The sequence below is a fragment of the Physella acuta genome, unplaced genomic scaffold, assembly GCF_028476545.2.
Source record: "Physella acuta isolate Inbredline_101_S28 unplaced genomic scaffold, ASM2847654v3 ptg001262l, whole genome shotgun sequence".
NCBI classification, from domain to species: domain Eukaryota; kingdom Metazoa; phylum Mollusca; class Gastropoda; family Physidae; genus Physella; species Physella acuta.
Genome location: NW_026732777.1, coordinates 64720 through 136808, shown reverse-complemented (window position 1 = coordinate 136808; position 72089 = coordinate 64720). Strand labels below are relative to the sequence as shown.

At 34.1% G+C, this 72089-nt stretch overlaps 1 protein-coding gene across 1 annotated transcript; it reads right to left on the bottom strand.

Moving 5' to 3' along the window:
* Positions 1 to 17917: 17917 nt before the first annotated feature.
* Positions 17918 to 70422, bottom strand: LOC131957751 (neurobeachin-like protein 1). Its single transcript, XM_059322513.1, has 62 exons — positions 70280 to 70422; positions 68364 to 68455; positions 67722 to 67883; positions 67455 to 67536; positions 66254 to 66381; positions 65902 to 65975; positions 65498 to 65580; positions 64941 to 65117; positions 64249 to 64348; positions 63891 to 63997; positions 63528 to 63611; positions 63173 to 63271; positions 62600 to 62707; positions 62160 to 62295; positions 61840 to 61943; positions 61597 to 61698; positions 61149 to 61288; positions 60718 to 60850; positions 59942 to 60064; positions 59514 to 59642; positions 58841 to 59006; positions 58578 to 58660; positions 58165 to 58254; positions 57652 to 57826; positions 57123 to 57256; positions 56316 to 56481; positions 55949 to 56051; positions 54975 to 55128; positions 54200 to 54361; positions 53319 to 53478; positions 52505 to 52593; positions 50317 to 50749; positions 49122 to 49304; positions 48317 to 48693; positions 47178 to 47309; positions 46396 to 46635; positions 45791 to 45922; positions 45057 to 45177; positions 44332 to 44516; positions 43778 to 43927; positions 41794 to 41951; positions 40810 to 40934; positions 39759 to 39888; positions 38806 to 38954; positions 38246 to 38376; positions 36766 to 36876; positions 36525 to 36620; positions 36088 to 36212; positions 35415 to 35555; positions 34386 to 34516; positions 32820 to 32929; positions 29788 to 29905; positions 29058 to 29155; positions 27907 to 28020; positions 27379 to 27468; positions 26783 to 26892; positions 21993 to 22165; positions 21626 to 21720; positions 21163 to 21279; positions 20325 to 20504; positions 19539 to 19687; positions 17918 to 18931 (listed from the first exon to the last, which is right to left on the bottom strand). The coding sequence occupies exons 1-62, from the start codon at positions 70337 to 70339 to the stop codon at positions 18799 to 18801; spliced, it is 8442 nt and encodes a 2813-aa protein (XP_059178496.1). The 5' UTR covers positions 70340 to 70422; the 3' UTR covers positions 17918 to 18798.
* Between the last annotated feature and the right edge of the window lie 1667 nt (positions 70423 to 72089).

Below are 72089 nucleotides of genomic sequence, written 5' to 3'. Positions count from 1 at the left end.
TACATTCGTTTCTGATTACAATGCAATCAAAGTCAACGGCCTATATGGCGAATAACATGCCGATAAGTATATTCAATTACTTAATTGTGTGGAAGGAAATTCTGTACAATATTACATTATGATTAAGAACGAAAAAGAAATATGTCTATCTCACGTCCAATTTTTTTAATTAATAATTCAAGGGAAACAACCTTTATTCTATAACTTTATTCTTAAAAGTCGTTGCAAGTACAGAGAAATTTAATAGTAATAGAAGTGTCTATTTTAAAATCAAATATGAATATTAAATTATTTATATAAATATTGTCTAATTTTTATTTTCTATAAATTTTATAATTATCTTTTGACTCTGTTTAAATAGAAAAGTACTAGCTTCCTTAACATCCTTTTTCTAGACATTTGAAAGTTTCCAAATACATAGTTAATAATCATAAACTGTAATTAGAGGAAAGCGAAATTTTATTTTAAAAAGTTATAAGGAAACAAAAGCATTAGCAGACATGTTGTTTTGTAAAATTAAAGCATGCAACCATCTCAAATACACAAAATCCAATTACTACAATATTGTTTTAAATTTCATTACTTCAACCATAACATTACAATGTAGAAATTTCCCATATCAATGGATCTCAAACTTCTTTAGCATACCCTGAGCTCTTTAGCTATTCTCAATAACTATTTTATATATTTCGCTATTCTGTTAAATAAACATTATCTATATATATAATTCTCTTCTGGGAGCCGTTAGAAAACAAGCTGCAAGCGCGCCTTTGCAGTACCCTCTCTTCCTCTTTATCGCTACCCCCACCCCCACCCCTACATGGTCTGGTGAGTTGTAGTTCATTCTAAATATTTACATTTTACAATCATAGAGCCGGGTTTGGTGACGGCTATTAGGGGCAGATAATTTAGTTTGAAACGATTTTAAAATTAGAGGAGGTAACTAAGAGGAGGCTGCTTTCACGGGGGGGGGGGGGGGGGGGTAGTGTTTTAAAGCACATATTTACTGTCGAATTCACATATTATGAATTACTGAAAAGTAGAAAAAAACAACAACTAAATAGCGGCGTATGATATGCCGCGGGTCGGCTCGTTTGAATAAAAACACTAATAACAAAGAACAGCAATTTTATCTTCTTCAATGGGAGACAACAATGGATTCCCTAGACTAAAAAGAAAACAAAGGATACATACTCTGCTATTACAAAAAATTACACACAAAAAATACAAACCTGGTTCAAAATTCCCAACTAAAATAAGAGCATGTGCGTACTGAGATTTAAAATAATTTTTTAAATGTGTAATAACAGTAAAATACTTTCACATTTTTTTTAATCAAATGGTTTGCAAATCAAAAACTTGTTAAAATAAATGAGTACATGCAGAAGTGGTGAAACAAAAAACATTTTACATCAACAGATCTTTGTGGTCTCAGTGAGGGAATATTGCTTCATTAGTAATTAGTTTATTTAGCAAGCAATCAAAATTTTAAGCAAAATTTTAAATAGTTTTTTTTTCTTTCTTGTACTTAAGTCAACCACATGTTATAAAGAAAATAAACAATGGTTGCTAAATCAGGGAAAAATTATCTACTCAAGCTAATATGAAATTTAGAGAAGTAAAATGCAAGAAATTAAGCAAGTATAAAGATAGAACAAACTAGAGGAACCCCTGAGTATAACATGGGTTCAAAAACCTCCACTGAGCCATGCAGTACTGTGTAATACATTTTTTACTGGTGGGACTACTACACAGCGTCAACAAAAGGCCAATAATACATGCTCTAGCTTTAGTTTATTTACACACTATATTTAAATGGTAAGAAATTTAATTATTAAAAGGCAAAAATTAATATTATTAAATAAATTTTAAAAAAAAAAAACCAAACAAAAGCATTATTGGGGAAGACACAAATAATATACGACATCCTCATACACAGAATTTGTTGGCCGGGGAACACAATATAATAGACATTAAAGATACATTTAGAAACCTACATAATAAACGCATTACCACCAAAAGAAAGGGAAGTAGCATACAGAGTGATTTTTTAATACAACACCAGTTTCACGAAATACAAAGTCAAATCAAAATGTTAAAAATAACATGTCAAACGCTTAATCAAAATATACAAGAAACTGAGAAATGTTTGATTTGACGTGTCTCATTGTAATCAACATAACTTTCCTGGTTGCTTACAATTTGTATCATTTTAATTTTCTGTAATCCCATAGTTATTTCAGCTCTACTTATAAGCCCCCCCCCCCCCTCAGCCCACCACGCCGATGAAAAAAAAATCCATTGAATCATCATTTAATTACACATTTGCATTTACAGTTTTAAAAAAATGTAATTAGAAGTATTGTATTAGATCTATGTATAAGTAAACCATCTTAAATGAATGAAAGTAAGCAACAAGTAATAAAGAAGTATTACTATTTTAAATCTGCATCATTCCCCACAAGCCAGAGGCGTAGCGACCCTTTCCGGCGCCCGGGGACAAACTTTCAATTTTGCGCCCCCTTCGGGAGCAAATTTTCAATTTGCACCCCCCCCCCCCACCCCTCAAACTTTCGATTTGCACCCCCCCCCCTCCTCAAACTATTTTTAATGCAAAAATGCAGCTAAAATGACATTTTAATTTGTTTTTACAACCCATTTTGGCGCCCCCTAAGGTCGGCGCCCGGGGACATATGTACCCCCCTACCCCCCCCCCCCCATCGCTACGCCTCTGTCACAGGCCGATGATGAAAACTGTAATACTAAAGCGAACAGGCAAGGCAAACTGACGCTGTAAATTACATGTCTGAGCAGAATTTTTTTTTTAAATTACAATGATACCTCTACGTTAGTCTAGATCTAGTTCTTATGCCATTTTAATTTCTTCACTTAAAATACTATAAATACAATTTATAATAATTTCTTTGAAAAAGAAAAAAACCTACAAAATAAATAATAATTATTTAAATGTTTAAAATAAATTTATATTAAAAAAATGCGTGGGGATTGCTATAGATACAGCTGTTTAAAATGGAAGAATGTTCGACTTAATGGGGCTGATTGTACTCAACATATCTTCAAGGCATTGTTTACATTTTGTTGGTGGCAACTTAATTTTTTAACCGTTTTGTGTACGAAGGAAATTAATGTTCCAATTTCTTACCTACCCTCTTACAATTCCAACAGGTTCCCTTTCCATAATCCACCTATTATCCCTTATCAAAATCCCGCATTATCCCTTCCAGTGTTTCTTTCAGACATCTTTCCAAGGGGGTGGGGGCACAATCCCCGCCACGAATCCCGTCCACCTCCCCGTCCCCCTCTGACGACATACAAAAATATTTAATATAGAAGATCTATAATCAACAATAGGGCTGGTAAGTAGGTCACCAACCAGTTCTACGGCTCAATAAAACCTGCATGAGCCATAGAACTGGTTGGTGAGTCTATGTGACCTACTTACCAGCCCTATTGTCCGCCTCCCCCCATATCAACCAAAAGTTTTAAGTACCCCACTCGCCCACCCCACCCTGAGAGAAATGTCTGAAAGAAACCCAGGCCCCTACCTGCTGGTTATCCAATGAATGTTGTCGTTCCCCAGCCAGAAATCCTGATCTTTAGTAATCTCAAACCCTGCCTTGTATTCCCCCCACGTCCGGTTGAAGTCAACGTTCGCGTTCATGCGTAGCTGCATCAGCGTCAAGCCTTGAGTGCCGCTCATCTGGCATCGCACCTGAGGAAAATCCAATCAATATTCTCATAAAGGTTTTCATTAAAATGAATTTAACATATTTCATCATCATCATTCCTTTGTGCCGCTCATCTGGCATCGCACCTGAGGAAAACCAATCAATATTCTCATTAAGGTTTTCATTAAAATGAATTTAACATATTTCATCATCATCATTCCTTTGTGCCGCTCATCTGGCATCGCACCTGAGGAAAATCCAATCAATATTCTCATTAAGGTTTTCATTAAAATGAATTTAACATATTTCATCATCATCATTCCTTTGTGCCGCTCATCTGGCATCGCACCTGAGGAAAATCCAATCAATATTCTCATTAAGGTTTTCATTAAAATGAATTTAACATATTTCATCATCATCATTCCTTTGTGCCGCTCATCTGGCATCGCACCTGAGGAAAACCAATCAATATTCTCATTAAGATTTTCATTAAAATGAATTGAACATATTTCATCATCATCATTCCTTTGTGCCGCTCATCTGGCATCGCACCTGAGGAAAATCCAATCAATATTCTCATTAAGGTTTTCATTAAAATGAATTTAACATATTTCATCATCATCATTCCTTTGTGCCGCTCATCTGGCATCGCACCTGAGGAAAATCCAATCAATATTCTCATTAAGGTTTTCATTAAAATGAATTTAACATATTTCATCATCATCATTCCTTTGTGGCCCCCGAGGAGCAAAGGGCTGCAACCACACATCTCCAGCGGACTCGGTTTTGGGCTGCTCCCTTAATCTGTGCCCATGTGAGCCCAGCTGTTTTCGCCTCTTCCTCAACCGTTCTTCTCCATGTCTTCCTTGGTCGGCCCACTTTCCTTTTTCCCTGGGGATTCCAGTCCATAGCATGTCTTGCAATATTTTCTTTTTCTCTTAACATATTTGTCAGAGGCTAATTCAGAGTTTCTTCCAGGCATCTCTTCGCCCCCCCCCCCCCAACGAAATGGAATTTATATAGAAAACATATACTTTTACCAGTGTGTGTCCCCCGTAAAATGTTGCCCCCCCCCCCCCCCGAAAATATCCAGTGCGCCTAGGAGAAAAAAGTCTGGAAGAAACACTAGGCTAATTAGATAGACATTAAAGGACTGACTTGCCTAGCGGTTGAGAGCTAGACTGATAAACCGTAAGTCTCAAGTTCGAATCCGGGTTCAAGTCCGTAGACCGTCCCAGAGTCTACCCAGGGAAAGTAAAGACGGCTGGTCATAGAGCTGACCACACCATCCCTTCATATGCCGAGGTCACAGAAACAGGTAAACTCTACTTCACTTGCCATATAGACCGTCAGGTTTGGAAGGGGAACTCTTCTTTAATTAGACATTGTTTCTAAATGATTATTGTATTACTGGGAGAATAATAATGTAGGTCCTCTCTCCTGTACTACCTTGACACTGGTCGTTTTTTTAAATCATATGTTTAAAGATTATTATTTTTGTGTAAATATTTAACCCCTTTAATGCCGTGCAGGTAAAGTATTGCTTTATAGTAAAGTTTGTTTTATAGGCCTAGTTGTAAATAAACTTATAAAAGGGGAGTCGTCAATAAATGACGTCACACAACAGTGGGTGACAGGGTTAGCAGAACTTTGAGTGTGTGTGTGTGTGGGGGGGGGGGGAGACAAGGTTGTTTCAGGCGTCTCTTTGGGGGGGGGGGGGGCGATTCCTCTTCCCGAGGGACGTCTAATGCCCCAGAATGCCCCCCCCCCCCCCCCACCGATCGAAATAGATTTAGTTTATAAAATATATACTTTTACAAGTAACCGCTGCCCCTACCAAAAAAATGTGTCCCCACCCTCCCCCCCCCCCCCCCCACCCCAGGATAAAAGTCTGAAAGAAGCACTGTGAAAACAAAAAAATAAAACTAATAGATAAAAGAATTACCTGAAACGGCGTTGGTGCCAGACTTGGTTGAATCCAATACTTCTGGTCAGTTCTGTAGCCGCCTAGTTGATAACCTTCAGTACAATCTGAAGGAGAGAGGGAGGGGGGTATAAAGTTAAGTCATCGTGTTGGGGGAGGGGGGTGCAGTGATGACGAAAACTTAGATATATTTATAAATTGGTTAATCAAACAAGAGAGGTAGAAATATGCAGGCTAGTTAGCCATTGGTCAATCAGTTGCATAGGTAGAAATACAGAATAGCTGTGCTACAAATGATTGGTAGATCTAGTGTGAAATAAAGGGGGAAAATGAAAACATTATTTTACCCTGCATTAGTCGCTCGCAGGTTGTTCCCACGTATCCGCCTGTACAGGTACAGGCTCCGTTGTTTGAACTGCCACGATTTAGACACGATGCTTGCTGGACATATCAATATATATATATATATATATATATATATATATATATATATATATATATATATATATATATATATATATATATATATATATATATATATATATATATATATATATAAATACACAATCCTAAAATCCTAAAATGAACTGCTTTTTACGATAAAAAAAATGTTAAAGCATTTCTTAGCGTAGGGCTATCAAATATTGAATGAAACACGTGTTTATTTATATTAAAACCTTCTGCATCCCGTGCTCTGCCACGGTAAATCGTTTTTAAATGTGCCAACTTGGGAACAGAACAAAACAAAACACAACACAAACGAACGAAAAAAAAACACAAACGAAAAAACAAACAACACTCATAACATAAACACAAATTTAAATGCAATCGTAAAGGCATATTGCTCACAGTCTAGCCCGTAGCGCCAAATCGCGCCCTTTCCGAGCGCCGCCGGACGCGTCTGACACAGTGAGTGACTATAAAACAGAGGCGTAGCGACCCTTTCCGGCGCCCGGGGAACAACTTTCGATTTGACTCCCCCCCCCTCAAACTTACGATTTGCACCCCCTCCCCTCAAAATTTCAATTACCACCCCACCGCCCTCAAACTTTCGATTTCCACCTCCCATCCCCCCCCCCCCCGCAAATTTTTTCCAACCTACTTTGGCGTCCCCTTAGGTCGGCAACCGGGGACATATGTGTCCCCCCCTCTCTACGCCTCTCCTATAAAACCCCCAGCAGTATTTAAAATATCCGTTCTTTACCGCCCATATTATATCACTTTATCAATTCACGCATTTCTTTCCCAGTACTTTAAATTTTAAAAATTTACAATAGAGTTTCATAACTAAAACCATTGCGCACTTAATGAACGTGATGACGCGTATATAATAGTGCTTAATAGTTGATTAAAAATTATAATAAGTAAACATTACATTCAGTGAATAAAATAAATAAAAGATAGCCTTTTATCAATCAATGCTCATTATAATATTCCAACAATATTGTACTCTTACACGCCTGCATAATTTGCATTCACATTTTGCTAATTATATTATTCCAACAATTATTCCGTCTTGCAGATTCTGCATTCACATTTTTAGCGTGAGTTCAATTTATTTTTAAAATACCTCCCTTGGCAAAATTACTCAACAGTTTAATTAGATTTTTCTAACCTACAGTTATTATGTTATTAAAATGTATCCACTTTTTCTAGAAATATTAACGAAAACGATATTTGACATTGATCCTTTTAATATGTTTTAGCAATGTGCGTGCATTTAATATTCTCTTTACGTTATGCAAAATTGTACACACAGTGGAAATTATAAAATAGCTCTATGTCGTTATATAAACAAACCCTACTCTAATACTTACAATAAGACACTGCGGTGCACTGAAAAGCACAGTATGGTGCGATGTTTACTTGTATGGTTTCAAAATCTATAGCGATGACAGAAGGACTGACACACTACTTACCCGCTTATATTATAGATAAATTAATAACCAAGGTACCAAGATAAAAGTAACTACAATTTTGTTTTAGAGATTTACTTAATAATTAGACGTGTTCCTAAAGTAGTTAGAGCACTAGACCGTTAACCTGAAAGTATCGAGTTCGAATCCGTTCAAACGGAGTCAGTTCATACGTCCCAGCTCTCATGTTAGGGAGAGTAAAGGTGGCTGGGCTTAGTGCTGACCACACAATCCCTTCACTCTATTTCGCTTACCCCAGTGATCGGCAGGTTCGAATAAAATACTTAAAAAAAACTTTTTAAAAAACCACGTTTTTCTTGTGGACTAAAAAGTAGAAAATAACTATTTACATACATTTGATGACAAAAAACGTGGGTACGTTCACCATCAAATTTCCCGACCCATCTGCCCGACCCACGTTTTTTGTCATCAAATGTATGTAAATAGTTATTTTCTACTTTTTAGTCCACAAGAAAAACGTGGTTTTTTAAAAAGTTTTTTTTAAGTATTTTATTTTCTCCTTTTTAGTCCGTTGCTACACATGAAAAACGTGGTTTTTAAAAAAGTTTTTTATATAGTTTATTTTCTACTTTATCTAATGACTTGATTAAGTATGAATTGACTAAGTGTTTATAAATACACGGACTAAAAAAATCTTGAGCGACCAGGATTCGAACCTGGGTTGTCGCGGCCACAACGCGAAGTACTAACCACTATACGATCACGGCCAGCGCGCTCACATCGATTGGGGCCGAAGTAACTGTGTCTATAAGCCTCCAGTCTTGTCGGTATCTTTAGAAATCATGTCCTCAATTTTATGGTCCTTGGGGCGTAATTAAATTAAGCTAATTACCGTCTCTAATTGCTAGTTTTTATGATTGCATCTGAAATTGTTAGGCGAAAGTAGCCTACATGCCAAATTTCAGATCTATTGAGCAATCAGAAGTGGGTTAATTTTCGATGTCAATTTTAACAACAAACACACGCGAAGCTGAGTTAATAAAAACGTGTTAAAAAAGGAACATGTATTAGTCGCGCTAACAAACGTAGCTGATTCAGCTTTAACACTTAGAGAATACGAAACGGTTTTGGTGTAGATGTTAATATCAAACACAAGGGGTTATGTTCTGATATGTTTATCTTAAATTACTAGATTGTTGAATTTTTTTCTTGAACAAACCATCAGAATCTGCTAATCAAACAGAACATCATCGTCCTAACAGAAAAACAAAAATTCACAGCTCATAATTTTGAAGAAAACTTAACGATAAAGATATTTGCTATAGCACTATAGCACATATAAAAACGTACGCGAATTTTCATTTTTCGCTTTACTTTTTAAATTTGAGGATAAAACATAGAACTCCTTTTTTCATTTTTATCAAAAATGAAAAGAAAGATATATAATTTAAATATCAACATTAAGGTCAAGAGTTCAGATCAGTGTTAGATAGCTAACGTAGCGTTATGTTAGATACTTGGTAAAAGTAAAGGAGTCGGTGTGGCTAACTGGAAAAAAACACCCACCGAAATAAATATTTTTGGGGCCTTTTGTCGCAATGCTTTTTTCTTTCAGATGGTTTTTTAAACTATAGAAGTACAGAATTAGAAACTCGAGAAGCCATTGGAAAGTTAAAACCAGGAGTTCCTTACTAGCTGAATCAGCACATTAAGAGCATCAAGACGCCCCGTATACACAGATACATCACCACGTTATATCGAAACAGATGAGAGTATCGTAAATAATCAGGTGCGAGGGGGGGGGGGCACTTGAAACTTTCGTGGGGGGGGGGGGGCACTAAACTCTCATGGAGTGGAAGGGAGGCGGACACTGGTAAAAGATATATTTTCTACTTAAATGCTATTTTGAACTGGGGGCGGTAGACGTGCTTGGGGTGGGAGGCGCGGGGAGGGGTGGGCTACCCACCCCGAATAGTTTTCCGAAATGAACACTGGTACTGCAGCATTCGTATGTTGAGATTTGTATATGTTACATTTTTTTTTTAAATTCACATACAGAAGGTAATATAAAGAATAAGTATAATTGTATTATAGCTTGTTGGTTAGTAAAACATATCTATGGTCAGGCCTTAACCCTGGCATTTGAAAACAATACATAATGGAGCCTCACCTTCACGAACATGTTTACAATCGCTTTGTTGTTCGATTTACACGAGCTTTGGTTCTTCAACGCGCCGGCGTAAAGCGAGCACACCGAGTCGTTGGTCAGTGTGTAGGCAGCACACGTGTCGTTGCCGGCACACATCACAGCACAGTGTATGTTGGAGGTGCGGGGCCGGGTCACATAGGGGGAGATGGTGACGTTACAGTAGGCAGTTTCTTGGAACAGACGTTCTCGGGTGGTGGTCACCGTTGTGACGTAGAAACTCTTCAGCGCCACCGTGAGTACTAACACCCACGTACACGCGCGCAGCATTGTTGTTTTAATTAACTAATTAATTATATTTAAATTTATAAATAAAAATTCTAAATTTTTAAGATTAAATAAAACAAAAGTCTATTTTTTAATGTAAGAACTATGGGTAAAATTTCACAATATAATATATATTATTATATATATATATATATATATATATATATTATATATATATATATATATATATATATATATATATATATATATATATATATATATATATATATATATATATATATATATATATATTATATTTAATGCAATGAGTTAAATAAATTAAAACTATGGTTTACGAATACAATAGATATCCATTGAACAATCTGAGATCCAAGTCCATTATTCCTAAGAAAATAGTTCCATTTTCTAGTCACACAAATTGTTGTTAGAAAAGTAGGCTACTCATGCACACTGCTCACATCATCAATGAAAACATCTGAAATACTTTTGACAAATCTCCGCAAGATTACAAAACTTGAAATTAAAATACAAAGAAATTTTTGTTAATCACACAACGCGCTCATCACAAAGCAAGGAAACTTACAAAAAATCTGTTATTCCGAGTCATGCGCATAAGCTATCTAGAAAGAAAGAAAACCTCTAACATTTTTAAATATGCACTGGTACTCTAACACCGCTTTACGCAAGTACAGATTAATATTGGTATAAACTGTAATCGAATAAAAAAGCACCTCGCTATTCAATGAGTTAATTAATGACACGGTGGTGCGCGCGTACTTTTTAAAGTCGTTCCGTGAAGCGAAGGAACACGATATCGCTCTCCTGGCAACAATTGGATTACGTCCCTTGATCCAGTTCACGGTTTATCTCCCCTGCAGCGAAGCTTCCAAATATCCGGTTCTGTGTTGCTGGCTGTTTGAATAAAACCAATGCAAGCCCAGTTGCAGTTTCTAAATTTGATCTTGGTAGCTCCTAGGTAGAAAAAAAGTCATGTGACTTTAATTACAATGCTTTGTTGATTGGTCATGATTCATTCTAAAGTTCGATTCGTTGGGAAAACGAAATTTGTTGACACAGCAACGAAGACTGGCGATTAGTAGAATAAAGGGACAGTACTCAATGTGAATCAAACGCGGTAGCCGCCCTTTGTGGGCCTGAGGTTGAGTGGTGGCGCTGAATTGTACTCAAATATTGAGTTAAAATTTCTGGAACTGGGGCCGTTTGCCGGCTTTAGTTCTGGGGTTGGTCTTGTGTGCTGTAGTGATATTATAGGTTGGGGTTAACGGTCGCTAGAACAAAAGATTGAGAAAAATACCCAGAAGTCGATAGTGTTTCACGTACTCGTATTTTTGCTGATAGTCCGTTTTTTTACCGGTAGTCGCTTTAGATTTACTTTTAGAAGTTTCAAAGTGAGCCTAGCTTTTAAGATTTGGTTTTATGAATTCACAAATAGATCCATATTTTTTTTAAATGTCGTGCACTCTGTTATTTGATAATGCTGTCATAAAGATGATTTAGTTTTATACAAATTAAATAATATTTTAAAAATTACAAAACGTTAGCAGATTAAAAAAAAAATTAAACAATTTATTAAAAAATCAACCAAGGAATTTATTGTTGATTTCCTAGCGGAGGGTCCGCAGTTACACGAATACCTGCAGCTCTACTTTTAGTGTGTGTCCACGCTGAATTATTCAAAATAATAGTGGATGACAACATCAAAAGTACTTTCCCGAATTGGGACGACGTCTCCCGCATATTTTCACAAATGATAAAATCGAATCAGATCAACAATGAAACACACAAGACCCGATAGTTTTTTCGTATTAATGTAATTATAATAGAAGCATCGACAATAAAGGTGTTACTTTAAAAAGTAGAAGAAAATTTTAAAAATAAAGTAAAAATAATCATGTTAAAATGGTACATCATTTTCTTGAATGTTTGTTAAATATGTCTTAGTGTTCTTTTTCGTTCGTAATTCTAGTTTTAGAAGGGATTCCCTCCAACACGTGTCAACTTGTCTTGCGTTGACTCTGATTTCAGCCTTCTGTTCTTTTTGGATTTGCTTTCTTAGAACAAAGAACAAACTACAAATGGGGCATTTTTTAAATTTTGTAGTTGTCTCTCTTAAACGAATAGCCCCTGGTATCGAGCCTCACGGTGGCGTCGCTAGGTCGGGTATCACCGGGTACGGCACATCATGGTGTCACCCCCCATATATATATATATATATATATATTTCTTTTATATATTTTAACAGTTTTTCGCCATGGTGTCACTCCCTTAAATGGTGTCACTCGTTGCGGTCCGCACCCCCCGCCCCCGCCTCACGACGCCTCATCTGCCCTATTTGGTTTAGCAACCATTAGCTTAACCGATCCTACCACGCGGACCTCCGTCTTGAGATGCAGGAAAGAAACTCTGGTCACCGAGTGCGGACAGACCCGCTCCAACCGCCTGTTGACGCTATTCGATTCTAGTTTGTTACCGGACCGTCCTTAACGGTCGGCCATTTAGACCGACGATTCCATTATTACTTTTATTTTACATCGCTGATAAAATATATGTAAATATGTATGGTGACCTTTATTCGAATCGATATTGGCCATGCATTTTGAGCATTCAGTATTGCTTTCAGGACCGCTAGAGACCGCGACACTTGTTTCATATCCGTTCCCGCCATTAAGAACCAGCGTGGCTGACTCCCCCGTTTCCCGCCGGCTTTTCTTCCCAGCCTGCCTCGCGGCGGATATGGAAGAGTTACGGCGCTTGGCTAGGCAATAGCCCACCCTGAACAACCCATTCTTCATTTTAGTCTGAGTTTTGAGAAGCTCGGAAATTAATTTTGAAAATAATTGAAATATGAGAGAGAGGTTTTTTGTGTGACTGGGGGGATTGCACGTTTATAAAACTAAAACAAAAATCCAATGCACTTTTAAAGCCAGTGCAAGACGTTTCGTATCTTTATGCACAGTGTTTCTTTCAGACTATTGTCTTCGACTTCGAGGGTGGAGGTGCACTGTTTAGGGGGGGGGGGCACAGATGGACGGAGGAGGACGGATTGGTGCTTCCCGACTAGATGCACACTAAAATGAAAGATAACATAAACCCCATATAAACGTCACATAATACAATTAAACAAGATGGAAGCATGTTTATAATAATAGTTCATTTATTTTATTTCATGGATTGATGTGATAAAAACATGTTCATGTGTTTGGTTTTTACAACACGTAGGAATTTTTTTTTTTTTAAAATTGGCTATCCAAGGTAAACAATTCCTATTGCTAGCCAAGGTAGACAACTCATATTGCTAAAACTAGGGAAGGGAGGTAAATACAAGATGGACACATTTTACTCTTATAAGTATATATAAAATTATAGGAATAACAAAATATTTTATTTTTCTAAAACAAAATAAGCAGGAATGTTGCTTTATCGCGGGTATATATCAACAATGGTCAAATACTGTATTGCACTACAAATTAAAATAAAATGGCTGGTATTTAGAATAAATATTACCAAAACTATTTATAATAGAATAGAATGTTCCCCAAAATATTTCAACTGTATTTTTACTAGTCTATAATAAGATCTCTATACTTTTAAAATTGTTACATACTATTATTAAAAAAAAAAACAACTGAAGCAAGGTTAAAATATACAAGTGCAATTTCAAACTGAAAGTGTTAAAGGTAAATTTTTGCAAGGGAAATAATTAAAACAATACTCAATTTAAATTTTACAAGTGTTGGCAAGGGAAGAAATGTGATTGGCCGATTGCGGTCACGTGACTAATAATAATAACTATAAACATAAATGGGTTCAGTGATATGAAATGACCAATGATACATTGTGTTTATGAGACAATAATTTAATGAGCAAAACAAATGTGCATTTTTAAAAATAATATAATATGGCCATGTGACATATGACAAAGGTATAGTATACTGTATAAGCTGTGTCAAACTTTAATTGTTGAATCTGATTTATGCTTCAATTTAAAAACTTGAGCAGAGTCAAGACTGAAATTGATTTATTTACCCACCATAACAGAAGCTGATAAATACATAGGATGAGTCTAACATATTGTATACATTCACAGCAACATACAGTAAGTACAATATAACATGAACAGTTTGGTTCATATGAGCTCAACAGAGTAGAAACTAAAGTATAACATATGAGAGACGTATGATATAACATATGAGAGACGTGTGAAATAACATATGAGAGACTTATGATATAACATAGGAGAGACTTATGATATAACATATGTGAGGCATATGATATAACATATGTGAGGCATATGATATAACATATGTGAGGCATATGATATAACATATGTGAGGCATATGATATAACATATGAGAGACGTACAGAGGTGTAGTGATGGGGGGGCAGGGGGGTTAATATGTCCCCGGGCGCCGACCTTAGGGGGCGCCAAAATGGGTTGTAAAAACAAATTAAAATGTCATTTTAGCTGCATTTTTGCAGGTTAGGGTTAGGGTTAGGGGGGGGGGGGTGCAAATCAAAAGTTTGAGAGGGGGGTGCAAATCAAAAGTTTGAGGGGGGGGGTGCAAATTGAAAATTTGCTCCCGAGGGGGGCGCCAAATTGAAAGTTTGTCCCCGGGCGCCGGGAAGGGTCGCTACGCCTCTGGAGACTTATGATATAACATAGGAATAGGAGAGACTTATGATATAACATATGATAGTTGTTGGATCTTATTGGTTAGCCATACCCAGATATTTATCTAACAGGTGTTCAACATATGGAAGCTTAGGGTCAGGTTAGGTTTTAGGTTGAAGATGAGGTTATTGGATACAATTTAAATTGGGAAGGATGTAGTAGTATAACCTGCGAAATCAATATGTGGGTGTGGCTTAATTGTAATAACTCACGTCATAAATGGCACATCAAGACATGAGCTTAAAATACTATAAATAACATGTAATGAAAATATGGAAAATAGATAATCTTGAAATATACTAATCTAAATAAAGAAGAACTCAAGATAAAAAGCAATGATTTAATTTGATTGGAAACAAACTAAAGATATTGAAATATCTAACAGATAAGATGATAAATGCTATTTAGAAATGGGGCCCAAAGGTTTAAAACTTTTGAGAACTGCTGTATTTAATACTCTTACACTGGTTAGTAAGTTAAACCAGAGATGAAGTCTATATGGCACAACACATTAGGAACAAGGGTAAAAAACTAAACAGATGATTCACTGGAACAAGTTTTAATATGAGGGTGAGGTGACCATCCAGTTTAAAGAAAAACAAAACAGTTATGGAAAATGTGATGGTCAGTTTAAACATGGTCCATTCCATATAAAAAATGCTAATTAATATAATAAAAGTTATCATATATTTTATGTAGACGTTTGAGTATACAACTAGTCTAATTACAATAAAAGTCTAATTACGTCAGTCCAATTATAAAAAGTCCAAAATGATGGTCCAGATTTAACCATAATCTGTTTACAATAAATGATGATCCAGGTACAATACAACAATAGTTTAATTATGTCCAGATACAGCAATGGTCCGACTATAACAATAGTTAATGTTACAATAACTGATAGTTACAGTCTGGTTACAATGATTGATACTCTATAACAATAGTGTAGATATAACAGCAATAGTTAGGAATGAGAACTATCCATTTGTGGAACTAATTAGACTAATTAGCTATGGCATGACAAACGCAATTGGTTCATGGAAAATATTTTCATTGACAAAGAAGTATTAAACAAACTGACATGCAGCCAGAACAATATAAACAAGACAGGAAAATAAGGGGAAGTTACTTATATGTCTAAATACTAAAGGGGAGGTAATATGTCTACTTTAATATATAATGAGAATAATATAGTATGGTAACAGTATTTCAAACTGTAGGGTACTCTATTTAATTAACTTTGAATCATTGAGCAAAGGGATGAGAACATTAAATTGAAAACATTGATTTTCTTGAACTACAAGTTGTAAACAATTCAATTACAAACATTGCAGTGTTGACTGTTAGGTAATCCTTGTCATTAGTACATCCCCCCCCCACAGCCTCCCCCCCCCCAGTAAAACTTAAGTAGCCAGGATACCACTGACCCTACAGGCCACCCTCCCCAACCCCCAGAGCAACCAGGCGTGTACAGATGGCACATCATGTACACAGTAGAAGGCATGTACGCAAATCAAGAAAAACAAGTGGTATATAACACAAGGCATGTACGATGCAACAATCACGTACACAGCAGCACGACATACACAGCAACATATGTAAACACAGTAGCATATGAGTAAACAGCAACATACACATACACTGCAGAAATCATGTACAAGGCATCTTGTCTGTACGCAGCAACATACATGCATACAGCAATCTATATATGTACACAGCGACACATATATATATATACGCGTTCACAGCCATACACATGTACAATATAACAGACTTACACACATATCAAGGCATATAAAAAAGATCACATGATCAATTCCTAACAAAACATGTAGAAATACAATTCAAAAACAGCATAGCAAATCATTATAAAAACTACACTGAGACATATTGCCTAACTACATCAACTTATTATCACAAACAGAAGCTAGTACTTCAATGCATTAGCAAATACAATATGTTAGATATGCTATTCATAGTACTGGTCTACATAATATATGTGCATAAAAATATCAGTTTTAAAATAGATATTGTATTTTTAGATATTCCCTTATCTTTGCATTAAAATTAAAAAAAAAAACTGATTGGAATGTAGATATAGTGGATAAATCATAAACATAAATTTCACTGATCATTGTAGGTCATTCAGATTCAATTTGAAAACAGATTTAAATAATTAACCATACTCTCATAAATTCATAGAGAGAATAACTAATAATTGTTAAATCTTTAAAGCTTAAATAGGTTTCCACATAGGTTTAAATTTGAAGTAATTTATGGCCAATATTACTTATTTCAATATTTACATAAGAGAAATCAACGATTACCTACATTCTATTAGCATTACAATGGATAAAGGAAAATATTTCAACTTCTCTTATATGATATTTAAAAAGTATAATTTAAAATATCACACCCACAATGATTTAATTAATGCTAGCTAATTTAATTAAAAAAAGAAACCAAGCCAAACTACCTAATTGACTAGATTTAAAAAAACTAAATTTACTACAAATAATTTAAAAAATAAACCGGGAGTAATCTCCCCTAAACTTTCTCGAATATTCTTATATAAAACAACAGGGGATGGGAACTGGGGCTATAGACATGATTTTTAATCCATTTTAAATACTTAAAGTTTTGAAAATTGAATAAAATCTCGTAGACAAAAAAATTGCACACCAAGTGAACGCAAAATAAAAAAGTGCATAATAGTGCGCAATATTATTAGTACTTTAAAAATTTACATTAGTTTTTTGAGAAATCGGAAGTAGCGTAAATTACTACTTCCGGTCAATGGAAATTACTCAAAATTTAACAGAAGGTAGAGAATTAGATCTTTTACTTACATGTGAAATTTCATTTATCTATCTGAAATAGTACTCAAGTTATAGGCTTTTGAAAAATTCAAAGTAGAAAAAGTACCACCTCTGGTTATCGGAAATCGCTCAAAAGTTGATACGGATCTACGATTTTGATAAAATACTTATATATGAAATTTCATCAACCTAGCTGTAACGGTACTCAAGTTATCGTGTTTACACACGGACAGACAGACAGACACACAGACATACGGACAGAATTGCAAAGCCCAGTTTTTCAGACTGGATTACGCATAAAACCTCTTAATTTTGATAAATCTGGATTGATCATTTTTGCCCGATTAAAATAAGTCCTCTATACTTCGGATGTGATGAAGGACTGAGGTGTAATACAGTGAAAATTGTTAAAATTTCAAGTGATTTTTGTGCACGATTACAATACTTTCTCTATACTTCGTATATACGAGAAAGTAAAAAATAATTACAAATTTTTCACATTGGTTTAAGCTTATTAATGCCCCATTTGTTCATTTCACTTAACCACACAATTATGCATATTTACTATTAAGTCAAAAACTATCTCCAAACAATTGTTTCATACGAAATAAAAGAGTATTATATAATAAATAATTATGGGAATAAAATGAGTCTAATCACAGCAGATCTGCCAGCTAGTCCCAGCAGCCATTTGTACATTGAAAAAGTTGGACCACAATTTGTCATGTGGTTATTTTTAGTAACACAATGATATTCAACAATAAGAAACAAAACAAACCAAAAACACTATTTTTTACAATGAGTTTTTTTAGGCTGTAAAAATGCTAAAACAAAAATCAGTTTGATATGAGAGAGGATAAAACCAATATTATAATACACTTTTGAGTTAAAAAATTTAACTTATTAATTTAGCAAACACAACCCATAAGAATACCAGAGTATTAAAAGGTAGCTGAGACTGTACTAATAGGGTATTTTATTGTTTCATGTAATAAAACAGCAAATTAAAAAACATTAGCCCACAGTTTCGACAAAGTAGTGTCAGAGCAATGGTATCAATGGCCATTGTTTAAATTTTACAGATTGCAAAATTTAAAAAAAAGTGGCCGTTTTAAATATATTCTGAGATTACACATTAAAAAACCGTTATACAATTAAAATACCTAATCTAAATGTTTTTGATACTGTATTTTTAAGTTTATTTCGTATTTACTTTTGGTTTAAATTAAACATTTATTTAAAACACAATTTTCTAATTTTATCCAAATCGAAAATCACCCCACAGTTAACTTCTCTTGGAATTTTTCTCCGGTGGTTGTTTCCCTTGGATGAAAGACTTGTAAATTGTTTGTTCAACAGCAACTAATTCTTCCCCTTGTTGCCAACAATGATGAGTTTCCCATCCTTTAGGCCGGCCAGGACGTGACTGCTCCCATTGGATAGGGTGACACACTGGATGGGGACCAAAAGTTCCATGGTCGTCATTGGCCTCAGGCTGACGGAGAAAATTTTTTTTGTTACTACATAAATTAGTTTTAAAATTCACATTGTGTGCTGCATATTTGAGAAAAATAAATGAACATTTTTCATTGAATGATTACCTTTTTAATTTGTACATACATATCGTTATATGTGTATATACAAGAAGGAACACAAACTTATGGTTAAAATTCACGTGTTTTACATTGTATTGTGTGTTGTCAATACAACAGAAAAGGAAGTTGATTTATTTAAGCCATCTAATCTTGTGAAAGTTTTTCATTAACTGATTAACTTTTTAATTTGTACATAGATATTGTTATAAATATGTATATACAAAAGAAAAAAGTTAAATTATTTAAGCCACCTAATGAAAGTTTTTCTTGTGAAAGTTTTTCATTAATTGATTACCTTTTTAAATAGTACATAGGTATTGTTATATGTATATACAAAAAAAAGTGATATTTAAGCTACTTAATCTTGTGAAAGTTTTATGCAGACCTGTTTTTACTAGATAAGAAGGACTAAAATTACAGATGATTAGAAATAAGTTGCAGGAAACCCTACATGCATCACAATGGAAAAACACAAAAACAATTAGGCATAAATAAGAATAGACTGACCCAAAAATCTCCATGACAATGAGCTGTCCGGCATCGTTGCCCAGCACCAGATGGTCACCAGACATGCACATGTCCCCCAGGCTGTGCTGCAGGGGTTCACTAAACAAATGTTTACCATTGACAGAGTACAGGTGTAAACAATGCCTCTCCTAAAGGGAAACAATTTACAATAGAAATATTTAAAAACAAAATTATCCAATTTAAAAATATTAAAACTGTAAGTAATAAAAAAGTAATAGTTTTTGAAAATTTATATTTGTGCACACAAGACTTTTTTTCCTAGTGAAATAAACATTTCTGAGTGTAAATAACTTATTCAACAAGTTTTTTAAAACATTTTTGTTAAGAAACCGTTTTGAAAATAAAAATAAAAACAGCAATGAACTAATTTCAGATAAAATTTGTTTAAATATTTTGTAATCTTAACAACATAATAAAACTATAAATTTAATGTGATTTTCGTTTGGGGTCGTCCAAAAATGATGTCACACTTTTTGGTTTTGGGTCAATCTCCCCCCCCCCCCCCCCCCCACAAAATGACCTCACAACACAGCTTAAATTGAGTTTCTAACATTACTTTTTCATGCACAAGTGTGACGTCACACTATCTGAAACATCCCTCCCCCCATCAAACATCATCACAAAAGTAAGAACCCCCTCCCCCTAGGAGTGTGACGTCATTTATGAACGACCCCTCCCCCTACTATTACAACAATTCATCACTTATAAAAACCATTGGATTTTATCTAAATAAACAAAACAAAACTTCCATAAAGAAAACTTGACCTGTTGTCTCTTCCTGCCCTCTCCTGCCTGTTTCTCCATCTCCACACAGTACAACACTATCTGCCCCGTGTCAGAGACGGCCATCAGAGGAATGTCCAGTGTCCAGCCCATCTGTGAGGGGGCCCTCAGGGTCATTGTGTAATGACCTTTGTGGACTGTGTGTAGTATAACTGTGCCATCCTGCGGTGAGGTAGTGACATCATATCTTTTATAAAATATTTCTCATAGTTTTATATTAAACACCCATGTAATAATAATTTTATATTATGAAGCATGATAAGTTTTATACTGCAGGGCCCTATAACATGTAGTCATATTTATACAACTCCATAGTTTAAAAAGTTATAAATTATACATCTCTATAATTATGCTGTTTAGACATTAAAATTTTTACTGTTCGATATCATAATGTTCTACTATTATAAAGTTCTATTATCATACAGATCTATACTAATATAGTTCAAAATAATACTACTAAATTCTTGTATTTTAAAACTTTTGTAGTCAAATATTAAGTAATTCATAAAATAACTAAAGAACTTTCAATATACTGTAGATTCAATTGATCATATTCAACAATAAACATAAGAACAAGTGGTAAGTGTGATTTTATATATAAGCCTATTATATTTTATAATATAAGCCTAATTGATTTGCATAAATATACTTAATGATATTATGTTTTACTAATATCTAATCATAGGGTTATGTTAGGACAAGAATGATATGTTTATTATAATGAGCCAATGTCTAAATATTTATATTCAACAAACGTAATAGCGCAACAGTTTTCAGAAAAAAAAGGCAGCAATTCTTGACCCGGATTTAATGAACACACCTTGGAGGCTGAGACGACCAGGTCCAGTTCAGTAGAGATGTGGACAGCTGTCACTTCAGAGTCATGACCGTACAGTGTCTGTAGGGGTTTGTTGCTCAAGTTGACACTAACACCAGCCTGTCAAAGCAGAAATAATGGGTTTTTAGTTTATCTATTCCAGTCTTTAGGGGTGTCATACAATGATTGATTTGAAAATAACCATACATTTTTATCAAACGAAAATCCATAAATTGAAATCCCAAAATGAACAATTTTTAACTGAACAGTGACTTGCAATAGTGACATTAACACAATATTTTAATTTGTTACGTCTTCTACTGCAAAATAGCTATATTTAAATTAAAAAATTGTTCAAACTGTCTCACTCATAAAATATAATTATTTTAAAAGCATAAAATAAGTAAATAAAAACCAGGTATATTTTTTCCTCACTGTAAAAGCTGAAACATGTTAATATATTTACCTGTTGTATTATCTCCCATACCATACAAGTTGTGTCCCTTGACCCAGTGACCAAATGCCTTCCACAGTTGTCCAAAGCTAGGCAGGTGATTATATCTAGTTGGGGAAAGAAAGCAATGGTGAGGAGTTATAGTTAGTGTAAGTAAGCGAGAGAAACATTATAACTGAACACAATGCAAAGTAAAATTTAAATTAAAAATTAGTAAGAAACATCTTTCTTATAAGGTAGTTAAGAAATTTGTTATGTTTCAGAAAATTATTAATCTCATGTTTTTAATAAATCACATTGAATGTTTTATGAAACAGAACCCAGAGAAATTAGTACAAAAGAAAACTGACTTCTGTGCAGAGGACAAAAGAAAACTGACCTATATGCCTGACAATGTGGTTGATGACCTTTGGCCTAACCAGGTTGTAGACCTGCAGGCTGTTGTCCCAGTGACCCCCACTAAACAGCAGCTTGGCATCATGGGACACAACAAACAGCTTGGCTGTGATCTTCAGGCCAGGGGAGAAGGAGCCGCCCACACGTTTCTTGGTTCTGGTAAACATCAAACATTCAATATTACATCAAGCATTCAATATTACATCAAGCATTCAATATTACATCACACATTCAATATTACATCAAGCATTCAATATTACATCAAGCATTCAATATTACATCAAGCATTCAATATTACATCAAAAATACAATATTACATCAAACATTCAATATTACATCAACCATTCAATATTACATCAAACATTCAATATTACATCAAGCATTCAATATTACATCAAGCATTCAATATTACATCAAGCATTCAATATTACATCAAGCATTCAATATTACATCAAGCATTCAATATTACATCAAGCATTCAATATTACATCAAGCATTCAATATTACATCAAGCATTCAATATTACATCAAGCATTCAATATTACATCAAACATTCAATATTACATCAAGCATTCAATATTACATCAAGCATTCAATATTACATCAAGCATTCAATATTACATCAAGCATTCAATATTACATCAAGCATTCAATATTACATCAAGCATTCAATATTACATCAAGCATTCAATATTACATCAAGCATTCAATATTACATCAAGCATTCAATATTACATCAAGCATTCAATATTACATCAAGCATTCAATATTACATCAAGCATTCAATATTACATCAAGCATTCAATATTACATCAAGCATTCAATATTACATCAAAAATACAATATTACATCAAACATTCAATATTACATCAACCATTCAATATTACATCAAACATTCAATATTACATCAAGCATTCAATATTACATCAAGCATTCAATATTACATCAAGCATTCAATATTACATCAAGCATTCAATATTACATCAAGCATTCAATATTACATCAAGCATTCAATATTACATCAAGCATTCAATATTACATCAAGTATTCAATATTACATCACACATTCAATATTACATCAAGCATTCAATATTACATCAAGCATTCAATATTACATCAAACATTCAATGTTACATCAAGCATTCAATATTAAATCAAGCATTCAATATTACATCAAACATTCAATATTACATCAAGCATTCAATATTACATCAAACATTCAATGTTACATCAAGCATTCAATATTACATCAAGCATTCAATATTACATCAAGCATTCAATATTACATCAAGCATTCAATATTACATCAAGCATTCAATATTACATCAAGCATTCAATATTACATCAAGCATTCAATATTACATCAAGCATTCAATATTACATCAAGCATTCAATATTACATCAAACATTCAATATTACATCAAGCATTCAATATTACATCAAGCATTCAATATTACATCAAGCATTCAATATTACATCAAGCATTCAATATTACATCAAGCATTCAATATTACATCAAGCATTCAATATTACATCAAGCATTCAATATTACATCAAGCATTCAATATTACATCAAGCATTCAATATTACATCAAGCATTCAATATTACATCAAGCATTCAATATTACATCAAGCATTCAATATTACATCAAGCATTCAATATTACATCAAGCATTCAATATTACATCAAAAATACAATATTACATCAAACATTCAATATTACATCAACCATTCAATATTACATCAAACATTCAATATTACATCAAGCATTCAATATTACATCAAGCATTCAATATTACATCAAGCATTCAATATTACATCAAGCATTCAATATTACATCAAGCATTCAATATTACATCAAGCATTCAATATTACATCAAGCATTCAATATTACATCAAGTATTCAATATTACATCACACATTCAATATTACATCAAGCATTCAATATTACATCAAGCATTCAATATTACATCAAACATTCAATGTTACATCAAGCATTCAATATTAAATCAAGCATTCAATATTACATCAAACATTCAATATTACATCAAGCATTCAATATTACATCAAACATTCAATGTTACATCAAGCATTCAATATTACATCAAGCATTCAATATTACATCAAGCATTCAATGTTACATCAAGCATTCAATATTACATCAAGCATTCAATATTACGTCAAGCATTCAATATTACATCAAACATTCAATGTTACATCAAGCATTCAATATTACATCAAGTATTCAATATTACATCAAGCATTCAATATTACATCAAGCATTCAATATTACATCACACATTCAATATTACATCAAGCATTCAATATTACATCACACATATACCATCAAGCATTCAATATTACATCAAGCATCCAATATTACATCAAGTATTCAATATTACATCAAGTATTCAATATTACATCAAGTATTCAATATTACATCAAGTATTCAATATTACATCAAGCATTCAATATTACATCAAGCATTCAATATTACATCAAGCATTCAATATTACATCAAGTATTCAATATTACATCACACATTCAATATTACATCAAGCATTCAATATTACATCAAGTATTCAATATTACATCAAGCATTCAATATTACATCAAGCATTCAATATTACATCACACATTCAATATTACATCAAGCATTCAATATTACATCACACATATACCATCAAGCATTCAATATTACATCAAGCATCCAATATTACATCAAGTATTCAATATTACATCAAGTATTCAATATTACATCAAGTATTCAATATTACATCAAGTATTCAATATTACATCAAGCATTCAATATTACATCAAGCATTCAATATTACATCACACATTCAATATTACATCAAGCATTCAATATTACATCAAGCATTCAATATTACATCAAGCATTCAATATTACATCAAGTATTCAATATTACATCACACATTCAATATTACATCAAGCATTCAATATTACATCAAACATTCAATATTACATCAAGCATTCAATATTACATCAAACATTCAATATTACATCAAGCATTCAATATTACATCAAGTATTCAATATTACATCACACATTCAATATTACATCAAGCATTCAATATTACATCAAGTATTCAATATTACATCAAGCATTCAATATTACATCAAGCATTCAATATTACATCACACATTCAATATTACATCAAGCATTCAATATTACATCACACATATACCATCAAGCATTCAATATTACATCAAGCATCCAATATTACATCAAGTATTCAATATTACATCAAGTATTCAATATTACATCAAGTATTCAATATTACATCAAACATTCAATATTACATCAAGCATTCAATATTACATCAAGTATTCAATATTACATCACACATTCAATATTACATCAAGCATTCAATATTACATCAAGTATTCAATATTACATCAAGCATTCAATATTACATCAAGCATTCAATATTACATCAAGCATTCAATATTACATCAAGTATTCAATATTACATCACACATTCAATATTACATCAAGCATTCAATATTACATCAAGTATTCAATATTACATCAAGCATTCAATATTACATCAAGCATTCAATATTACATCACACATTCAATATTACATCAAGCATTCAATATTACATCACACATATACCATCAAGCATTCAATATTACATCAAGCATCCAATATTACATCAAGTATTCAATATTACATCAAGTATTCAATATTACATCAAGTATTCAATATTACATCAAACATTCAATATTACATCAAGCATTCAATATTACATCAAACATTCAATATTACATCAAGTATTCAATATTACATCAAGCATTCAATATTACATCAAGTATTCATTATTACATCAAACATTCAATATTACATCAAGTATTCAATATTACATCAAGCATTCAATATTACATCAAGCATTCAATATTACATCAAGCATTCAATATTACATCAAACATTCAATATTACATCAAGCATTCAATATTACATCAAGCATACAATATTACATCAAGCATTCAATATTACATCAAGCATTCAATATTACATCAAACATTCAATATTAAACCAAAGTTTGAAACAAAATCTACAATAATAACTTGAGTTAAAAAAATAATTCTTTTGTAAATTTTTTAAAAATATATATAAATAAGTTTGTATTTTAAAAAAAATTGTTTAATTCTAAAGGATTTAAAAAATTAAGAACAAAAGGAATTAAACTTTTTTTGGGCACCCAGACCAGGCAACAGACTTGAGGCTGTTTAAACGTGTGTAGTTAAATAATATGGGACATCGTAGCCTAGCTGTAGAGAGCTAGATGGCTAACTCAAAAGTCTCAAATTCAAAACCTGGTTTAAGTCAGTAGAACGTCCCTGAGTCCACCCAGCTCTGGTGGGTGCCTAACTCACGTTAGAGCAAAAAGACAGCTGGGCATGGTGCCGACCACACTAACCCTTCATATGCCGAGGTCTCTGGAGCAGATGCACTCTACTTTATCTGCCCCATGAACGGGAAAAGATGATGATTTAAATAGTAAAAATAAAATATTTTCAACAAAGATTGTTTGAATGGCATGTTCAAGGACTAAAGATAATTCATTAAATCTTTCCAACTGCGATGGTGTAACATGGTGGTACAGAATTCTCCAATAGGGGTGACAAAGGGGTGATAAAAACCCTAAACATGTCCCTACCTTATCCTTCTTTACCTGCCCCTATAAACAGTCAAGTATAGATAGTAAAAATGTGAGCACACCATCACTTGAATAACATTGGACTTACTTAACATTGAGCATTGTTGGGTCCTTATCAAAGGTGTAGAAGTTTGGAATAGATTTGTCAAAGGGCAGCCACCCATGTACGCCAATAATACCGTCTTCAGTAATTGTAACCTGATTTGACATTCATGTCCAAATTTAGAAAACATTTGTAACACTTTTTAATAATAACAAATGCTGTTAATTAAACAGTCTGACATAATTTATACAGCACAAGTTATGATTATAAAAAATCCTTAAAGATATAATAATATAGCTGTAATCAGTACTTGTATACAAAAAAGATAAAAAGCCTATTTATAGTTTTAGCTATGAAAACAATTTTATAGTTATGTTTTAGTCTTGTAATACAAAATCATTCATGAGATAGGATGGGGATATAGGGTGCCCAACACCAAGGAGATCAAGCTATTGTAAGCAAGTATTAAGACTTTCAATTTTAACATAGCCAACTAATGGCATCCCGAACTTGTGCTTAAAACACAACATTCACCTGTCGACTGGCCAATGAAACTTGCCAGATAAAACTGATCAGCAGGTCTCATACAGGAGTTATAACAAGGAAATGCATGCCACAAAAATACAACAACATTAACATACCAAGCTGTCTGGCATCCCCTGTTGTAGAATGGACCTGGACTGACTTTTGGGAACATTCACAAACACTAGAGGGTCAATCCCATTGGAAACCTGTGTCAAATAAACAGAAAAAATGCAACAAAAAGTTTCAATTTTTTTTCCTTGCTGATATCATCTAATTATGATAACAGGATATTAGCAGCGGCTATTAGGTTAAGAGAATTAAAATATGTTAAAAAAAATAGTTTAAAAATCTCAAGAAAAAACACAAATGTCATCTAAACTTCATCCGAATGTGAACAATAGGAAAATACATAAATTTTACTGCTTTATCTCAATGTTTGTTTTGATAAAGACTATAAGTTAACATTACATAAATGTGTTTGTTTTAAGTGTTTATAACTGTTTTATTTTTCTATATTTTTATCTTAAAACAGGACAATTTACAAACTGTTCCCTAACAGTAGATAACTACTTTATACAACTAATCACATGAATGTAAGAAAGCATGAAAACAAATGTAGCAGCATCCAAGAAAAAAAATCTCACCTCCACAAAGTAAGGCTTGAGGTCTTTGAGGAAGTTGAAGACGGCCATGGGTTTCCCAGACTTGGTGGTCCTGGCCACGGCCTCTTCAAATGTAAATCTCCTGGGGTGAGGTTCCTGGGAGGGGAAATAGCTTAATTACAAATCTTTTATAAAACATAGAGTAAGTATCTAATACGGTGATGTTGAGGAACAACCACTGAAAGTCAAAATGTAAATCTCCTGGGGTGAGGTTCCTGGGAGGGGAAATAGCTTAATTACAAATCTTTTATAAAACATAGAGTAAGTATCTAATACGGTGATGTTGAGGAACAACCACTGAAAGTCAAAATGTAAATCTCCTGGGGTGAGGTTCCTGGGAGGGGAAATAGCTTAATTACAAATCTTTTATAAAACATAGAGTAAGTATCTAATACGGTGATGTTGAGGAACAACCACTTAAAGTCAAAATGTAAATCTCCTGGGGTGAGGTTTCTGGTAGGGTAAATCACTTCATTACAAATCTCTTAAAATATCAACTGAGATAGTATCTTAAGGAGTGATGAAGGGGAATAACCACTGAAGCTAAGTGAAGCTACACAATTATAAAGTCATAATGTCTAGTTTTCTGGGCTGTGGTTAAGATCATGGTTGATCACTTCATTACAAAATCTCATTTCAGGTAAAGGAACATTTAAAGAACTATCACTCAAGTAAGAAAAAGTAGTAAGTAAAGAATTATTTGGGATGAGATTCATGCAAGGGCAAATAACTTTGTACAAATCTCATTTAAATTATATCTAAGATCAGGTAGAAGATTTTAAGGAATAAAACCATTGCAGCAAGGTGAAGATGTAACTAAAAATATCTAACAAAAAATTGGCTATTAAAAATTGAGAAAAAAGTTGATAGGTGAAGATAGTGTTTATTATAGTGACTAGAAATGATGCACATAATCCTCATTGTAAGCACGGATGGTATAATAACTAACTTCTGAATGGGTATTTGAATATTTTTATTGCCAGAAAAAGAATATAGTTAATATATGATAATAAGATAAAGCCATATGATGCTTGTAATTTCTATAAGATAAAGCAAGAACTGGAATTAGATTTCTTAAAAATGTATTAAATGTAAAGGACATGTTTAGCAGTTTAATAAAACAAGATGGCTACCTTAAGCAGCTGTGATGGCGTCTGCCCAAAGTTTCTGATCATCCCTTCAACAGACAGCCTCTCTTTGGGATCTTCTATGGCATCTAAGTCTACTGCACCTGCATGGGTTGGAATAATTGGAAGATTTTTTACACGCTAGAAACATATTGCCATGAAAAGAATATTTTTTGATTGCACTTGTTTTTTACATGATTGAAAACTTAAGATTAAAAAAGTGTAGGTTTGTTGTTGCCGGGGAAGAAGTTTAAGGTAGTCTTGTTCTTGTTGTGTTAGGGTGAGGTCGTAATGTAGTCCAGTCTTAGTATTGTCCGTTCAAATCGTCCTAAGTATTTTTTATAGTGCAATAAAGAGTAAAGTTAAATATTGTCATCCTGTCGAATCATGGCTAGACAGAATATAATGCATAGCTGTGGGACACGTAGTCCCCAGTTATAACAGGTATAATTTGTCAGATAGTTAATTAATAAAGTCTTTATAATGTATGTTATTTAGTATTCAAATGTATTCTATTTGGTTTTAACATGACACATGACAGTATCTGATACCTCCAAAAATAACTCACATTTTACCTAACAATTAGAAAACTTAAATTCTTTGCCACTTACTACCAAATAACAGCCAAATATCTTCAACAAATTTAAAAAGAAAATAAAATTTAAGAGAAAAAAAATAACAATGAAATAAAATCTTAAAGGGAGGAAACCTAATAAAATTGAAAAGGGAGACAAACCTTCATAAGTGACATAGTAAAAGACATTGAGAGCTTCCACAGCTGCAGGACCTTTCTGTTTGTAGCCAAAGATCAGATCAATCCAGTTGTGGAGATTGGCAGAGACAAATTCACTTTCCTGGGGAACATTTTAAATGGTCAACATTTGAGGAGACATATTCACTTTCTGGGGAACCTTTACAATGGTCAAAATTGGAAGTGACATATTCATTTCCTGAAGAATATTTATAATGCTTGAACGCTGAAAAAAGATTTCACTTTCCAGGGAACATTAACAATTTCTTTCCCTTTATCTTTCACACAGCAACCTTTTGAAAACTCAATGTGACCAGTATATAAATAAACACGCTTTCAACTGGTCAACATATTCTTTTCCCTACATAGAAAATGCTTCACTGTCCCATTGACCCCATCCCCGCCCTCTTTGAACAATTTCTTTTCCACTCCCCACCTGGAGTCATGAAACATTCATTTGACCTTCACCACTTTTACTGTTATCCCTTTCAATTTTTTATAATCACATACATGACATCATGTAAATATTTATATATTTCATTTGATATTCAAAATTATGTAAAGAATTTGATGTTGATGTACTTGTTTTTTGCAAATAAAAGTAATAAAAAATAAACCGGTAGTGATCTCCCCTAAACTTTCTCGAATATTCTTATATAAAACAACAGGGGATGGTAACTGGGGATATAGTTATGATTTTTAATCCATTTTAAATACTTAAACTTTTAAAAATAGAATAGAATCTCATAAAAAAAACATTGCGCACCAAGCAAACGCCGAATAAAAACGCGTATAATAGTGCGCAATATTATTAGTACTTTAAAAATTTACATTAGTTTTTTGAGAAATCGGAAGTAGCGTAAATTACTACTTCCAGTCAACGGAAATTACTCAAAATTTAACAGAAGGTAGAGAATTAGATCTTTTACTTACATGTGAAATTTCATTCATCTATCTGAAATAGTACTCAAGTTATAGGCTTTTAAAAAATTCAAAGTAGGAAAAGTACCACTTCCGGTTATCGGAAATCGCTCAAAAGTTGATACGGATCTACGATTTTGATAAAATACTTATATATGAAATTTCATCAACCTAGCTGTAACGGTACTCAAGTTATCGTGTTTACACACGGACAGACAGACACACAGACACACACACACACAGACATACGGACAAGATTGCAAAATTATGTTTTTCCGTATCAGTGAGGTGTAAAACGTCGAGATTTGTAAAAATCTCGATTTTTTTTTTTTGCACGATTACAATACTTTCTCTATACTACGTATATACGAGAAAGTAAAAACATTTAAAAAAAAAAAAAGGAACATTAACAATGGTCTACATTGGAGGAGACATATTCACTTTCTAGGGAATATTTTCAATGGTCAAAATTGGAGGAGACATATTCACTTTAATGGGGAACATTTACAATGGTCAACACAAATCTCATCACCAAATTAAAAAATCCCTGACCCCAAAGAACTTACCAGTGCTAAAACGTCCCTGACCCCAATGAACCTATAACGCCAAAAGGTCCCTGACCCCAGTGAACCTATAATGCCAAAAGGTCCCTGACCCCAATGAACCTATAACGCCAAAAGGTCCCTGACAACAATGAACCTACCAGTGCCAAAAGGTCCCTGACCCCAGTGATCCTATAATGCCAAAACGTCCCTGACCCCAGTGAACCTATAATGCCAAAAGGTCCCTGACCCCAATGAACCTATAATGCCAAAACGTCCCTGACCCCAGTGATCCTATAATGCCAAAAGGTCCCTGACCCCAATGAACCTATAATGCCAAAACGTCCCTGACCCCAGTGATCCTATAATGCCAAAAGGTCCCTGACCCCAATGAACCTATAATGCCAAAAGGTCCCTGACCCCAGTGAACCTATAATGCCAAAAGATCCCTGACCCCAGTGAACCTATAATGCCAAAAGGTCCCTGACCCCAATGAACCTATAATGCCAAAAGGTCCCTGACCCCAGTGATCCTATAATGCCAAAAGGTCCCTGACCCCAATGAACCTATAATGCCAAAACGTCCCTGACCCCAGTGATCCTATAATGCCAAAAGGTCCCTGACCCCAATGAACCTATAATGCCAAAAGGTCCCTGACCCCAGTGAACCTATAATGCCAAAAGGTCCCTGACCCCAGTGAACCTATAATGCCAAAAGGTCCCTGACCCCAATGAACCTATAATGCCAAAAGGTCCCTGACCCCAGTGAACCTATAATGCCAAGGTCCCTGACCCCAGTGAACCTATAATGCCAAAAGGTCCCTGACCCCAATGAACCTATAATGCCAAAAGGTCCCTGACCCCAATGAACCTATAATGCCAAAAGGTCCCTGACCCCAGTGAACCTATAATGCCAAAAGGTCCCTGACCCCAGTGAACCTATAATGCCAAAAGGTCCCTGACCCCAATGAACCTATAATGCCAAAAGGTCCCTGACCCCAGTGAACCTATAATGCCAAAAGGTCCCTGACCCAAAGAACCTATAATGCCAAAAGGTCCATGACCCCAATGAACCTATAATGCCAAAAGGTCCATGACCCCAGTGAACCTATAATGCCAAAAGGTCCATGACCCCAATGAACCTATAATGCCAAAAGGTCCCTGACCCCAATGAACCTATAATGCCAAAAGGTCCATGACCCCAATGAACCTATAATGCCAAAAGGTCCATGACCCCAATGAACCTATAATGCCAAAAGGTCCATGACCCCAATGAACCTATAATGCCAAAAGGTCCATGACCCCAGTGAACCTATAATGCCAAAAGGTCCATGACCCCAATGAACCTATAATGCCAAAAGGTCCCTGACCCCAATGAACCTATAATGCCAAAAGGTCCATGACCCCAATGAACCTATAATGCCAAAAGGTCCATGACCCCAATGAACCTATAATGCCAAAAGGTCCATGACCCCAATGAACCTATAATGCTAAAAGGTCCCTGACCCCAATGAACCTATAATGCCAAAAGTTACCTGATCCCTAATGAACCTACCAGTGCCTGCCTGTGCTTGTAGATAAACTCCTCAGGTGTGCTGGCCCAGGGTGGAAGCTTGACATCGTTCACCTGTTCCTTTGTTATCTGCAGCCTCCCCAGGTCAAAACCTGAACCAAAGATACAAACTTTTAAATACCCATAGCATCAACCTCCCCAGGTCAAAACCTGAACCAAAGATACAAACTTTTAAATACCCATAGCATCAACCTCCCCAGGTCAAAACCTGAACCAAAGATACAAACTTTTAAATACCCATAGCATCAACCTCCCCAGGTCAAAACCTGAACCAAAGATACAAACTTTTAAATACCCATAGCATCAGTAGGTCAAAACCTGAACCAAAGATACAAACTTTTAAATACCCATAGCATCAGCCTCCCCAGGTCAAAACCTGAACCAAAGATACAAACTTTTAAATACCCATAGCATCAACCTCCCCAGGTCAAAACCTGAACCAAAGATACAAACTTTTAAATACCCATAGCATCAGCCTCCCCAGGTCAAAACCTGAACCAAAGATACAAACTTTTAAATACCCATAGCATCAACCTCCCCAGGTCAAAACCTGAACCAAAGATACAAACTTTTAAATACCCATAGCATCAACCTCCCCAGGTCAAAACCTGAACCAAAGATACAAACTTTTAAATACCCATAGCATCAACCTCCCCAGGTCAAAACCTGAACCAAAGATACAAACTTTTAAATACCCATAGCATCAACCTCCCCAGGTCAAAACCTGAACCAAAGATACAAACTTTTAAATACCCATAGCATCAACCTCCCCAGGTCAAAACCTGAACCAAAGATACAAACTTTTAAATACCCATATCATCAGTCTCCCCAGGTCAAAACCTGAACCAAAGATACAAACTTTTAAATACCCATAGCATGCTTTTTATTTGTAATGCAATATATTTGGACTGAGATGTTTTAGAAAATTAATCCATCCTAAACTACAAATAAGTAAATTCAATTTTCAAAAAAAATTTAAAACGTAAATTTACCTAAAATAGTGTTTAGGTTATTTAACATAACCAAGAATTGTATTCAGTTTATTGAAATGGACCGAGTACTGTTTTAAGCTAAACATTGAATTTGACTAAAAAATATGTTCAGCTTACTATTAAAAACAAACAAGAAATGTGTTCAGCTTACCATTAAAATTGACCAAAAATGTGTTCAGCTTACCATTAAAATTGACCAAAAAATGTGTTCAGCTTACCATTAAAATTGACCAAAGAATGTGTTCAGCTTACCATTAAAATTAATCAAATAATGTGTTCAGCTTACCATTAAAATTGACCAAAGAATGTGTGCAGCTTACCATTAAAATTGACCAAAAATGTGTTGAGCTTACCATTAAAATTGACCAAAAAATGTGTTCAGCTTACCATTAAAATTGACCAAAAAATGTGTTCAGCTTACCATTAAAATTGACCAAAGAATGTGTTCAGCTTACCATTAAAATTAATCAAATAATGTGTTCATCTTACCATTAAAATTGACCAAAGAATGTGTGCAGCTTACCATTAAAATTGACCAAAAATGTGTTCAACTTACCATTAAAATTGACCAAAAATTCAGGGAAGTAGAAAAACTCAGGGATGAGTTCCTTGACATCATTAGGGTTGTCCATCAATGAAGAGAAGCTGCCAGGGATGGAGTGGAACTGTCTGTCTGCCACATCAAATCTGATGGGAGTGAATAAGCTGGATGTTAGTACTGTGTGTTGGTTTGGCTACAGGACATCACCCCCCTGACATTTCCCCCCCCCATGGACTTTACCCCCTGTATTTACCCCCAGAGTAATTACGCCCTGGGGAATTACCCCCCCCCCCCCCATCCACCAAGATGGAATCCTGATTTTAACTCCAACTCTATACCTATATGTAACCTTAATCCTAACCTTAAGACAAAGACGAAAAACGTAAGAATTCACCTCACCCTGAAACCAAACCCAAATCTAGACATTGATTTAAGCCTAACCCTGATCCTAACACTAACCCAAGCCCTAACCCTAACCCAAGCCCTAATCCTAGCCCTAACCCTTGCCCTAACCCTAGCTGAACTGGGGGGGGGGGGAAGGAGAAACGTCCGGGGGGGGAGGAGGGCAATTGACAGGGGGGTAATGCCCTGTTCCTGTTGGTTTATAAAGGGGAAGATCATAAGCCTAAGCAAAGGTGGGTAAAGGGGAAAAGTTCTGGCCAATCTAGAACAAAGTGTAATAATACAATGTGTTAGTTTAGCATGGGGCATCTGGTGAGTCTATACAGATATGGGTACAACTGTTCTTGACAAACTGGAATTCTATAATGTTGTAGCTTATGAGCACTTGCAACAGTGTAGGAAGTTACTTACCAATCTAATGTTGTAGGTTACTTGCCAGACAAATGTTGTGACTTATAGTTGTATAAATATAATTGTATAGTTGTAACTTATGTGCAGCTATATTGGTTTAACTTATGTGCCGCTATATAGGTTTAACTTACAAGCCACTATACAGTAGTGACTTACTTGCCACTAGCTACTTGTAATTTACTTGCCACAATAAAGTTTAAACTAACTTGCTACTAGATAATTCTAACTTACTTGCCACTCTGTAGCTCTATGTGTAATGTTGTGAAAGGCTCCACCCTGACCATGTAGTGCATGACACTGGCAGCGTTGCTGTAGTGCGTCCCGTAATGGAACTTCTCTATGGTGCCGGAGGGGTCTTCAAATGTCTCAAACCTGACCACAACAAAAACAAAACATGGGTCACTATATAAATGTCTAGAATGTGAGAAAAACAAAATCATGAGTCACTAAGAATAACTTGAATGAGACCGCAGCAATTCAAAAACATAGGTTATTCAAATGCTTAGAACCACTATAAAATGTCAGAAACTTGACCATAGAAAACAAAAACATGGGTCATTATAAATGTCTTGAATATGACAAAGCAAAAATAAGGGTCACTATAAAATGTCAGAAACTTGACCATAGAAAACAAAAACATGGGTCATTATAAATGTCTTGAATATGACAAAACAAAAATAAGGGTCACTATAAAATGTCAGAAACTTGACCATAGAAAACAAAAACATGGGTCATTATAAATAGCTTGAATATGACAAAACAAAAATATAGGTAATTTAAATCTTTCAAACACAACCATAGTAAAACAAAACCATGGGTCATTAAAGAGAAATTTTTCAGGGTTAGAAATCTGTATAATATAGATCTATCGCAAGGGTTAGTGGCAGTGTAGGGTGAGGCTTACTTTTCTCGCACCTCCTCCTCATTGCGTGCACTCACTACACCTATAGGTTTGGACAGGTCACGGAAAGTTTTGGGGTTTTCAAGATCCAGGTGCTTGGATGTGTAATCCATCAGAATCCAGGGAAACTAGGGATATATAGATGATTTACATAACTTAAAATATAAAAAAAAAAGTAAGTTCATGATTTTAAAGAGTATATCTGATATAATTTCGAAATATGTTCAAAATGATGTTAAAGGCAATACTGAAATTATAAAACTGTATTCATGATTGTGTGATAATAGTGATATATATGTATAAGATTATAAAAAATTAAACCTAAGTAATTTTGAGCCTAAAATCTCTGTCTATGGTGGATTGATCATGTGGCGCAATGGGAAAGTCTGCAATCTATTTAAAAGGTGGCTGAATTATTAAATCTTTCCCTGTACACTTACAACATGGTACTGGCTCAAATCATTGTATGTGCGGCCAGCTATTGTGTTGAGCTGCATCAGGTATTCAAAGTTGGAGATCTCTCTGTTCACCCATTTCTGATTAAAATTTTTTTTTTTAAATCGTCAACAGTGAAAGATATTCATACATTAATAACATAAACTTATTTAATTTATTAATTACAATACTAAACTAAGAAATGAGTAAGACTTTTCTCTAGATTTACATATTTTTCTTTTTTACCTGTGTTAAACCTGAAGCTTTCAAGAGGTCGCCAGGTGACCTTTGACCTTTATATGTCAAGTTCAGAGGTCGTAAGCTGAGGATGTGGCTGTAGATCCTATTCCTCAGTTGCTGAAAAAGTTACAGGGTGATTCACAACACAGCTGGACAAGGGGGTGGCTAACTACAAACTAAAATGGCTTAATTTTAAAAATTCCCACCTTTTCATGTAAGTTGATGAAGTAATTGGTCTGATTAATTACAAAAATAACAATGTGCTCCCCTTTTTCAGCTGATATGACTGATATATTACTACTCTTTTAAATTACACTATTTCCCACTTACTACTCTTTTAAATTTCACTATTTCCCACTTAATACTCTTTTAAATTTCACTATTTCCCACTTACTACTCTTTTAAATTACACTATTTCCCACTTACTACTCTTTTAAATTACACTATTTCCCACTTACTACTCTTTTAAATTACACTATTTCAAACTTACTACTCTTTTAAATTAAACTATTTCCCACTTAGTACTCTTTTAAATTACACTATTTCCCAACTTTAGAGGAAAGTTGATAAAGTAATTGGTCTGATCAATAAAAAAAATTCCAATGAGCTTCACTTTGAGACTGATGACTAATAAAATATATTACAAAATCTCCCACCTTTTCAGGAAAGTTGATGAAGTAATTGGTCTGATTAATTAAAACAAGTTAATAAAAAGTCTAGTGACAATTTAAGCGCAATTTCCTTATGTTAGCCATAACAATTTTAAATCGAGATAAATCATATATTCAGCAACGGTGCCCAAATGATTAAAACCCGCCCTCTTGTTTGTAAACATTAGCACGTGGAAAAAAACAAGCGACGCGTAGCTCGCCTATCTCTCTCTCTCTTGCCGCACGCAGTGACGCGAACGATCCCACGTCGCGACAGGCTAGCCTCCCGTATCAGTCGAAAAAAAATCCTTTCGAACCTCCGCTCATTGCGCTAAATCATCCTAGGCCTAAACGATGCTCAGTTTAAAAATTCTTAATTAATTTTTTGTGGCAGAATGAAAGGATATTTTTGAAAACTTTCTTCAGCAATATTGTTCTAAATTATGGCAGGAATCGATTGGTAAATTTTTCAAGTCGCTAAGTGGTCTGGTTGCCGAGATATGGGCCAAAAACTGCATTTTTCGAGGTTTTTTGGCTTTTCCGGGAAATCCAGGAAGGAATTCTGGGAATTGTTTTGGCCTATGTTCATCCTCGGAACTTGCTTAACATATTTGCTTTGGAACTAGTCCTCGATATTGCTTCGTTGAGGAGGAGATACGACTTAAAGACGACTTAAAGCTGCGGACACACATCCATCCATACATCCATCCAGAAATGACGAGTTAATAATCGCAATCCCCCAGTATGGAAATTGCGCTAAAAAATTACAATAAACTTCCCATTTCAGCTAATATTACTAATATATTATTATTCTTTTAAATTACAAAAATTCACACCTTTTCAGGAAAGTTGATGAAGTAATTGGTCTGATCAATTAAGAAAACTTCCAGTGCACTGCGCCTGAGGTTGTATCTACGAAAATGTATCTCCCTCAATCTAGATAACGACCATTTGAAATCTTCACCACCTAAAGGCAGAATACAATTGATCAACACAAATGTTGGAACTAGAATACAATAGATCAACACAAATGTTGGAACTCATCTGTCTATCAAACATACTAAGCTGCATAACACTGAACCTTAGTTATAAGACATATACTCATAAGCATGCCCCTAACTCAAACCATAACACTGTGTATGAATACATGTTTTAATCAGGCTCCTGTTAATGTTTTGGAACTGTGTAGTTGAATGTAGTAAAGGCTACTGGCTACATAATCCATGTTGATGTACTCATTATCAGATGAACTCTACTCCACCTACCACAATGACCATAACATTTAAAATAGTTTCTTAAATTACTTTTATTTAAATTACTTTTTCATTCCTTTTCTCCCCAAACATACCAATTAAGCTCTAAATAAAAACAAGAATGCATTAATTGATCATCTAACCTTCTTCCTTGTGCATGCTACAATCAAAGAAGTAAACGTGAGTGGATGTCACTTCTAGCCTCCCCTTGATGTCATCAGTGACTGTAATCAGCTCGCAGTCGGCAGAGATAATTAGTTTCTCTGTGCCAGAGTACTCTTCCATGTTGGCGCTGGAAGGAAAGTCAAATCAATTTAACAACAGGTGGCGCCACAGATAAAATACAAGAACTCTTCCATGTTGGCACTAGAAGGAAAGTCAAGTCAATTTAACAACAGGTGGCGCCACTGATACAATACAAGAACTCTTCTATATTGGCGCTGGATGGAAAGTCAAGACATTTAACAACAGGTGGCGCCACAGATAAAATACAAGAACTCTTCCATGTTGGCACTGGAAGGAAAGTCAAGTCAATTTAACAACAGGTGGTGCCACAGATAAAATACACACAAAACATTATATGGATGTGTGGGAGGGAGGTTTTGGTCACATGCCTTTATTACTGATTACTGTTGATTGGTCAAGCTTAAATACTCATCATGCTAGTTAAGTTAAAATAAATACAGGATAAATGATTTCATTCAACTCTAATGGGTACCTGGGCATTGTAGAAAATGTCCAATAGAAACAGAGAGGTTCTATAATCAACATTGTGTTTTGAAACTATACTTATGTTCAATTTTGAAACAATTCTATTTGTTTAACTTTGAAACTGATATTACTGATTTTATTTTCACTACACATGAGTACTCTTGTATCAAAGTGTGACCATGCAGTCACTATTTTATAAGTCTAAAATTATTAATCGGAACAAAAATTTTGTATTTTCTTTAGAAATAAAAAACAAAAATAAATATAAAACTAACAACAAAATCAAGACATTACAGTTCTAGCTATTAGCACTGAGTAAATTATTGCGTGACACAGATAAATGTTTTTAAACTGCCGGACTATAAAACAAACTAAACTTGCTAACCTGGAGGCAGATATGGCACTCCACTCCTCATCCCCCAGTGTGTCATCAGCAATGTTTTCCTTAGAGACCAGAGCATCTTTTACTTTCTTCAGCTCCTCCAGTTGGATAGAGGTGTCTGTGTCTATCACACCTACAATATCATATTTGGTTATGTTACATAGGTTTTTCTACTCAAAGCTGATCACAGGTATTGTAGTTGTGGATTTTCATGCTATATATGGAGGTATATGTGTCTATCACACCTACAATCACATATTTGGTATTATATGGTATTTCACATAAGCTTTTCTATACAAAACTAAAAACACATTTTTTTTCTATATAAAGCTGGTTTCAGAAATTGTGAATGTGGAGATCATGCTTAATGGAGGTGTCTGTGTCTATCACACCTACAATCACTTATTTGGTATGTCACATAAGTTTTTCTATAGAAAGCTGATTACAGGTATTGTAGTTGTGAAGTTTGAGCTTCAGGCTATATGGAGGTGACTACCTAGCACACCTACAAACACATAATGGGGAGTTTGACATAAACTTTTCTATACAAGAATTAGCATTTAACAAAGCTGATTATAGAAATTATAGCCCCTCCTGTGTGGAGGTGATTGTATCTATCCAACCTACAATCATACTTTTGCTATTTCAGAGAAACTTTACACAAAAACTACCATTAAACAAAGTGTTAACAATGACTATAGCTGCGTAATAGTTGTTTTCAGCTGAATAAATAAGCCTGTATCAACATTTTGAGTTTTTTTTTCTAATAACTTTTCTAAACAAGAGAAACTTTTTTTTTCACTGCTAATAATAGAACAGAAATAATAATAATAGAAATTATAGATGATAAGATGAGGCTTTAGATCCTGTTGTTACAATAGTATTATCTGTACTTCAGTCTTGATAGACATGGCACTAACACAGATGATAATACTCAATCAGCTGCAATGCATTAATTCCCTCATAATTTTTTAATCTGTGTTTTCTAATGCATTAGAGCTGTATCCATAACTAACTAGAAAAAAATATGTAAGTCTGCTGAAGATGAACCCACCAACATTATCCCTGAGAAGGCTGGCGTTAAGATGGCTGTCAAAGTTGTAGTTCTGGGTCAGCTTGACTTTCATGCGCTGGAAGTTTTCCTGGTTGGACAGTTTCCAGTGGACTTCCTGCTGGTTCCTGGACAACAAGACAAGAACAAACATTGAGCACAGAGTGCTAACACATATCTGTTTCTGTGACATTTTAGATACAAAGTGGTGTCAGCTCTACCATTTATAACTACATATGTTCATAGATTCATTTTATTGTTTTAGAATTACATCCATTTAAGATGTAATTCCTCATTTATTTACAATTGACATCTTCAATTTAAAACATTAGCTAAATAGTATTTTATTTATTTTCCATAAACATGTGTGAACTCGTCAAAAATTGGGCTCTATCAGAGACTGAAAGAGCAACGAAATGAATAAAAAAATTTGATCACATCTTATTGTCCAACACAAGCATACAGGTGTGGCATACAATCTTCACACACTCAGGAGTTCTAGACTAATGCTATCTATACTTCAAATATTGGGTTCTATCACAGGGCTAAGAGAGAGCCATGAGATGCATCAAAGAACTTTGATCACACCTTGTTGTCCAACACAAGCATACAGGTGTGGCATACAATCTTTACAAATTGAATAATTTTATCTAGTCAAATGCTAGCTATACCTCAAATATTGCAAGGCTTTACAAGGATATCATTTCAGTTTTGGTATCATCTAACTACCATATACTATATATAAACTGTTATCTTAAATTAATATCTATGACTATCAATTCATTTTCATCTCAACTGAATTTTTCAAAGAAATATTGTATGAATTACCTGTTCTGTGGTTGTCAATTAATTCTGTCTAAGCTTGGAAAGTATGTTATTTTACCCCACACAATAACTCCCAACCACCAAATATTAAAACAGGCCAATAAAACAATTTTACTCCACATGATCCCACTAGAAAACTGAGCCTAGTAAAATGACACATACTTGTCTTTCCAGGCTCCCCTCTCTCCAGTGAAGAACCTCTTGGTTGCACGCCACTGTCTTAGGGCAAACAGATGATGGTTCTTTTGCTGGGCCATCATGTTCTGGAACCTTCTGTTCTCATGGTCAGCTTTCTTACGGTAAACTTCCTCGATCTGGTTCTGGGGGGTAAGTTGATACAATAAGCTATTGTGTCAAGGGGAAGTAAGTTGAAATTAATTCTCGGACTACTGTGTAAAGGGGAGGTAAGTTATCATGAAGGTGGTTACAGAAATAGTCTATGGCTGGGAGAGATAATTTATTACTGTCCTTGGTCTTCTGTATCAGATGGTAAATGATCAGAGGGATGGCTCTATTTATACTGTATATTGGGAGGATAATTTATCATGTATTCTTTTGTCAGGTGATAATAATAATAATAGTTCCGGGTTTATTGTATCAAGGGAGGTAAGTTATATGCTTGGCTTTTTTATTATGGTGTCAAAGGGCAGATAACTTATCACAAGGAAGACTAGTGTATTATGCTGACAAGTGCAGCAACAATACATGAATTAAGCCTGCCCAACCTTAAACTTTAACCTGTTTTCTATTATCTCCCTTTTGTGTTTGTGGAGGTTTAAGGGAGTTAAGTTATTAAGTGTTAAATGAGATAAATATTATCACAGTGCTATGCTGACAAGTACAGCAACAAGTTATGTACCAAGTCTGTCCTCTCTTAAATTTAAGCCTGCTTTATATTATCTCTCTGTTGTGTTTGTGGTGGTTCAAGGGAGTTAATTTTGCTATGCTGAGAAATGCAGAAACCAATGTTGATCTACCTTAAACTTAAGCCTGCTTTCCCCTGTTGTGCTTGTTGTGGTTCAAGGGAGTTAATTTTTGCTATGCGGACAAATGCAGCAACACAGGTTGTCCTACCTTAAATTTAAGCCTGCTCTCCCTTGTTGTGCTTGTGGTGGTTCAAGGGAGTTAATTTTGCTATGCTGAGAAATGCAGAAACCAATGTTGATCTACCTTAAACTTAAGCCTGCTTTCCCCTGTTGTGCTTGTTGTGGTTCAAGGGAGTTAATTTTTGCTATGCGGACAAATGCAGCAACACAGGTTGTCCTACCTTAAATTTAAGCCTGCTCTCCCCTGTTGTGCTTGTGGTGGTTCAAGGGAGTTAATTTTGCTATGCTGACAAATGCAACAACAAAGGTTGTCTTACCTTAAACTTAAGCCTGCTTTCTATTATCTCTGTTGTGCTTGTGGTGGTTCAAAGGGAGTTAATTTTGCTATGCTGACAAAAGCAGCAACAAAGGTTGTCCTACCTTAAATTTAAGCCTGCTCTCCCCTGTTGTGCTTGTGGTCGTTCAAGGGAGTTAATTTTGCTATGCTGACAAAAGCAGCAACAAAGGTTGTCCTACCTTAAACTTAAGCCTGCTCTCCCCTATTGTGCTTGTATTGGTTCAAGGGAGTTAATTTTGCTATGCTGACAAATGCAGCAACAAAGGTTGTCCTACCTTAAACTTAAGCCTGCTCTCCCCTATTGTGCTTGTATTGGTTCAAGGGAGTTAATTTTGCTATGCTGACAAAAGCAGCAACAAAGGTTGTCCTACCTTAAACTTAAGCCTGCTCTCCCCTATTGTGCTTGTATTGGTTCAAGGGAGTTAATTTTGCTATGCTGACAAATGCAGCAACAAAGGTTGTCCTACCTTAAACTTAAGCCTGCTCTCCCCTATTGTGCTTGTATTGGTTCAAGGGAGTTAATTTTGCTATGCTGACAAATGCAGCAACAAAGGTTGTCCTACCTTAAACTTAAGCCTGCTCTCCCCTGTTGTGCTTGTGGTCGTTCAAGGGAGTTAATTTTGCTATGCTGACAAATGCAGCAACAAAGGTTGTCCTACCTTAAACTTAAGCCTGCTCTCCCCTATCTCACTGTTGTGTTTGTGGTGGTTCAAGGGAGTTAATTTTGCTATGCTGACAAGTGCAGCAACAAAGGTTGTCTTACCTTAAACTTAAGCCTGCTCTCCCCTATCTCCCTGTTGTGCTTGTGGTGGTTCATCATCATGTCCTCGCGACACTCTGACCAGAAATCTGCCATGAACACGACCCCCTCTTCAAAGTTGCTCTCAATGAAGTGGGTCATCTGGGGCCGGACCTGGGCAAAGTGAATGGTGAAATTACATGGGTGGATCATAGGTGGATCACACTCACTAATAGGTCTGGGACCAGACCTCAGATCTATGTAAACAAACCAGTGATGTAATATGGGAAGACCAAACTATCCATCACACAATGAGATCAATGTGACAGGTGAACCCAATTTCACCTTCCTATTATTAAGTAAAAAAAAGTTTAACATTTTTTTACAAAAAAAAAAATTTTTTTTTTTTTACTTAATAATGGGAAGGTGAACGATAGTATAGTAAAAGTCAAACTTTAACCCTATATTAAAATTGAAAAACTTAAAAGCTGATATATTCTACCAAATATAGAAATGTATGGCTAATCAATAAAAGCTAATTATTTTTTTAATATTTCTAATCCAGTGTATGAACTCACATAGTTGTTGATGAAAGTCTGCCACTCTTCACTGTAGACATAAGTCTTGAAATCATCAAAGAAAGTTTGGCTCATTGAGGACTTTGGCAGGTGGGGGAGATTAATACTGATGGTCAGGAGTTCTTTCCCCTTCTCAATGAGAGCCCTTAGGACAGGCATCAAGTAGGAGTAGTTGTCTGAGTTTTCTGGAAACACATAATAGAACTTTATAAATCAGGGAATTATGAGGGTCAAAGTTGAAGGGTTAAAAGGTAATGTAAATCACAATGAAGAATATTATATATGTATGTTGATACATTCAAACATTTTCATTTTGAAAAATGTATGAAAATTTGTAAGTGGATATATTAATGAAATATCTTCATGACACTTGAGATGAGAGTAAACTGCTGACCACATAATGACCACAGATGAACCCCATTATCCTTGCACGATTTTAGATTTGAAACTAACATGACCACATTATCTTCCATAGCCTTCACGTACATAGATATTTGAGTAAGATTCTAATATGACCACACATTGACCACATTACCTTCTATAGCCTTCATGACCATAGAGTTGAGCACCCCCAGGATGTAAGAGGATTCTAACATGACCACTAACATGACCACAAACTGACCACATTACCTTCTATAGCCTTCATGACCATAGAGTTGAGCACCCCCAGGATGTAAGAGGATTCTAACATGACCACTAACATGACCACAAACTGACCACATTACCTTCTATAGCCTTCATGACCATAGAGTTGAGCACCCCCAAGATGTAAGAAGCCTCAGCTGAGCTGCTGATGAGTTTGGTCTGGACCAGAGAGTGAAGCTTCACAGTGGCTGATGATACAAGCTGCAACAGAACACAGATTAATGATAGAACACATGCACGGTAACACAGGGTACTTTGTTGTAGCTGATATCACAAATGTTGACACAACACACAATGTGTTTCTTATGTCAGCTTCTTCAGGCATCTGATCTAACTTGAGCTCCTCTTTAAAATAAAATATTACGTTTATTCTTCTTAATCTCACAGTACTCTTATAGAATATGTTGTAGAATTAGTATGTTCTATTGTAATAGGAACACAAAAGGTGCACTGTATGGTCTATATTGAGTACTTTACAAATTCATTGTTTGATTAATATCAACTAATTGTACTCAGAGAAGATAGGGTAGACAAATAAATTCAGAAAAAAAAAATTTTCCCAGAGAAAATGTCCACCTAAATATTTAACCCTATAACAACTGTATTATTTTGGTGATATTGATTACAAAATCAGCTAGTATGAATTATTAATAAATAACTACAGCTACAATGTATTTGAACTATGCAACATTTGGTTTTATCACCAGTGGTGGAAGATACAAAAGACATTACTTTTACCAACACAATACTAACTGTTGTAATGAAAAATGTCACAGAAAATAGGTTTTATTTGAATATTAAAAAATGTCCTTACCCCTAGATCAGGCTGTTTAGAAAAAGCCAGCAGAATACAGAAGCCCCTGTGTACCATCTCAGTCCACGCCACCTGGGCTTCAGTCCCCCACACCCCCAGGGCATCAAGGAGTGACATCACATCTTCTAGGAGCTGTGGACAGGTACAAAAATAAATTAAAGCTGACTAGACTAAAACAGGTACATAAAAAAATAAATAAAACACGCTTCTGCTTACTAACTGCTGTAAATAGAATTTCTGTTATGTTGCATACATTTTACAATATTGAAATATTTTATAATACTGAAACAATTACAAATGCAAAACAATTAGTTTAGTAAACTAGTTTTAACAATACTTTTTCATACATATAAATGTATATTGCAAAAAAAAAGTATTTTATTGCATAAATAATAAGTTATGAATATGTACATGAAATAGATTCCAGTAAAGGCTTTTGATATAAAGTAAAAACAAATTTTTCACATTAAAATATAATTAAAACAAAACAAATTAGTTAAAACTAAATTAAACTAAACAAATCACATAGACATAACTCTATGAATTAAAACTCAATTTCTTACACACAAAAATAAATAAATAAAAAATTAGGCTATATTTTTTACCCTATTTGAAAAGACATCAGCAGAGAGATCCTCTTTAGTAACAAATCCCTGAACCAATCGGATGAGCTGGACGGCATTTTCAGACAAGTTGATTGGTGGCTGTGACCCTGCAGACCGTATGTCAGACGTACAGTTGTGGAGCAGCATCTCCAGCAGGCGCCGCTTGATTTCCACAGGTGGGCGGATCAGCTCGTGGGAGTCACCTAGCTCGTCTATCCAGGTGAATACCTGAAGCCTTTCCTGTGAGTACAGCAGAGTTGGCATGAGTTAAAGCTATGATAAATGTTAAGCTCTATGTGGTCAAAGACTATGCTAAACTTAAAGAGATTGTAAAGTTAGAAGTTTGCTACAATTGAATTAATAGCTGTTGTTTTTATAGTTTGGCTGATGATATGGTAAAATTATGGTTATGTAATATTTGTTGTTATTGCTGTGATTATGTTACGATAAATTTTTGTGAGGTATATTTAAGTTTAAGTTAAAGCACCAGATACAGGAGTGTTTAAATGCATTACTGATCTGTCTGGTGCAAGTTTTTTGACCAATTATAATAAATGAACCTGTAACCTGGGACAGGTATTAGTTTTTTTATCATATATGTAACAAAGAAATACCCAAGAAAGTGAATTTCTTGTTTTTTCTTTAGACAGTTTTTTAAAACTCAATTAGTGAGTTCTCATGCACTAGCAAGACTAGCCTCTCCATACACACATTAAAAAAAACAAATACTGATTATTAATTAACTCATGATGTAGATCAAAGCATTGAAAAACATGACCAACCTTCCATACTTCAATACTGGAGCCATCTATCCCCTTCCACATGATGGACCAGAGAATGATGAGGATGTTCTGGCAGAGTTCTTCCCTTTGTTCCAGGGCATCAGTCAGCTGGACACCTATGTGATCCAGTACCTGGGGACACAGGTGAAAAGTGAACACAAATGAACACAAATGACAGGTAAAGTAAAGATAGCCGTATGAACCGGACACTTGATAAGGGAAGTGTAGAGCTTACTAGAATTAAGAGACTTTGGCATATGAAGGGATTGTGTGGTCAGTTTAACTTTCCTTAATGATCTCAGCCCCAACCACACTATCCCACAGAAACACATGAGAGATACTTTATTTAATGAAGTTAAAATTCTCTTTAAATCAACACATGTAAAGTACAGTATCCTGTGTTCTATGAAGGAATTGTGGCTGCCAGTACATTGTCCAGCCAAAATTAATTTCCCCAAATTACTTCAGGTCCCTATAGTACTGTATGTATTGAAGGATGTCTTTAAGACCAGATAGTTTATTGGGCAGCTGAGGTAAAAAGCATCAGTTTCTATGACAACTCAAGGAATAGTGCGGTAAGCATTATGCCTTTAGTTTCCCAGTTTCTACTCCAGTACCCAGGACACTTTTATATCCTATTAATTTAACCCGATGTTAATTTTTACTCAGGTTTTTAAATTTTGAATAACCATACTGATCTATCATTAAAATGGTGTCCTAAGCCATACAACAGTATGATGCAGTATCTATGAATACAGATGGGAAGGCTGTTTTACCACATGACATCATCATCATCTTTTTCTGTTCGTGCCCAAGACACATCGTGCAGATGATGTAGGGTTCATCTGTTTCAGAGACCTCTGCATGTGAAGTATGATAATGTGGTCAGCACTATGCCCAACCACCTTTGCTTTACCTTACATGAGATAGGTACTCATCAGAGCTGGGTCGACTCAAGGATGTTCCACTGGTTTGAACCCGGATTTAAAGTCAAGAGTTTCGGGTTAGCAGTCTAGCACTCTACTGCTAGGCCATGCCATCCCAATACCACATGATAACAACAGGATACATCAACAGGACGACTCAAATAAAAGTCAGCAGCATCTACAATTTTTCAGTGATGCACATCAAAGTGTTACCTTTCTGAAAGTTTCTCCCTGCAGGACTGTTGAAGCTCGTCTAGAATCATCCAGTCCTTCTAGAATATTGTCAGCAGAGAACCTCCTCCACTCATCAGTTTGCTGGGAATTCTTCAAGCTAGCATTCAAACTTTGGGAATTCCTTAAGCTGTCGTTAAGGTTTTGGGAATTCCTTAAACTGTCATTCAAGCCAGTGGAATTTCCCAGAGACGCAATAGAGGACTGGGAGTTGCCGAGAGCGCTGTCGTCACCTTCAAAAGGCGATGATGACACAGAGATGTTGCTGACATTAGCTGAGACGTCCCCACCACAGGACGATGTGTCTCGGAGGAGATCTTCCACACTAGCACTTGAACTTCTGCTACCTTGCTGGATATCTGCAAGCATGAGGACTGTCTATTTTAATAGTCAAAAGTAATTTTAGAAAGCTAATTACACAATTATTATGGAAATAGTTGCTTCAATTACTTACTGAATTTTAAAAAAAACCCAGCATATTTTCATAATATAGACACGAAATGACGGTAAGTTAAAAAAACATCATATTGCAGGAACAATATAAATTATAAAATTACTACCAAAATGTAATTATAATCTAAAAATTTTTTTTACTCAGTATAGAGATAAAGCAAGCTGTTGGATAAATCTTCAGCATTTTCATTTGTGTGATGAACGGTGATTAGGATTTTTGTCATCCCAATTTAGATTAGAAATTACTGAAAAACGTGTTTTTTTTATCACTACCTATTGTTTTACACAGTGTAAGTAGTTCCTCAGACAAGTACAAAAATTGTTCCAAACAAACCTTCTCCCTCATCTACATCAGGGGTCTCCATGTCGTAAAAGTTTCTCTTTATATACAAGGGTGTGTTGGGCGTGGGCTCCTCTAGCATGCTGGCTATAACATCATCCGTCTCGCTGGGCTTGCGGATGGGTTTGATGGTGGATGATGGGTGGAAGGGGAGGACAGTTGGCCTTGTTGGTGACTCTAAAACAATATTTTTAAATTTAAGAATATTTTAGAGATTTATTTTAAAAATACAGGAAACTACTTCTACAGCCAGCTGTAATGCAGTAGTTAAAATATTTATATACCCAAAACAGCTACCTATTGTGTCTGATGATGCGCTAGAAAAGGGTTTTAATATTTATATATTGAAAGCCTAAACAAGAATGTTAAATTATCAATACTTTCTAGAGCTGCACAAGAAAAGTTAAAATAAAACATTTATACACCCACATCTCTACAAAATATTTAAGACATCTACCAAGTATATAATACCAGTGGTAATACACTCTGAGTTAACATATTATACAAGCAAAACTCTACAAAATATTTAAGACAGCTATCTATTGTATCTGATGATGCGCTATACAAGTGTTTCAATATTTACACAAAATCTATACAGTAAAATCAAAACAACTACTAATTGTGTCTGGTGAAGCACTATAAAAGTGTGACAATATTTATACAAACAAAATCTATACAAGAAGATTAAGACAGCTACTTATTGTATCTAGTTTAGCACTATAAAATTGTTACAAGATTTACACAAATAAAATCTATACAGTAATATTAAGACAGCTACCTATTGTATCATGTGAAGCACTATAATAATAAAAGTGTGACAATATTTACACAAACAGAAACTACACAGTAAGATTAAAACAGCTACCTATTGTATCTAGTTAAGCACTATATAAGTGTGACAATATTTATACAAACAGAAACTACACAGTAAGACTAAAACAGCTACCTATTGTATCTAGTTAAGCACTATATAAGTGTGAAAATATTTATACAAACAGAAACTACACAGTAAGACTAAAACAGCTACCTATTGTATCTAGTTAAGCACTATATAAGTGTGACAATATTTATACAAACAGAAACTACACAGTAAGACTAAAATAGCTACCTATTGTATCTAGTTAAGCACTATATAAGTGTGACAATATTTATGCAAACAGAAACTATACAAAAAGACTAAAACAGCTACCTATTGTATCTGGTGAAGCACTGTTATTCTGATCAGGGCTGAAAGACTCTGGAAGAACTGGAAGAGATGTGTTCGGAATGTTAAGTTCTGTTGAAGAAACTTCTGAGATGGCATCTGGGGCGGTGGGGTCAGCAGACTCGCACGACCTGATGGTGGCTGTCACTGACGTCGTGTCGTATGCTGACGAGGAAGAGATGGATGACGAGTGGGAGAGATGCGGGCGAAAACCTGGCATGTTCTGTGTACCAGAGTCTTCGCTGATGTTGCTGGCGCTGCCCTTGATGGTGCTGTTGGGGAGAGTGGTAGCGGCGCCAACCAAGCTGAAGGCGCGTCTCCTTTCTAGTGCTAGAAGTCTTGTGATGTTCTCCTGCCAACCAAGTTGTTTGGCAAATCCTTTTGTGGAGCCAGACTTGGAGACAATAATGGCCAAAAGCTGTGAAGGGTGATTGAAAAACAAGGTTAATGGAACAAAACCAAAATATATGTTTAACAGATGCAGGTTAATTAAAAACTTGAAGTCTAACAGAGTAAATTTTAAATGTCCAAGTACTGATGGTAAATAAAAAAATGCTACGGTTTAACAGAACAAATTTTTAAAAATTAGCTATGTTTTTTTTATGAGAATATACTAACAGAACAGTGAAAGTGGAAGCAGGTTTAACAGAACAAATTAAAACAAGGTAATTAAAAAGTCTAGTGACAATTTTAGCGCAATTTCCTTATGTTATCTAAAAATAGCTCTGTCGTAGTGTAAATCAAGAGCAGGGTTAGTAAAACCATTGGTTAAAATACATGTTTTATTTACAATAGAGTTACATGACTAAAAACCATTGCGCGCCTAGCTACTGAACGTGATGACGCAGCCATTGAACGTGATGGCGCAGCTATTGAACGTGATGACGCGTGTGGTGTGGTTGGATAAACATGCCTACTAATTCGGTCCAAATTTTAATTAATTCAAAAATTTTTTTGTGACCGAACGAAAGGATATTTTTGAAAACTTTCTTCGGCAATATTGTTCTAAATTATGGCAGGAATCGATTGGTAAATTTTCAAGTCGCTAAGTGGTCTGGTTGCCGAGATAAGGGTAAAAAACTGCATTTTTTTGAGGTTTTTTGGCTTTTCCGGGAAATCCATGAAAGAAACCCGGAATTTTTTTGGCCCACTATCATCCTGGTAACTTGCTTAACATAATTGCTTTTAGAACTAGTCCTCGATATTGCTTCGTTGAGGAGGAGATACGACTTAAAGCTGTGGACACACATTCATACATCCAGAAATGACGGGTTAATAAACGCAATTCTCCAGAATGGAAATTGCGCTAAAAATTAGCTATGTTTTTTTCTGAGAATATACTAACAGAACAGTGAAAGTGGAAGCAGGTTTAACAGAACAAATTAAAACAAGGTAATTAAAAAGTCTAGTGACAATTTTAGCGCAATTTCCTTATGTTATCTAAAAATAGCTCTGTCGTAGTGTAAATCAAGAGCATGGTTAGTAAAACCATTGGTTAAAATACATGTTTTATTTACAATAGAGTTACATGACTAAAAACCATTGCGCGCCTAGCTACTGAACGTGATGACGCAGCCATTGAACGTGATGGCGCAGCTATTGAACGTGATGACGCGTGTGGTGTGGTTGGATAAACATGCCTACTAATTCGGTCCAAATTTTAATTAATTCAAAAATTTTTTTGTGACCGAACGAAAGGATATTTTTGAAAACTTTCTTCGGCAATATTGTTCTAAATTATGGCAGGAATCGATTGGTAAATTTTCAAGTCGCTAAGTGGTCTGGTTGCCGAGATAAGGGTAAAAAACTGCATTTTTTTGAGGTTTTTTGGCTTTTCCGGGAAATCCATGAAAGAAACCCGGAATTTTTTTGGCCCACTATCATCCTGGTAACTTGCTTAACATAATTGCTTTTAGAACTAGTCCTCGATATTGCTTCGTTGAGGAGGAGATACGACTTAAAGCTGTGGACACACATTCATACATCCAGAAATGACGGGTTAATAAACGCAATTCTCCAGAATGGAAATTGCGCTAAAAATTAGCTATGTTTTTTTCTGAGAATATACTAACAGAACAGTAAAAAAGGAAGCAGTAATGAGAAATATGAATATTTGCCACTAGAGTCTTTAAGTTTATTTCAGGGGTAACTTATCAAAACTTTCTTAACTTACCTGTCTGCTGGCCTCTGATTTAATATCTAGACCACAGCTGTGTACCAGGCCTAAGATAGCCAGCACAGCACTGTAGGTCTGGGGGGTTTCTGGAATAACAAAGGAACAAACTGTTACCACTGGTCCAGTTGGGGAATATAGCAGGTCAACTGGTTGGTAACTACTGGTTGACCTTCAGCCACTATCAGTGGTGATGACATCAAATGGTTAATCGTGATGATAACTAATCTAGAACTAGACTTGTGTTGGGATGACCTTTAGCGTAATTTTTTATTCTAGTAATATATATACCAGGGGTCTCCAAACTTTTCAGACCGAGGGCCACATTAACTATCAAATTTCAGTTTGGGGGCCAGTTTCTTCCAGGCATGGCTTTGATTTCTCTGGGCAAAGTTCCTCAACTATCAACAACAAACGATTTTTCTTTAGACAAAAAGATCTCCGCGGGCCGGATGAGAGGACTTCGCGGGCCGCATCCGGCCCGCGGGCCGTAGTTTGGAGACCCCTGATATATACCATTCATATTTTAACATAACCACCCATTGTTTTCCCAGTGTCAGTTGATCTAAATAAAACCTAATCAAACACTGATTCATTAACTACTACCACAAAATTACACACCCCCCCCCCCCCCCTTTCACTTGCTACTGAGTTTATAATATAATAGAATATAAATACACACAGGTGTAGAAAATGACAACATAAATGTACACACTACAGATGTAATACCTGTACTAAGTGAAAGAATATACAATGTACACACTACAGGTATACCGAGTAGCAGTTTAAAATTCACACATGACAGGTGTATTACCTGTAAATGATACTTGTTCTATGAAACGTTTGATCATGGGGGCTGAGATATCATATGCCATCATAAGGTTGACCAGGCCCCAGTGACCAATGTCTGCCAACCTTAAACGAGCTTTGGATTTTTCATACACTTTATCTGTTTTCAGTAGGATGTGCAGAATCTGTTGATGTTCAATAAACAGGGATACAAATAATGTGAAGAAAAAGAAAGTCATTGTATTTTTTTTATAGTATTTTTCAAAAGTAGTGTCCACTTGCAAAACCTATTTACATTAGATTGATTTTGTATTTTTTTTTTTTTCTTCAAATCATCAAGGTAGTTAATTTTAAGATTTAAAAACAATATCTACTGGTAAAAGGTGAGCTTTAAGATATATTGATTTGAAAATTGAAAAAAACAAAATACTGTGAACTGACACCCAAATTATATAATTAAAAAAAAAAGCCAGGTTTTGTAAGGGGAATTCCTGAAATGTGGAATAGCATGGTTGAGTGTTACAGCATGTAAATGCCAGACTACATGTCTAGAGTTCAGGCCCTAGTCTGAGTCCAGCTGCCTTTCCTGAGTCTACCCTTCTTTTATAGGTAACTAAGCCAAATCAGCTTAAATAAGGGAGTCTGGGTTTTAATGATGCCCATACTTTTCCTACATGTTCCAAAGTTTCAAATGCACTTCACTTTATCCGTCCAAACAGACTTAAGGGTTTCAAAGTGTGTTTAAAATAATACAGCATGTAGCAGTTCCTGAGTTCCAGTTCTGGTCATGGCACAACTTGGATCATTCACAAAATCTTGGTGTCCACTTATCTAATATACACTCCTAACACTTTTACACCAAACATAAGAAAATATTTCTCACTAGATTGTTACTTCTCAACTCACCTTAACAACCTTCTCATAGAAAATGATGGGCTGGTTTTGGTAGGTCAACAGCTTGTAAAACATTTCCGCCTGGTCTGGTTCATACAGCAGTAGAACCAGCTGGTCCTGTTTCCTGCTGCGACTCTCTAGTAGTGAGATCAGAAGGTCCATGGCTTCTAGCAGCTGGAAGGGAAACATAGGGTTATGTAAACAAGGGAGGGGTCAGGTAAACAAGAGAGGGGTCAGATGAACAGGGTTCAGGTGAACAGAGGAGGGGTCAGGTGAACAAAGGAGGGGTCAGGTAAACAAGGGGTCAGGTGTACAAACAAGGGGTCAGGTGAACAAAGGAGGGATCGGGTGATCAAAGGAGGGTCAGGTGAACAAAGGGGGGGGGGGGGTCAGGTGAACAAAGGAGGGGTCAGGTGAACAAAGGAGGGTTCAGGTAAACAAAGCAGAGGTCAGGTGAATAAAGGAGAGGTCAGGTGAATAAAGGGGAGGTCAGGTGAACTAGGTCAGATAAACAATGGGGAGGTCAGGTGAACAAAGGGGAGGTCAGGTAAATTAGGTCAGGTAAATTAGGTCAGGTAAACTAGGTCAGGTAAACAAAGGGGAGGTCAGATAAACAATGAGGAGGTCAGGTAAACAAAACAAATATTTTTAAAAGTTTCTGTTAGTGAATATTTGGTTTGATCTGATAGAAGCTAACAAAAAAATAGATAACTTATTTGCTTTAAAATTTCCATACTTTTTATCTATTACTTTTTAACATCCTACAAAAAGTTTTTATTGTTTATACCAGTGTAGGCTGTTTGACAGCCAATAGAAAGCCCATAAGCTGGTTCAGTTCCTCTGCTCTGATGTTGTTCATGAAGTAAAATTTGATCAGCTGGAGCAAGGATACACGGATAGACTTGCTGTCCTCCTCTCCTAGACAACTCACTTCAGGAGAACTACAGAGAAAGATTTTCGTATAGATATAATCCTTAATTCTTAAACAAATAACCTAAACTCTATAACTTTAAAATGACCATACCTAAAATTTATTTTTCTTAAAATATCCGATTTCCAAAACAATCATTCCTAAGATAAATAATTCTTCATAATTCTTAGAATAAGCAATTTACAATTAAGCCTATAAGTGGATGTTACACTCTCGTTCTTAGGTATGTTGGCTCGTTTGGGCCAGGTGTAACAATTGTAAATAAACACAAACCACAAGGAGAATCTGTATCATGGGTGTATAATTATCATCAATCACAAGAACACATGACAAGAAGAAAAACTGACGAGTATGTACACGATGTTGACAGTACATGATGTTGACGCCACACCACATTGTTTCATACACTGCCCCGTTCACACTTTGTCCTGCTAGCACACCACTTTCAAGGGGAGGCTACTCTCACACACACTCTCTCAGTGCCTAAACATTTTTGTTATAGACAATCCACCTCACAGTGGATTATTAAAAAAAAAACAACCCCAAATAAAGCTCCCTTTTCAGACCTAATGATCCACAGGGAAGAGAAGTAGAGTTCACGTTAACTAACCTCTACATATAAGAGGTGGAAAGGTCAGCACTATGTCCAGTCTCTTTTTAGGATTATGTTAGAGCAGGATATTCACTTTCAATGTTTTTTATTGAATAAAACTAAGCTAAGCTTAATCTAAATTGTAACTTTTAGCAGGTAAGTGTTTCATTTTGGTCCCAGTTATTAAGAGACCAGTGATTGGATGGATAAAGACCGCAGTAGTGTAAAGAACACAAACCTGTAATATGCTCTGATGACATCAAGAAAAAACTGGACACCATATTTCTTTCTGAAGTACTTGCGATCATCTTTAATAATTGTGTTTATGTACTGTATATGTCCTAGTGAGCAAAAGGAAAACAGAACTGCATTTAGAATATTTGAAACAGAAGCTGCAAAACAGTATTAAAAACATAGGGTTTTTAAAAATAAATGTTTATCATAAATTGCTCAAAACATGATGCAATGAGGTTGTGTTTTATTTAAAATTTTTAAACTATAAATAGAAAATAATACCAGAAAATAGAAAATGGTATCTTAAGTCAGAAAAAAAAATTCCAACAACGAGAAAATTTGCAGTTAAAGTAAGAGGTAAGTTTGCCTACCAATTCTAACAGCAAAATAGGTTTGACTCCATAGAGAGAAATCAAAGAGGATGTAGTGGTAAATGTGCTGCAGCAGAGTGGACTTCTGATTAGATCCATCATTGCAGTCTTCATGTAGGTACTGTACTGACATCAGCACTGTCACATCCATCATGTCTTTGGGGACCTGAGGGCATAACAAAATATTACGATATTAGCACTGTCACATCCATCATGTCTTTTGGGACCTGAGGGCATAACAAAATATTACGATATTAGCACTCTTACATCCATTATCTTAGGGGACCTGATGGCATAACAAAATATTATGATATTAGCAATCTTACATCTATGAGCTTTGGGGACTTGATGATATGAAAAAAATATTGTGATATTAGCATTGTTGCATCCATTATGTTTGGGGACCTGATAGCATAAAAAATATTGTGATATTAGCACTGTTACAACAATTATCTTTAGGGACCTGATGGCATAAAAAAATATTGTGATATTAGCACTGTTACATCTATTATCTTTGGGGACCTGAAGGCTTAAAAAGCACAATACCAGTGTAAGACAAAATTGAGTGAAGTAAATTATGTCAGTTTTTATGGCCTTGGAATTCAGAGGTGTGTTATTATCAAAGTGCCTACAAATATTTACTTTTTACCAAATATATGATGTACTAAAAACCATTGTGGTCTAGTATTTTGATCTATGATAAGACAGGTAATGAAAAAAATGCTCAGTACATGATTACTAAGAACAGCTTTATGTTATAATTTAAATTTAACTTGAAAAATCACTTTTCAGAAAAATCTGGCCAACCTTTTGCATCAACATCCCAAGTGTTGATGCACAATGGGCCCTGACAAAGTTGTCTTTGTTCACAGATTTCCCCTTGAGGATGTGTCTGACCATGGTGATAAAAGCTGCCAGTTGGTTGTGTTCCAGTTTCAACTCTGAAATTAAAGATTTTTTTAAAAGTTGGACAATATACATCAGCAAAAATGGTCAATTGTATAATTAGACACAATAATCATAGGCTTCATAGATGTAGTATATAAAAGTACTTAAAATAATTTTATTTACAGCTGTGTTAATATGGAATGAACTTTGAACCAATACATTTAAAATAAAAAAAATTTTAAACTTACAATAACAAACAAATTACTTCTTTACATTTAATTCATTCATAGCAAAGAATAATAATCTATGCTTTAATCAAATACATATTTTATGAATAAACCATAAGTTTCAAATCCAAAATCATTTCACAAGAGAAAATGACATTTTAGATCAGGTACCTTTGGAAAATAAAATATTTAAAATTAATAGTTGAATAATGAAATAAAACCTGATGAAACTGAAGCTCTGGAGTCAACAACTGCCCACTCATCCAGGTCCAGCTCCTCAGCCTCTAACTTTGACGGGGAACTGGGACTCTCCTCTGGCCACTCTAGCAAGGACTGATCCAACATCTCCAGCAGGGGGAATAACACTTGGATCCCTCCAATACAGTTGATCACATCCTGAGGGCAGATTATTCAATATTTTATTCATTTAATTAAATAGTTTAAATTATGATCGATGGCAAAAAAATAACATCTTTTTCTTTAACAAAAGCATAATTAACTTCGACAAAAAATAAGTTATCGTTCTTTAGAAAGGAAAACAGTTTAAAATTTATGCCTAACTAAAAAAAAAATTTGACTTAAAAATAGGACTCTTAAATGTGATTAAAAAATTATTTTAAACTATTTTTTATGCTAATAAGTGCATGACACACTCGGCAACTCCACTCAGAAAATTGATCTATGCTAAAAAATAAACAATCTAGGACTTCCTTAAGCTAGAGCACAGAGCTTACCTTCAGGTCCCAGTTTATACACTTGTTTCCTGAGAAAATCCCATTGTTTTGAAAAGGTGAAAGGTCAGCACAAATATTTCCTTTACAAGCCTACAAAAATAATAATGAAGAAAAAAAAAAAGTAAAAAAACAACTTTTTAGATTATTAAGTAAAGTAATGTATAGTACTTTAAACTCTCCACTTGAGTAATACAAATATTAATACAAGTTTGTTTCTCTTAAGTTTAATCATTACCCTTAATCAAACTATAACGATAATCCTGATGTGATACATTTAAGCCTACAGTACCAACAAAATAAATGTATTAAAAGTAAGCAATGAAACTTAACATTTAAAACAAGGTGTAACCTTGAACTGATTAACACTGAATCAATGAAAAAAAAGGTTCACTGCAGATATATTTTGTATATACCTTAGCACTGTATCTGGCAAAGAGTTTTGTAGGTAGGTCGGCTATAGCTGCTTCACTGGAAAAACTGAACAGTGAGTTGGTACCTGATGGTCAAGGTTATAAAACAACAAGTTAAAACTTGAAATATTAACAGTTTAATAGAAAAAAAAAAGAGTTTGGACATTGACAATGAGATCTGCGGTGAGCTTCAAGCTAGCTTAATAGCTGTGAATGATGTAAAACTGTAACACACAGGTGTTATAAAGTGGAAATTAAGAACTGACCAGTGTTGTTTAATGCCTTGACATGCTCAGAGGTGAGTACATCATGGAAGACACAGATGGACTCCAGCTGACCATAGAGACAAGTAGCTGGACCCCAGGTCTCTTCCTGTGTGCCGATTGTCTGTGAGTTCAGGTTGGTGCCTTGAGTGGGAATATCTGTGCCACGCTTTTAAAAATAAAAATAGTTTAAATTGTCAGAAACTTCTATTTCATTTTTGCTTTGAAGAGTGGGAGTTTGCATTATCATGATAATATTTTAAATCTTTTGTTAATCAAAGCAGTGAAATGCCTAATTAATAAGATTTATACTAATAAAATCATAGGGAAGAGTAGAAATAAATGTATTAATTTAAAATATACACATAAATACATCCTCATTAATAACTTAACCATTAATATTTTCAATCGTAATTTTAAAAATCTATTTTTGGATGAGAAGCTATTGTGTTTTTTCCATCATTTGATAAAGTTTATATATTTTGTATGCTTAGTGAATTTAAAAAGAACTTACACTGTCCTATTTTGACATGTAACTTTTAGTATGAAGAAAACTAATTGACTAAAAAATTTGCAATAAGTTTATGCACTGAATGTGTATGAAAGTGCAATATTTTTAGTAATACAACGTCTAACAAATATAAAGTAATGAGAAGCTTAAAGTTGATGAGCTTACAGAGAATGAGAACATTGCCTTTAGTGGTGAGACTTTCTTGGGCTCAGTGGGGTTGTACACTTGTATTTCACTGATGCTCTCTTTTCTTGTCCTTATGTCAGGCGACCCAACGTTGCAGATGTTGAATGGCTAAATCAGATACATTTCATTATTCAAAGTATATCTTCAATAAATAAAAAAATATTAATATTTAATTACACTTTTTAAAAATATATAAAAAATTCATCATGAAAAAAAGTAATTTAATTAAGTCATTAAAAAAACCCAAACCATATGTTAGGAAATTAAAACACTTTCAATAATTTAAATAATAGTGTGAAACATTTTTATAGAAATTTTTTCTTACATTTTACATTTTTTCTTAAATTTACACGTTCACTGAGATAATTACAGTTATAGCTTTAAAGGTAAAGAATTTGACAAATTACCTCAGATAAGTTTGGAAACTTAAGGGTGGTATTGGCCCTCACAACACCATCTATATAGACATGAACCTGTCCTGGGCTGTTGGAGAACCTGCGTCCAGCGACATGGACCACACAAACAGAATGCTGAAACAACATTTGTTTTATATCAGTGTACATAGTAAACAGTCAACATTGGGTTTGTAGCTCTCAATAGTGAAATGTTTATAACTGGTCTTGATAATACTAAGTATAGTTTTGTTTTTAGATCTATATGTCTAACAAAGTTCTAACGGTTCTATAGAAATGATTTATGTTTACAGAACAATTATTGCAGACCCTCCCAGATTTCACTACATAACTGGATGAAGTTAAATTTAAGCACCAGAAAGCAACCATAATTAAGTCTCAAGTTCATATCTGGGTTCAACAGAAAGTCCCTGAGTCTTCCAAGCATTGAGGGGTACTTAGGGAAAGTAAAAATAGCTGGGCATAGTGCTGACCATGCTATCCTTTATATGCCAAGGTCACAAAAACAGGTGAGGTCTAATTGACTTGCCCCATTGACCATCAGGTTCAAAAAGAGAACTTTACTTTTACACAACCAGAATCAAAATGCAATATATTTAAATGTTCTACCATTTGAACAAGCTAAAAGAAACTGTCATGGATATACCACAACAAATTCTGAAAATAAAAAAATCTACTGCGGTTCCTTAATGACCCCCCCCCCCCCCCCCCCCACCCAGAGTTTACAGGATGATTGATTGGATAAAAGAAGTTCACCAAAACAAACTAACCCACAGTCCATCATCCAATACTACACTGTTGACTGTGAAGGAGCAGTATTCTTTTTTACTAAATGTGGCAACAGTCAGCTTGAGGTCAGGGGTGATGAATGCCTCAAACCCATTGCTTCCATTGCAGCTAAAGCTTGTAAACAAAACAAGGTAAAATAAATTAAACTTCAAACAAAGAAGAGCTCTTAAAAAAAAAGAGTTCTTTATTTTTTTAAAAAGGCAGTTAAATTCTTCATTAAAAGTGATTTATAATTGCAAATATAATACAGTAAAAATGAAATGTGAAGATTTAATTTTTGATTATCAAAGTTAAAATAAAAAGATAATGTAATCATTTATGGTGTTTAGAGGCACATAACAAATACAAGAAGACAAAAAGAGTTTGTTTTAATAATCAAGAAATTCAAAAAGAAAATTCTTACAATTCTTACCTATAAAGAATGCGCCTGTATGAAGCTGTTGTCCTGAGGTTAGGGACATTATCAAGGCTTGGGCTTGGCTCTAAGCACATCAAAGTAAAAAAGGAAAAGGCTGCACCAGGCCACTTCCGAGTCCCTGGTAAATTGATTGCCTAGAATCAAAGTAAAAAAACACTTTATTAAAAATTTGACAAATTATTGAGAATTTTAATAATGAATGGTTTCTAAAAAATAATAGTCAATAAATAAGATGAAAGCATTATATCTGTAAGGTTCTATAAGTCAATAATATATTGATTGATTTTTTATGACTATATACATCTTATAGAATTATTAAATGTGTAAGGTAAAAAACATTGCATCAGAAAGGTTTAGAATGTGAAAGAAAGGAGATATTTAGAATTTAATTAACATATATATTATGGAAAATTATAATAAATATATGAGATAAAACCATTACATCAGAAAGGTTCTGAATGTCAAAGAAATGAAGTGGACCACAGATCCCGTCTCGTCTTGCCATAGTGGAGATGGCCCTCATTAGCCGTGTCGTGTATGGGTACTGAAAAAGACAAACGTTACATTGCTCAGACAGCACGAAGAAACTAAAACTCATAATATTTTTTTATTTATAATTTGTTTTCAGTATTGTTTTAATATTGATCATAAATGGAAAATATTAATCCATTGATAATTATCAAACCTGTTTTTTATCTTCTCCAGGTTTCATAAGACAGATTAAACTTTTTAATTCACCAGCTGATATTGATAGGTTACCCAGCCTCTCCAAAATATAAATTAAATGGCCTGCAAAAGAAAATATATATGAATCAGAGTAAAAAAAAGTTTTCATTAACGTATTTTTAAAATAAAAAAACAAACAAACAATGTTGCAGTAATAAAAAAAAAAAACCCAACCAAATCATTTGAACAGTAAAACGTTTTAATTCTCCAAAAAATTCAAATAATTCTATTAATATTTTCAATGCATACATATACATATTGTGCTATTGGTTTACCTACCCACAGTTTTAAACTGCAGCTTGCTATGCTCTGATAAAACTGATATGACTACACCAACCATTTTCCCTTTACAGCAAGCCATGCGGTTGCCATAGCTCTCTGTACACAACTTTTTCATTTCTTCACTCAACCACACCTAAAGTAGATTTTTAAAACAGTTATTTAGGTACTAACAATTTACAAGACTAATATTGTGGTTCATTTAAATTATACTTGAGACTAATATTATTTGAAAAAGAAATTTAAAGAAAAATAGTGCAATATAAAAAGTGTGATCAAACAAAGATTTAATGAAAATGTCTATGTTAATAGTATTAGTTCATGAAGTAATCAAGACTTTAAAAACAAAAGAAAATTATATAAGTTTTGATGCGTATATCAGACATTTCATAGGAGATGTAAAGAAATGGTTAATTAAAAAGATTAACTAGAATCCTCACCTGCATGTCATGTGATTGTATGGACTTCAACCATTCAATTAAAAACACAGCAACAGGAGCATTTCGTATAACATGAACTCTTGTATTTACATATGAACTTTCCACAACCTGCACAGATATATAATGAAATTAAACACGATGTAGAATTTTAATGATGAAAAACAATCTTTAAAAATTTGATAGTCATGAATAGGATATAAGCACAAGTTAAATCCAAGTCTATAGATTTTGCAAGTGTCTAGTACAGATCCAAGCTTAAGTACATAGGATGTCCCTGAGTCCACCCAGCTCTGATGGGTACATGACTCAAGTAAGGGAAAATTAAAGCAGTCGGGCATAGTGCTGACCATACTATCCTTTAGTATGCTGAGGTTAATGAAATAGATGAATTACTTCATTTGCCCCATGGACCACAAGGTAACAAACTCTATTCATTTACACCACTTTCTAATTTAACAGCACAGTTTGAATCTATGTAAAATTGTAATAATTAAGTTTGAGTCTCATTTATACTTTTATAAACAAAATAGTATAAAAAACCAAAACATTAAACAAAACTTCAAAAATACTCACAAAATCCAACAAGCTCATCAGAAGTTCTATTGTAGGTTGCTCGCAACCATGTAAAATTTCAAAAAATTCTTTAAACCCTACACATTTTTCAAACATGGCCTGTAAGTTGAAGAAATGGGAGGGAATCAATACTTGGAAGAAACTTTTGTTTTAATAATCTTTTTAATTTGTCATTTTGTAACTAGTTTAATTACACAAACACTGATGTAGATCTCAGCATGGTCCAGATAAATTTAATTAAGATAAAATATTTTTAATATAAAACCAAAAATTTTGAAACAAAATCATTAAATTTTATTCGGAATGTTGATGCCAATTTTAGTTTTTAAAGAACACATAATAAGTTTAAAATTACCTTTGATGCTGAAGAGCCTGTCAGCAAAGCCTGAACTGCTCTTACAACTGAACAAGCAAGAACTTGAAACTCTTTACCCTGGAGCTGTGCAATTATTTAAAGGCTCATATTAAAATTTTAAACCAGAAATTTAAAAAAAAAAAAACAAAGAGCTGCCAAAAAATAAAATAAAAAATGAATCTTAAAATGATTTTATTTTATTACTAATAATTTATTTTATGATGAATCAATGATTATAAGATAAATGTTCAACAACAAAAACTAACATCTATGTTTCTAAAATGTACTAAATTATTTTCTAATTGTATATTATAAAAATTAAAAAAACTGTAAATATAAACAAAAGTTGAAACATATCATTACTTTTGATTTTTTGATCAATGAAACTAGTGCTTCAAAAATATCATCACTGATGAGCAATGCTTGTAGTGCTAGTTTGTCCACACAATTTAACATGTCACTAATAGAATCTGTAACAAAAGATCACTAAACATTGTATTTCCAAAACAATGATACTAAATATTAAATTCTATCACCACTATTTTATCATCTTTTAGAACAAACTTGTCTAGTTAGATTCATCTAAAACAAGTTATAATATTTCAAACATCAGTTATGCAATTAACAGCTACATACATTTTGTTTTTAAAAACAGATGTGCATAGTATTGTTTTTTTTACCTTCTTGGTTCATCCCAAGGTCAAGTGTTACGGGTACTTACCTATCATTAATACAAGCATCTGATATTCTTGACCAGTAGAACATATATTTAGCATCACTTGGACATAGTTAGACAACACTTCTGGTACCTCAACCTGGCGCTTGGAAATAAATGCAAAAATTTATCAATGCCTGCAACATTTAAACCACATTAGACTAGATATTTTGTTTTCAACCCTATTCCACTTTATGCCTTATTTTGTTTAGAATGTCAGGTATACTTCTTAGATTTCTTAGCACTCATCTGCATGTACATCAACCCCCGCAGTGAACTTTCACTCTCTACAGCCTTAAACAGCTGTGTTGACTTAAAAGATTATTAATAAAAGCAAAAAAAAGCCATGCGGTACAGAAAAAATGATATTTTAGTAGTTCTTTATCTTTTTGGAGGTACCGAACCCCAATTGTTTCATATGTGCACTCAACAAACCCATCTTAATACTTCTATCATTCGCACTTGAAAAATTCAATAGTTAATCATATGAGTCTGGTGTGTCTTGACCTCGGCCAAACCCCTGAGACTGACTCGCCAAACCCCCAGGGTTCGATAAAACCCAAGCTAATAAGCACTGTTTTAAATTATTTTTCTTAAATTAACTTATTACACCACAAAACAATCTCACTGAAACCAGAAAAATTATTAGCAGCCCACATTCAATGTTTAGTGTTTTAAGCTAAAAATGATAAATGTACCTCATCTGGGCTGCAACCATGGATGGTGTGTATCATGCTAACAACGCAGCGCAGAACAATGCACTGGATTTCTATCCTTGAATCAGCTGGAACATTGGCATAGCATGCAGCTCTTCCAGACAACAAGGACAGCAGCACATCCAGTGTAGCTGGGGTGACAGTCAGTGTTGCATTACTCTGTAGAAATACATAGTTACATGCAGTTCTTGAGGAATCCAAATCACTTATTCTTGAACAATGAATTAATTTACGTCAGAAATATTAAATTTATATGAATATGAAAATTTATTTAAAATTAATAAATCTCTTATTAAATATTTACAAACCAAGAATATTAATTAAAAATAAGTGATGAAAAGCAATAATAAACTATAAAATAATGTTTCAAACAATCCATTAATTTAAAATGTGTTGAATATTAATTACATAATTAAAGAACTACAATTTAATAAAATAAATACTAAAAATACTGAATGACAGAAAACCGTAGCAATACCATATTATAACCATAAAATAATACAAATACTAGCCACATACCACTGCAATGATCAACCAACCTGAGATCCAGACATAACAGCCCCAAACATATGGAGAAGGGAAAACTGCAGCTCATATGAAAGACTAGGCTTTTGAAAACATTCTAAAGATAGAAAGCACAATTAAATTAGGCACTATCTTGATAATTTTTGTATTCAGTTTATTTTGATAAGAATTCATTAATGATAAAGAACAAAAAGTAATATTTTGTTACAAGGGTATTAGCAGAAAAATATTTCAATTTTTTTTATACATGTGTGGTATCATGAAGCATATTTTATTTTGATGCATAAGAAATGTAATACATACATTTTGATCATATATCAGTACCAGATTTTTTAAAATCAATATTAAAAAATACTTTTATAAAATAACATCAGTAATCAAAGTAACTTTGCAAATCAAAACATGAAAACAAAATTACCATGGAAAAATGGAATGACTTCATTATGCACTAATGCTGGCTTTGATAGCAATTGCTCTACATCAACTATCCACCTGCAATGTATTTTATCAGTAATATTTACTAGATACACACATTATTACTGACAAGTTCAGGTTACAAAATTACTTGGTTCTGGGACACAAATTCTTGACAAAATGTTAAAATAAAACTTATCTCTAGACACAAAATTAAGTTCAATATGTTATTTAATCACACTATTCCTTCATATGTCTGGGTCACTAAATCAAGTGAAATCTACTTCACCAGCGCTTTGGCCTGTAAGTTCCAAAAAATACTTTACTTACTCTTTATGTTATTTAATATTACATACCCTTTTAATCTTTTCCGCCAAACAAAATATGGGTCATACAAGCATTCAAAGAAATGAAGGACAATTTGAACAAAAGAGACGAATGAGCTCACTGTATTTACATCTAGTTGTTCTGTCTGACTGCATAGCTAGAGATAAACAATACAAATAGGTTTTTTAATCAACGAAATCTGTACTTAAAAACAAAAGCATTAGTTGAAACAAAACATGAATAACTGAAAGTAATTAATTTGGGTATTATATCAAATGTGCATATATATATATATATATATATATATATATATATATATATATGTATATATATATATATACATATATGTATATATATATATATACATATATGTATATATATATATATACATATATATATATATATATATATATATATATATATATATATATATATATATATATATATATAAAATTTATTTTAAACCTATATATATAATTCTCTTCTCCATAGAAAACACCAAGCTGTAAGCGCACCACCTAGCAGCCCCCTCTCTTCCTCTCTAGGCATATCACTACCACCACTACCCCCACATGGTCTGGTGAGATGTGGTTCACGCTAAATGTTTACAATTGTAGAGCCGGGTTTAGTGAGGCTATTAGGGGCAGATAATTTAGTTTGAAACCATTTTAAACTTAGGGGAGGTAACTAAGAGGAGGCTGCTTTCAGAGGGGGGGGGGTGTAGGGGGAAAGGAAGGTTTTAGTGTTTTAAAGCAAATATTTTCAGTGGCAGCATTCAAATTATGAATTAATGAAAAGTAGAAAATAAAACAACTAAATAGCGGCATATGATTCGCCGGGGGTAGGCTCTTAAGTATATATTATTAATAAAAAGAATCATTCACAAATTACATAACACAAATATGTTTAATTATTTACCCACCCCTGAAACCCATAAAATATTAATGTCCTTATAATATCACCCCTTTTATTACATAATAATCCAACTCTAACCTTAAACTAATCATCACAGTAGCGGTTAACCACCAACAATTTGCAAATGGTTACTCATCAACCAATAATCATGATGGAGTTGTCTTTAACATTCAAAGATAAAAATTAACTTAATTTGAAATAAAAATATTCACTACAGCAACTGTCTAGATCTATGTGTTCTTGATAACACTGAAAAATACAGTATTGTTATTGAATGTAGATTTAATAGTTGCATTAGTTTTGTGATGTACTTACTTTTGAAAGAATAACCTGAGTACAATGTACAGAGTGCTTTACAAAATCACAAGACGCTACCAAAACAACATTATCATAATTTCTGGAATGAACAAAAATAAAACAGTTAACAAAATAACATCATAATTCCAGAAATGTTAAAATAATAAATTTTACAACAATACAATAAAAATAAATAATCATGGTAAATTCATCTATAGTGAAAAAATGTCACATATTCAGCAGTCTGGTGTCAAAAGATATTTTTAATGAAATTAAGTTTGATACCTGCATATAATAACAAGGCACTTTAACACTGCTGCAAACAACTCCAAACTTTCCAGGTCAAAAGTTTGGATGAAATCTGCACTGCAGAAATTTGTTGCTTGGCCTAAACAATCTAGAATAGATTCTGGATGCTGAGTTAAATGAGGACTTTCATTGTAAAGGCTGCAAAATAAAACATAAATCTCTTTAAAATTTGTTTTAGATTATTCCACTTATATTTTCCAAAAACAATTACAAAGTTAACTGAATAATCTCAGTAACATCGCTGTTTTCATGCTTAAACAAGCAGATTTTAAATTTAAAATGAAGTAGTCATTTGATAATAAAAAACAAAATATGTTGTATTTTTACCAGGCAATCTTTTTATAAAGTGAATCTTTGGTTCAACAAATGAAATTGCAAATGAACACTTTTGCATGACATTTCACACTAAATAATAACTCTAGTATTATTAAGCTAATGTGGTTATATTTATGAGGGCTGTTATTAAGAAGCTTAACGTTGATAAAAATTATATTAAGAGTTTCCTAAGTATACTAATTACACTGTGTGGATAACTTTAGAATTGTATTGTTTGACTTGGTCATCTTAAATATATTTCATAAATATTCAGGGAAATTAGTAAATACAATATAAATCTACCCTTCACTCAAATGTTGAAAATCAAGGTCAAAGTAGTGGCTGTAAAAATTGATGAATTCTTTGATGTAGTCCTCTAGTGCACTCCTTTCCTTCTGTAATAGGGTACAAATATTTTAAAACACACTATTATCAATTTGATTTTAATTAACACTAATAATTGTATGGGAGTTGCCTGTGAATAAGATCATATTGTTAGCTGATTCTACCATGACCCCCTTTATGTAACAAACAACCACAAAAATAGACCTCTGCAAACACAGTGATGACAATGATTTCCAAATCCCATTCAGCCAGTTCATGACTGTTCACCTTAAAGTCCAGAGTTTGGATTTAGAGCTTGAGTCAGTAAAACATCCCTGAGATCACTCAGCTATGATGAGTATCTAGCTCGTGTAAGGGAAAGTGAAGGATGCTGGGCATAATGCTGACCACATTATCCATCACAGAAACAGGGAACTCTATTTACTATCAACTATTTCATCTGCCCCATGACAGCCAGGTTTGATGAGTTTTTTTAATTTGACTAGTCAATCACCACTATTCGGATGTGACTTATCATAGTTATTGTTTCTAAAAATATTTTTTGCTACATTCCACCTGTTTTAGTGATTCTAGTAAAACTGTTGCTGAACAGAATGTGCATGTTTCATTTTTTATATATTAGGAACTTATTTTACAGCAAAGGTATAAGGCCTCTAATTATAAAATATATGAAGGTAGGGCTAACGAACTAAACATTTCAAGTTATATTTAGTGTAGTCTGTAGGTCAGCACTAAAATAAAAACCCAAGGTATGAGGAGAAATTGTATTACTAAGAACAACTGACAATAGATGTTGTGACATAAGATGTGTAAACTAAAACTTAAAACAGCTGAAGGTAATTGAATTATGTAATGATGGGAGATGATGTATTTTGATCTTACATTAAGTCAAAAGTAACCTTAGAAATAGGTAGTGAGGTAGTGTCCCATCAGGTATAAAAATAACAAAAGACACCGTTTGGACCATTTGTTTTTTAATTATTTGTTTTAGAAATATATTTAGGCTTAAGTTTTACTGACTGTAGCTTTGAAAATACAACTGATCAAGATAATGAATAATGTCATTTTAACTAAAACAAGTACGCCTTTAGTTACAGTTACGCCAGTGGCGTCGCTAAGTCAGTTGTCACCCAGTGCTGCACAACGCACCTCATGGTGTCACCCCCCTGCCCCCCCCCCAAAAAAAATAATTATATATACATATAATATATATATAAATATATATTAAGGTCTACATATATATATATTAAGCAGGTCTAACATAGGCCTATATAATTGCCAAATGGCACCAATTTGTGTGCACATTATATTAATACACCTATTAATTCAGGTGGAAAAAGCATCGTTTTCATTGTAAATTATTACATTTTGGCATAACCCCCTTAGTATTACTTACTATTACTACTAGTAAATTCTAAAATAAAAACAGGCTTACTAATACTACTCCTTTTATACTTTATAGCCTTATAGTAGACCCACTGAACTGAATGCTAGACTATTATAATATTATATCAATATATCAGATATATATTATAATATATCTGATTTATCACTTATGACTTTTATTTTTAAAGTTATCTTTTTACTAAACTTTAGGCCCTAAACTTAGAGTCTATAATCAATCATCTCTATAACTATAGACTATTGAAATTACTCATGATGACTTATTGATATTGACTAGTGACTGTCACTATGCATGGCATGCACTAGTGATCTAGATCTAGATCTAGTCTAGTGCCTTAGCTTCACTTTTATTTACAGTCAGGCTAATTTTAAGTAATTTATAATATAATTTATAAAAATTTATATAAATCAATTTTACTGAAAGACGTATGTTATAGTAAGATCTATATCTAGATTGTGAAGTCCCATACTTTCGAAACATATAATTCCCATTTTGAATGAAGTGTTTGCTTTCGTATTTCGTCCTCCATTTGTTTCTCTAAGAAACCTTGTAGGAGAAAAAGAGGTGGATTTGTATATTAGTCAACTATGGTCACTATTTGTCAATTCCATTTTGAACCGGAAGATGTATAAAATAGCAGACATTTCCGGTTTTCTATTTATATACCTGTTGTCAGGGAATCCCCGATTTTTAATGATTGTCAATGTTGTGACTGTGATTACCGTGAGGAAATATAAGCCTATTACAAAAAAATAAAAATAAAAAAATAAATAAAAAAGATCTTAATAGCAATCTCATTTCTCAGCAAGCTGTGAAATTCAATAATAATTGAATACACACTCTACAGCCCAAAAATTACTAATGCAATAGCAAAGTGTGAGAGAAAATAATTATTAACATAATCGCTATCCCACGACTCTAATTTCTACAAGCACAGGATACAATCTATTTTCTATGTTGTACTTTAACTTTATCATTATGTAACTGTTTTTAATACAAATTAAGCGTATTTAATTGTAGTTTTATGTTTTATAAAACTTGACAACTTTTGTCTTGTCGGCCTTTTAGCTGTCGGCCTTATTTCCTGTCGGCCTTTTTTCTTGTCTGCCTTTCGTATGTGTTAGTCTGTTGTCCATGTTGGCCTTTTGCGGACACAGGTAAACGTATATGTTTTCTATATAAATTCCATTCTATCTCGTGGGGAGGGGGGGGGGGGGGAGGGGGTGAGGGGTAGACTTTTTTTGTGGGGGCTCTGCCCCCCCCCCCCCGCCCCGAAAAGATGCCTGGAAGAAATCCTGAGTGTGACGCAATTATTCAAGGCAATATATCGCCTATACAGCACGCGATAAATGTGTAAGTCAAAGTAGGCAAAATCAGTTCAGTTTGATTTAAAGGTTAATGTTAACAAATAGACCTTATTAAAATATTTGTGTGATTCGCTTACAGCATTGGACACACTAAATTCAAATGCTTACATTAGTTTTATCTTTTAACGTTACTAAAATATTATTTTATCTAGATTAATTTAAAAAATATATCCGCACTCTTTTCTAAGCTTGTTTCCTTTTTTTGGGCCTAGATGGTAGGGCTGTCATCTTATTTTTCAACCTTTTAAAACAAATATTAATCTGGCAATAGGTTATACGCGGTGTGTCCCCGTACTATAAAGTAAACATCTCAATGCTGAAGTGCATATTTAAAACGTGTCTCACGCCCCAGTTCAGTACTAAAGCAGGTAAGTTTAAGCATTTATAGTTACTAAATCTATATTATGGTTTTAGATCTAGTAGAATCTAATCCAAAAGTTAAAAGAAAAGTACTAGAATCTAAACTAGTTTTAGTTTTAGTTTAGTTAGTTTTAGTTTAGTTATTACTAAGACTAAAAATTAAAAAAAAGGAGTAAAAGTAGTAGATCTAGTACTAGTAGTAAGTAACTAAGTAAGTAGTATAGTAGTAGTAGTTAGTAGTTAGTTAGCCTATATAATATTATATTAATATATATAGTATATAGATCTATAGTATTCTAGTAGTTAGATCTAGAAATCTAGTAATAGTTAAGTTAGGCCTAGGCCTACAGTTTTTTTTACTAGAATAGTCTAATTTTAATTTAGTCAAGTAGTCAAGTGAATAGTAAAATTATTAAAAAAATTAGTAGGCCTAAGCCCATGCCTGAACTTACTAAACTAAACTAAAGTAAAATAAGTAAAAAACTATAGGCGTAGCAAACTAATATAGCCAAAAGGATTGGAACCCACACCACAAAAACAAGCTGTCTGATA

Bases quoted from the DNA above. Each gene is read 5' to 3' on its own strand.
- LOC131957751 (XM_059322513.1), bottom strand. From the start codon at position 70,339: ATGGAGGACGAAATACGAAAGCAAACACTTCATTCAAAATGGGAATTA. The intron at 57,257-57,651 runs GTTTTATTTCAT...CTTTAATTTCAG, and splicing joins CAGAGCTTCAGTTTCATCAG to AGTTGAAACTGGAACACAAC. The intron at 18,932-19,538 runs GTCAGTCTATTC...TTTCTCCGTCAG, and splicing joins ATTGTCATGGAGATTTTTGG to CCTGAGGCCAATGACGACCA.